The sequence below is a fragment of the Copadichromis virginalis genome, linkage group LG18 (assembly GCF_057382275.1).
Source record: "Copadichromis virginalis isolate Kocher_CV1m ecotype Utaka linkage group LG18, C_Virginalis_male_GT1.1, whole genome shotgun sequence".
Classification (NCBI taxonomy): domain Eukaryota; kingdom Metazoa; phylum Chordata; class Actinopteri; order Cichliformes; family Cichlidae; genus Copadichromis; species Copadichromis virginalis.
The window spans coordinates 927987-988934 of record NC_140635.1 but is presented as its reverse complement, the minus strand read 5'-3'; the positions used below and the strand labels follow the sequence as shown (position 1 = coordinate 988934).

Sequence of the window (60948 nt, the reverse complement as noted above, 5' to 3'; positions counted from 1 at the left end):
TCACTGACAGCAGTGACACTGACGTGGTCTCCTGCTGCTGTAGCCCGCCTGCTTCAAGGCTCAGAGATGCTCTTCTGCAGATCGTGGTCATAACCCATAACCCCTTATTTCAGTGCCCGTTCCCTTCCTAGAGGTTGGAGAGTCCCAGCTCAAATCAAATCAAATCAAATCACTTTTATTGTCAAATCACATGTGCAGGCACACTGGCACAGCACATGCGAGTGAAATTCTTGTGTGCGAGCCCCACAAGCAACAGAGATGTGCAAACACAACAACACAAACGAGCAAAATACAAGAATGGCCAACCTGAAACTAATAAATATATGTACAATATATAATAGTATATGCATTTCTGGATGTGTATACTAAATATTTTCCTACGTGTGTGTGTGTGTGTGTGTGTGTGTGTGTGTGTGTGTATACACATTTTTACAAATTAAATAGTAAAAAAAAATAATAATAATAATAAAATATATAAAATATACAGAGTTGAGACATGTGCAAAACAGTGGCGTTACTGTACAGTATGGAGTGCATAATGTTGAAGTTCCAGTAGTGAAGCTGAGGTGTCTATGACGTGTTCAGCAGTCTGATGGCCTGGTGGAAGAAGCTGTCTCTCAGTCTGCTGGTACGGGACCGGATGCTGCAGAACCTCCTTCCTGATGGAAGCAGTCTGAACAGTTTATGGCTGGGGTGACTGGAGTCCTTGATGATCCTCCCCGCTTTCCTCAGGCAGCGCTTCCTGTAGATGTCTTGGAGGGAGGGAAGCTCACCTCCAATTATCCGTTCAGAGCACCGCACTACTCGCTGGAGAGCTTTGCAGTTGTAGGCGGTGCTGTTGCCATACCAGGTGGTGATGCATCCAGTGAGGATGCTCTCAATGGCACAGTGATAGAAGGTCCTGAGGATGCGGGGGCTCATGCCGAATCTTTTCAGTCTCCTGAGAAAGAAGAGGCGCTGCTGCGCCTTCTTCACTGTTTTGTTTGTGTGTACTGACCACGTAAGATCCTCTTACTGCAGCTGCACAACGGGCAGAACAAAAGGAGGTTTGGAGGTTTGCTGGTGGAGCTTTACTGGTGGAGGTTTGCTGGTGGAGCTTTACTGGTGGAGCTTTACTGGTGGAGCTTTACTGTTGGAGGTTTGCTGGTGGAGCTTTACTGGTTTTCGGACATTCGAGGATTCAGATATCCCAGGAATCGAGCTACCAACCTTCTGATTGGCAGATTCCTGCTCTGCCGCCTGGGCTACAGCCACAGCTTTCTTTGCTTGAACCTCAGGTCAGAGTTAATGGCTCAATAAAAAAAGCTGCTGTGAAAATGCAGCCAACTGCTGATGAAGAGCGCTGTCTGGCTCCTTTTTAAAGATGAGGAGTGGCGCGAGACTTTTGCACAGTACTGCAGGGTGGGGCTAAAGTATTGACAGGTCAGAGGGAGGATGTGAGAGTAACGGACGCGGGTGTTTAATCATCCAGTTTCCTCCTCTGAGCGTTCGAGCTGCGATCGAGCGTACAGTCACACAGACTTCTTTATTCACAGGACTGTGTTGACTTTAAGCCTTCAGCCTGAAAGTCTGTGACGCCGAGCAAACGCTGACTCATCAAAGACTCATTCCAGCCGAGAACCTGAGCAGGAGCTTCCTGTGACGGTGTCACGGTTCTGGGTCGTTTCTTGTGTTTCGGTTTGTTTTCTGATGCTCGTGTGCTCTGCTGGTTCTGTTTCTGGTTTTTGTGTTTAAGGATTTGTTCTTCGGTTGTGTCTCATGTTTAGCATAGTTTGAGGTCCATGTGTTATATTCTGTCTGCCTCTCAGTGTCGAGTCTGCGTCCTTGTGTGATGGTTTCTTGTTTCCTGTTTTATTGTGAAAGTCCGTGTCTTATGTGTGTATTCAGTTTGCCTTCCTTGTCTCGTCTTGTCAGTTACTTGCAGCTGTGTTCCCGACCTGTGTGTAATGTCCCTGTTCTCTGAGTGTATTTAAGCCGTGTCTTCTGTTGTTGTAGTCGTTGGGCCGTCTGCGTATCTGCTGTGTGGTTTCCCTGCTGTCACCATCATGTACCTTTGTGTGTATGTTTGCTGTTCAGTAGTTTAGTTTGTCTCAGTACAGATTAGTTTTGTTCCGTTTTGCCATTTCCACTTTTGTTCTACAATAAACCACATTCAATGAGTGCCTGCAATTGGATCCTCGTTCATTTCCTGACACAGTGTCATGATTCATCGTCCTCACATAGTTAACGATGACTGTGCTGAGAGCCACACGAAGACATCAGTGACGTCTTTTCAGTGTAATCCAGTTTTGTGGAAGTCTACGTGAAGCTCGGAGCCGTTAATGAGAACCAGACGGCTGCTTTCCCAACAAGAGCCGGCCTCCTGCGGGAACGCTCGGATTACATCAGATGTGATGTTGAAGCTCACAGAGTTTTTTTTCTCACACTGTTGCTCAAGCAGAGAGCTGAAGTCCTGCATCTATTCAGTGAGTCCTGACAGAGCTCCAGCCCCACGACGTTTAACGCATCTCAATAAACGCCTGACGAGGCTCCAACTGGAGACCTCAGCCCGCCTCTGAGCGTAACGGTTTCAGAAAGAATAGAAGACGCTTCACAGAAAAACATCTGGGAGGTCGCTTTCCAACAAATCCTAACATCAAGGAATGTTGTGTCGTGGTTATGTCCATCTTTTATATACAGTCTTCAGAAAAATGCAGCACAAAGCACTGGCTACACATTAAACTCCTTCTGACCTCCATACAAACGTTTCTGTTTCAAAAATAACCGAACAAATTGAAAACTGTTGCTGAGAGTATTTGGGCTTTTATTTTGAAGGCTGAACAGCTGTAATTTCCTGCACATTGATGGCACAGGAGGAAACGTCCTCTTTCCTTATGCTCTCCTTTCTCACAACCCAACCCTGATCCGGGTTCTTAACTTCCTGTTGGAAGGGAGTTTTTCCTTCCTGCTGTCGCCTCGTGTCGGCCCACAGGGGTCATCCCTCTAACACTGCAGGCTGTTGGCTGCACATACACGTGCACTGAACTCAACCCGCTGCTCGCACACTTTCACTCAGCAGAATCAGGTCAGACAATCACAGCGTGAACCCCGATCCCAGCCCAGAGGCCCGGCGAGCCGAGGGTTTGAGTCCGTGCGCCCACGCTGGCACTGTGTGTTTCTGCAGGTCATCGCTGACGTGCTGTAACTTAACAGACATATTCTGGATCTGTTGTGAAGCAGCTGTGGGACAGTTTGTCCGCGTGAGGACGAGCACATCTAGTGCAGAACTCGGCGTTCGCCTCCAAAATAAAAGCCGTGCAGAGCAGAAGAAACAAATGTTGGTGTAATCAGAGGACATGCAACGTGAGTTTACAGGTAACGGTCTCTGCACAGGACCAGCGTGACATGACTGCTTGTGTTTGTGCTGGCAGCTTCACACAGGCTCTTATCAGCGGTTTCACTGATGTGAGTTAAGCTTCCACGTCGGGTTTCGCTCATGTGTCAACACAATGTCTGGAATTTTATCGATTTCCCACTAACTGTTATTGTCTTTGTGTTTCATTAACGCTGATAGACAAACATGTGCTGCTTGTGGCCACGGCTCACTTACAGACCTGACCCTGGTTAGACGACAAAATAAAACGATAATAACAGAAACATTTAAGAACAGCTGTTTCACTGATCGTTAATGTTTTTATTTCAGGTGGCAAAGTTCCTGATCTGTAAAGAGGAGCGGCCGATCTCCAAACACATGAGCCGCTAATGCCAGAGACACGTTAAAGCGTGTTTCTGTCTCAGAAATGTTTGAGCAATGTCTCTTTACACAAGCCGGCATTGGTCACCCATCACGCTGGGATGCCTTCACTCTCAGATTGAGATGATTTCTTTCCACACTCGTCGCTGACAGACTTGGTGGGAAACAGTCGAGATGAGAATGTCTAAAGTGGATGTTCAGAGACATTCAGCATCGGCGCTCTGCTCCTGATTCAGTTTCCTTCTGGAGTGATCGTCGAGCATCAGTTCAGGACCAACAAAAGCCTGCCTTCAGTTTGGCTTCACAGACTTAAAAGCTGAAACCTGTTCGGTCATCCAGGCTGTCCAGTACTGAGACGCTCCAAACTAAAAAGCAGGGAACAGTGTCCAGATTTAGAGTCAACAGGTGAAATCTGTGAGCGAATCCCAGCGGCAAAGTTCACTGCAGAAACATGTTCCAACAAAGTTCTTCCTGTTAAAAGGAAATTCTTCTCTAAGTGTTCGTTGTGCATCGTCTGATTGGTGGTTTCTCTCTAATGTCAGAATTTCTCAGTCCGTAGAGCTCAAAACTTGATTTTGGGGAATAAATGTAATTTTTGTCTCCAGCTGAGGAGGTTTTGGACTTCTGCAACTTCCCTTTAACCCCTTAAGCCCCAACACCCCCCCCCCCCTCCAGGGGCAAAAGGCAGGAGATCAGGTAGACTTGGCTCTTAAGAGGTTAATTGAATTATGGAGCTGTGCTCACAGGTCATCTGACCGGTTTCTCCTGCATATACAGGGAGGGCTGCCTTTGCACGCTGGACTCATCTAAAACACATTTACCTGCGCAAACACAGGTGTAAGAGCCATGATTTGTAAAGCTACGTTATCTGAGATCAGAGATATTACAGAGGCTCTTTCACCAAACTGCAGTCTCTCTTTTGTGCCCTGCAAAAACACGTCCTCCTGTTGATACTCGGTGCAGCAGTTTCATGAAGTCGTGGCCTTTGTTCTTCTCCGCTGGCGGGTGGAGCACAGCTCGCGTGTCTGGCAGGCAGAAGGTACACAGCAGGGACTCGCTGCTTCCTCTGTGAGTGGACTTTGACTCTGTGAGTGTGCACTGAGCAGGTTTACACTTACATTATGTCACGCTGCAGAACCAGAGCAGCGCCTCAGCTCGTGTTCTGTCTCCTTCCTGTTCCTAGATAGTAGTTTTCATGTCAGCACAACACACACGCACACACTCGGCTGTTTGCAGTGCTTGTTTCCTAGGCTTTCAGGAGAGGCGGTGTTTTATCAGGTACACGGCAGTGCTTCATACAGAGACAGAAAAGCCATGAATGTACCTCCAGATATCTGGTTTCGATTGGCTCGGCCTGCTTCCTGTTACAGTCTGCCCGAGCACACAGACTCACAGAACACTTAAAATGATTGTTTTTGGTTTTTATGTCACAAGTATTCTTATTGCACTTCAGCTAATTTTACAGGAACTTCTTTGACTGTTACCGATCATCAGTAACACTGTGGCGCTTTCCCCGGCTGAGAAGCATCACTTCATGAAAGCCAGTTTTCTGTCCTCTCAGGATGTAACTCGGTGTGTTGGTGCAGGCGGTGCGGACTCGGCCGTCTGACTTCTGCATGACTTTAAAGCCTTTCCTGGATTAACTGTGTGGAAAAACAAAACCTGCTGAGTCTGCAAATCCAAAGTTTGGTTAATAATGGATGCTGTTGTTCTCTTAGCTGGTCTCTGCCACAAACAAACTCTCATTGAAATGAATCGACAGATTTTATTGTCATTTCAACCAGACATGTAACACACAAACACAGGACTACGTAAAGTGCAATGTGCAAACAAATGCACAAATAAACAAGATAAGACAGAACAGGACGAGACACACAACGCTCTGCAGTGTTGTGACAGCCATGAAACTCGTTTTACTTCCCAGAGACTTATTTATTAGGTCAGGTATATTTTGGTCTCATGAAAGGAAACACCCTGATCTGCCTTCATCCCTTCATCAGACACGGTGATGTGATTAGAGAGAAAGCTGCCTGAGCTCTTTTCACGGTCCCTAACAGTGTTGGTGGTCTCCGTTTTCACAGGCGTGGACTGCAACTGTCCCAGCTGACAGCGAGCTTCCACTCCAACCCCACATCCACGAAGAACACGCACTCAGTGAAGGAGATTTGAGTCTTCGCGGCCTCGTTTTTATCTTTGTTCTTATAACTTTGTATTCTGTGTGTCACATGTGGCATCCATATGATCGATAAAAACAAACTGAAGTTGGTGTGTTTTATTTTGAAAGCTTCCGGTGATGTGCGCGTGTATATGTGTGTGTGCGCGCTCCCGCAGAGTAGCGCTCCGGTGTGAGTCCCGGAGAGAGGTAGGATCATGTCCCCGCTGCTGCTGCTGGTGCTCGGCCTGCTCCTGCCGCTGCTCCTGCTGGTCCTGCGCGGCAGGACGAGGTGAGTCCGCCCGCATCTCTGTCCGGCCCGGCTCGGCTCGGCTCTGATTTTTCGTGTCTGTGTTGATGAGAAAAGTTGCTGCACGCGGAGCTCCTGGTTGGCTCTGAAACGTGTCGGTGATTATCGGCATTGTAACATTTTTCATGAACGATGTTTTCGTGTTTGTTCTGTAGTTTTGACCCGGGTCACGTTCACTGCTAGTCCGACTGTAATGTTTCCCAGCAGCGAAGCAAAGGGTGGGGTAGCCTGGGGTCACTGCGGGACGGAAGTGCTCGTTGTCCCGTTCCAGACTCGGGCACATGATGGAAGTGTGTTGAGATCGATGCTGCCACAGGAAGTGGAAGAAGATCAACACGCACACGAAAGGAAACAAAGAGATGGAGGATGAGGTCACTGAGTGAGAGACGACCAGAGGTCAAAGTGGGGAGAAGCTCAGACTCACGCACAGACCCGGTGCATCACAGAGACGCTACAGGAGCTGCGCTGAAGTCTTAGTTTGAGTCTTAGAGGCAGCTTCAGGTGGATGGTGACCTGCCCCTACCCCAGTATCGCAGGCTGGTCAGCCGTGAATCTCCTCAAAACCTCCTCCTCAGGACAACTGTAGCTGAAGGAGAGGCTTCTGCTCCCCTCGGGAGACTCCGGGTCTGATGAAGAGCCCAGAACTCGTGCAGAAGGACTTCAGGTCTGTCAGCACTGAGCTTTCGGGTATCGAGCTTCATCTCGATGATCCTCGGGTGACAGACTCATCGATAAGATGAATGAAGCAGATCAGAGAGACAATCAATGCAAAAGAAAAATACAGGCAGCAAATCAGTGAAAGTTAATGAACCACAGAAGAGCAAAACAATCAGCTGAGGTGGAGAAACCCGAGGGCCGCAAAACTCCTGCAGTGAGGGTGTGAGGACGTGTCAGCATTACCAGAGGGGCAAACCGTCATCGCCCTGCAGAGGGGAAATCGGTCCAGCGTGGTCATCCCAGTTACTAATGGCAGGAACTAGGGGTGGGGGAAAAATCGATACTGTGTAGTATCGTGATATTTTGTTTGCTAATAATGTATCGATACAGGGACGGCAGAAATCGATGTTTTGTTACAAAAAAGGTTTCTGTGCTCTGACTTCAGAGCATGTTGATCCTTTTTCTGAGCAACAATCCTGACACTGTCCAAATGTGTTTAACTTTTCTTATGGCAGCAATAAACATGACCGTTTACTTATTTTAATTTAAGACATGTTTTATTTTAATTAAGTTTAAAACTTTTTTATTTAATGTAAAATTATATTTTGTTTTAATTTACTTTCAAATTCTTCAGTTGCTGAAGGGGCTGCATAGTTTTCATATTGCATAGTTTTTATAAATAGCTGTAATTGTACCAGATGGTTTCAGTTCAGTTGGACTAGACTGTAATACAAACCGTTCAGTTTGTCAACAATAAAACTGAAATGAGAGAAAGACTGAGTGTGAGACTTTGATATTAGATAAAATGAATATTGATAAAGTTTAACTTTATGGACAGAATCTGAATATCGCAAAATATTTTTAAAAATTGCAATAACATCGTATCGTGCGTTAAGTATTGTGATAACATCGTATCGTGGGATGTATGGTGATTCCCACCTCCAGCAGGAACCATGACATCACCCTCATCCTTCGCGCCGCGCCGGGCGACTGCAGCGAGTTACAGCTGTTTGCCCTGTAGACGGCGATCACTGGTTAAGTAAGTTGACTCCTGCCGCTGGAGGGAAGGAGCGTACGGTGAGGGGGAGAAATGCAGCCGTGATTTATGGGAGCCACCTGTTTCAGCTGACCCCAGATCAGCAGGTGAGACGGCTGCTTTTTCCAAAGATGAGAATGAAATGGGATGCATCCCGTCTCTGATGCAGCGTGACGTCATCCCATCCCTCCTGCTCAACACATGCTCAGCGTCCTGAGCAGGAGCGCATGGTTCTCAGCGCTGGTGCAAGGCGGACCATCATGGAGGACAGCAGCACGCCACTCACAGCCTTTATCACACGTTTTGGGAACGGCTGGCTTCCCTTCGGCTTGTGCTCGGCTCCAGCGCAGTATAGACGAATGCTTTTGCAGGTGGGACAGGTGAGATCTCTGAGCCACGTTTGGATGAATTTGGTCGGCACCGAATCATTCGAGGAGCATCTGATTGATGCGCCTGGTGTGAAGCTGACTCCAGAACAGTGTGGGGTGTTTGAAGACGCCCTCGGCTCACGAGTGACGTCGTTCACTCAGCGTTTGAAGCGAGCGGCTAACCCTGAGAATCCTGCAGCATCGACAGAAACTCTGAAGGCAGATTTCTCTGGTTTCTTTCTTCTCGCAGCAGATTTGTGGTTGCACATCCAGAGTTTCCGAGCATTTCGAACGACTGTAAGGACTTAAACGCTCAGGCTTCAAACTCTGCTGTTCCAGGACAGTGCCTCCTCAGACTGCACGCTCCGTCCAGCTCTGTCCTGTTCTGGATCCTTATGCTGGATTCCCACAGCTGAGTGGGAGCGCTGATGTCCATCTGGTGGGATGTTCCAAATATTTCTGTCTTGCATTCTTGAACTCTTTGTCCCCGCGGTCGTTCTCAGAGCGCCGATCGCCTCCACGTCTTGGTCTCTGACACACTCGGCGTCTCACAGCGGACACTCGGTGTCTGGACCGACACACAGCGCGTCATTCCTCAGTTTCCACACTTTGCAGTCTGACACAGCTGCTGCAGGTTCATCTAAACTGAGCACATGAAACGGGACGATGTCTCTGAAATATCAGTAACCCGGCTTCACGGGTTTCACCTGGATGAGACGGACGGTGTGGTCACGTGGCACAGCGTGGGATAGAAAGGCACGCAGGGATCTCTCTGCAGGGAGTGACTGGAGGTGGGAGGCTGATGTTTGAGCATGTGCAGACACGGCTTCGTTAGGTTTGGCCGCACGTTAGTGCACACACACCGGCTGTTGGTCAGGTGACTCGTTCTGCAGATGCACTCATACTTTACACCCAACCAGCTACCGGGAGAGACTCACACCCGGTTCTCTGGTCTGATTCAGATATCTGTTGTGTTTTAACCTCGTTGTGAAGCACTTTAGTTTACCTTTGGTTTTAAATGTGCGATAGAAATAAAGTTGTTTTGTATTCAGATGACGTAATGAGAGCAGATTAACTGATGGTGTCGGCGATGTTTGGCTGTCTGGCCCCAATGAAAGGCTTCCTGTCTGTGTTTGAAGACAACTGGGCCGCCTCCAGGGTGTCCCGTGACCTTTTGCTCCCAGGAGGAAGTTCCTCTCAGTGTGAGGCACAAAGACTGGAAGTGCAGGGGAACACTTAGCAGCTCAGGAGGAAACTCACAGCGGGAACCTCAGATTGGTTAAAGGGTGGAACGTTTCCAGCCGCTGCGCATGAATGCGGCGCAGTAATGACCCTGCTGCTCGGTCCTTTGTACAAGTTGTTTTCTCGAGGCAGTGAGGCGCCCTTCAGCTCGGACCCGGCAGGGCCGCGTTTCTCTTTGTTCCCCCGGAGTCACGATTCCTCTCACGGCCCGTGGGAGTCGTGCGGAGTCTTAGTTTCACTCCTTGGTTACGTTTAAAGACATCTCTTTACATCTCGTTACTTTCTGCCTTTGTGTGCGTCCTTTTTACCTGAAGGTCAGGTGAAGGTGATTAAGACAGATGTAAATGTAGGAATGAGTGAAGGAAAGCCTCGGGTTTGTGGACGTAGCGAAGGAGGACATGCAGTGACAGAGGAGGACGCTGGAACAGAAGATGTGACTCCTGGAGGGAGCAGCTCGGAGAGAAAGGCCTCACTTTGCATCGCTTTCAGAAATGCTGTGTTTGTGTTGCACTTCTCTGGGGTCACGTTGTGTGTGCTTGTTTGTGTACACGAGTCCATCAGTAGTGTGAACACAGAGCATCACTGTGACCGACGACTGCTTCGAGGTGATCCGGCTGCAAACTCTGGCAGAGAGCTGAAGTCATTCTGTGTCCTCGTCCCTCGTTAATTCAGGGTTTCGTTCCCTGTTTGCTAATTATGCAGAACATCGGAGTCTTGTTGAGGCATGAACCCTGTAAATGTGACGCTTGTTGTGATAGTTTGTTTCCTGCTGTGTTATCAAACTGAACCTTTCTGTCCAAACGTGGAGCTGGGTGGAGTGTTTCTGGCTTTCTGCACTCGCAGCTCGTTTAGGGTTTGTAACTCGGATCAAAGTGGAGACTCGGCGCTTAAACCGTTGATGTTAGGTCAGGAAGTTGAGCTCAGATTGTGACTGGCCCGGACGCGTTTTCGTGTTTCCTGAGAAATGCCTTCACGACATTCGGGCTTCCACGGCAGAGCTCTGGGTAAACACCGGACTGCTCAGGATTACGGCCATTAATCCAGGGAATGGGGCACAGTGCACACACGGGCTGATGCAGCATGTTAGGCTCCTTGCATTAAATCAAACTGCACTGACTGATTCTCTGTTTAAAAGCAAGTTTACATGTGAGCTGACCGAACAGCAGCGAGCCGATAGAAAACAGATCCTGAAGCTCACAGCAGGCAGACGTCTGTTTAATAACCGCAGCAGACTCTGAAGGTGTTTTATAGGAGGGAGTGTTTTTCTGCCTGAGGTTACCCTTTATTACAGTTTCACAATCTCAGTGAACAGGAACACCTGAGCCTCCGTCCACAGGAGGATTCAAAGTTCAGATCAGACACGCTGTGTGACGCCAGATAAACTGTTTGATGTCAAACTCACAGAGGTGAAATAATGTGGTTTCTCTTGTGTGTTGCTTGCAGACGAGAAGATGAGCCCCCTTTAATAAAAGGCTGGATTCCTTTCATTGGAAAAGCTCTGGAGTTTGGGAAAGATGCCCACAAATTTCTGAAAGAACATAAGAGGAAGTTTGGAGATGTGTTTACCGTCCAGATAGCAGGTTGGTATTTCCAGCGTCCCTACCAGCCCCATTAAAGAGAGACGGCCTGTCTGCACGTTAGCAGCACAAACTCGTTAAAACAGTCCAGGGCTGCACTTCAGTCATTCATAAAAATCAAAATCCTGTAAATTATACAAGTGTGACGCACAGATTATTACGGAGCAGGTGACAGGGTGAGCCTGTGTCCATCTTTGCTTTTGACTAGGGCTGCCACGATTACATCGACTATCAAAATCGTCGACGGCTAGTTTAATAGTCGACGCGTCGTTTGAAGCTTTGTAAGATCCCAAAAGACGCAGGAATAAGTAGCAGGATTTAAGAGTGTAATAACGGACTGAAACAGAAGATGGCAGCACTGCATGTACAAGGATGCCAGCTGCCGTTAAACCCCGAAGAAGAAGAAGCTGTGTACCAGAATTCATAGCACCGCCCAGCTCAGTAGTGATGGTAAATTTGATTCTTTTTCTGAATCGAGTGTTAATGAGTCACTCACCAAAGTGAATCGGGTGTTTTGAGTCATTTGATTCACTGAGTCAGTTGACCAGAGAGTGCAAAAATTTTACATTTTCACTCAAACTTAATTTGTTTCCCTTTTCATGTAAATCCCACTGCTAAGATGAATGATTAAAAAAACCCCAACTATTTTATAGAGAAAAAAAGAGCAAAAACATTTCTAAAATTAAGCAATTTCTTATCAAAATTGCTTAATAAACATTTATTTTGTTTATTTGTATTTTATTAGTATTTTCCTTAAGTGTGTCAAATATACATTTTCTCATCTAAATGTCCACTGTGCTGTGAGCCAGGGGGCGGTAATGCGCCTTAACATTGGTTGCCAACCAAGAAGAAGAAGAAGAAGAAGCAGCTGTGAGCCAGGAGGGAGGGAGTGAGTGAGTGATTCGTTCGCTCTTTGATTCAGCACAGGAGGGAGGGAGTGAGTGAGTGATTCGTTCGCTCTTTGATTCAGCACAGGAGGGAGGGGGTGAGTGAGTCCTGAGTGATTCGTTCGCTCGCTCTATGATTCAGCACAGGAGGGAGGGGGTGAGTGAGTCCTGAGTGATTCGTTCGCTCTTTGATTCAGCACAGGAGGGAGGGGGTGAGTGAGTCCTGAGTGATTCGTTCGCTCTTTGATTCAGCACAGGAGGGAGGGGGTGAGTGAGTCCTGAGTGATTCGTTCGCTCTTTGATTCAGCACAGGAGGGAGGGGGTGAGTGAGTCCTGAGTGATTCGTTCGCTCTTTGATTCAGCACAGGAGGGAGGGGGTGAGTGAGTCCTGAGTGATTCGTTCGCTCTATGATTCAGCACAGGAGGGAGGGGGTGAGCGAGTCCTGAGTGATTCGTTCGCTCGCTCTTTGATTCAGCACAGGAGGGAGGGGGTTAGCGAGTCCTGAGTGATTCGTTCGCTCGCTCTTTGATTCAGCACAGGAGGGAGGGGGTGAGCGAGTCCTGAGTGATTCGTTCGCTCGCTCTTTGATTCAGCACAGGAGGGAGGGGGTGAGTGAGTCCTGAGTGATTCGTTCGCTCGCTCTTTGATTCAGCACAGGAGGGAGGGGGTTAGTGAGTCCTGAGTGATTCGTTCGCTCGCTCTTTGATTCAGCACAGGAGGGAGGGGTTAGTGAGTCCTGAGTGATTCGTTCGCTCTTTGATTCAGCACAGGAGGGAGGGGGTGAGTGAGTCCTGAGTGATTCGTTCGCTCTTTGATTCAGCACAGGAGGGAGGGGGTGAGTGAGTCCTGAGTGATTCGTTCGCTCGCTCTATGATTCAGCACAGGAGGGAGGGGGTGAGTGAGTCCTGAGTGATTCGTTCGCTCGCTCTATGATTCAGCACAGGAGGGAGGGGGTTAGTGAGTCCTGAGTGATTCGCTCGCTCTTTGATTCAGCACAGGAGGGAGGGGGTGAGTGAGTCCTGAGTGATTCGTTCGCTCTTTGATTCAGCACAGGAGGGAGGGGGTGAGTGAGTCCTGAGTGATTCGTTCGCTCGCTCTATGATTCAGCACAGGAGGGAGGGGGTGAGCGAGTCCTGAGTGATTCGTTCGCTCTTTGATTCAGCACAGGAGGGAGGGGGTGAGTGAGTCCTGAGTGATTCGTTCGCTCGCTCTATGATTCAGCACAGGAGGGAGGGGGTTAGTGAGTCCTGAGTGATTCGCTCGCTCTTTGATTCAGCACAGGAGGGAGGGGGTGAGTGAGTCCTGAGTGATTCGCTCGCTCTATGATTCAGCACAGGAGGGAGGGGGTGAGTGAGTCCTGAGTGATTCGTTCGCTCGCTCTTTGATTCAGCACAGGAGGGAGGGGGTGAGTGAGTCCTGAGTGATTCGTTCGCTCGCTCTATGATTCAGCACAGGAGGGAGGGGGTGAGTGAGTCCTTAGTGATTTGTTCGCTCGCTCTTTGATTCAGCACAGGAGGGAGGGGGTGAGTAGCTCAAATGTGATGTTAGCATGTTAGCAGCACGATGCTACTGTGAACGGAGGAGTTATTTTCTTGATGTGAGCTTCTACTCAGGGGTTTTTCTTCCAGTTCAGAGCAGAAATGCTTTTGTTACGAAACTGGCTGTTGTTCCCCCCCCCCCCCCCCCCCCCACAATTTTAATTATAAGCTAGATATATTTCTACTAATGGAATTAGTTTGCTAACAGCAACAGGGATGAGTCAGTGAGTCAGTTGGGCTTGTGAATCATGATTCACGAGTCAGTAAAGTGATTCTTGAGTATTGAACGATTCGTTCACGAATCGAACATCACTACTGCTCAGTTTCCAACAATGGCGGCAGCTAGTTAGTTTTAATGTTACTCTTATTATTCTTTCTGGGTCACAAAATAAATGTTTAACATATGTTCAGGCGAGAATGTAGCTGTGTAAACCTCAAATATCTGCTCAGTTTATCAAGACACCACATATTTTCAAAAGCGCTCCGACGTTTTCGGAGACGTCTGTTACCCACTAGCTCGATAGCGAGCCGGGGGCTAGGCCCACTAGAGCCGTGAGAACACCGGACTCCCGGCACATCGTTTTCAAACCCACCGCCATCTTTCGCTACTCAGGTTAAACATGATATATAAGTCACTTAGATAACTTAAAATGTTATTGTTTGGCTTTTTTCAGTATTTTATTTGTTCCTGAGTAAATCGGTTTGGCTGAGATTAAAGTTTTTACACAGCTGAATAAACATCAAGCAGACAGCTGATCATCAGAAGTGTGAGATGCTCCAGAATTTACTCCGGTGTCCTGTTATATTTTAGATAGCAAGGAGTTTATTAAACTTCACCGAAACAATCTGCAAATGTCATTAAAATTTAATAAACTATCATCTTGTCTTTATTGTTAGTTAGCACCTTAAACACTTAAAGCTGAAAGCTAATGCTAGTTATATAAGAGCAGATGCTGCTGGTGCAATAAGCTGTAATGGATGATGATGTGATTAGTCGACTAATCGCAAAAATAATCGCAGACTAGTCGACTCAAAATAATCGTTTGTGGCAGCCCTACTTTTGACACACTCCTTCTATACCCAATCACCTGAGTGACCACGAGCCAGTGAAGCTGTGCGCTGTTTCCAGGTCATTATACATATCAATGTTCAAGGTTTCTAAATAGTCAAACTTTATATTATTTACTTGTGATACTAATATGTTTTTTCTGGGAATGATTCTGAGGAACTTATCAATAATGTAGGTGATGAATAAGACAGAATTAAGGTGAATGATGGGACGCAGACACAAGTAGAAAATGAAAAAGCTGAAATGGTAAAGCAGAATAAATTCTTAGGATTGATAATATCAGACACCTAGTCATGACCAAATTAAAGATTATAACTGTCTCTGCAGATGTTTTAGTGTCGAGCTGTGAGGAAATAATGATAAAATTATCTTTTCAGGACACTTCTTATAACACACAGATGGGTATTTTCATCATACAAATGTCTTATTTTTACAGTCAAAATAATTAAAACTTCAGGGCTTTGTTAGTTGGTGTTCGAGCTGTTAGAGTTAGATAATGTTTAGAGCACAAAGTAATCTATTACCAGTTGATATTTAAGATCCTTTGGACCACAGAGATGGTTGATTTTAACGTGCTCGTGGTGAGAACGTCTGGGAATGGTTTTTGTGAGTCTGTGTTTGGGTTAAATCGTGTATAAAGACGTGGTTTAAATGCAGTGATGGGCTGAGGCAGCATGATAATAGAACATGTTACGTACACTCAGGAAGAAGCTGCATGCCTGAGCTGAGCTACGTTACTTCTTCCCACTGCTCTTTGAGCTAGAAGATAGTATTCTCCTTCCTGTATATACGCGCTTGTATATACAGGAAGGAGAATACCATCTTGTGTATATATGTACGCACATGCTCAAAGTGATCAGTCGGCTCCTCCAGCTGTTTCTCTTCGGGACCACTGATCTTTCCAGCTGTTTTTTTTTTTTTTTTTTTGCTCTGTCCCAACTTTTTATAGACTTGCTGACCTTTTATCTTAAAAAGCTCCAGTCTGAGATTAAACACCTGATACGGTTTGCATCTTTTATAAATACAGGTAAATACATGACCTTCATCATGGATCCTTTACTGTATCCCAACATCATCAAACAAGGCCGGCAGCTGGACTTTCACGAGTTCTCCAACAGGGTGGCATCATTTGCCTTTGGCTATCCACCTGTTACTAGCAAGTTCCCCGGCCTGAAGGAGCAGATCACACGCGGCTTCATTCTCCTCCAAGGGGATAACCTCACGCCCCTGACAGAGAGCATGATGGGTAACCTGATGCTGGTATTTCGTCAGGACTACCTGGACCAGGAGAGCAGCTGGAAGACCGCCTACATGTACAAGCTCTGCAACTCGATCATGTTCGAGGCGACCTTTCTCACCATGTACGGCAAGCCGCCATCCGCCAGCCGCCACAGCGGGATGAGCGTCCTGGAGACGGACTTCATCAAGTTTGACAAGATGTTTCCGCTCCTCATCGCTCAGATACCCATCTGGCTGCTGGGACGGACTAGGGCGATCCGCGAGAGGCTCATCAACTACTTCCTGCCGCACCAGATGTCTTGCTGGTCACATTCTTCAGAGTTCATCAGGACACGATTCGAGATGTTTGAGCAGTATGACACGCTGAGGGATTTCGACAAAGCAGGTAGATAATTAGCTGCTGTGCAAACATGTTTCTGCTGTCCTACAGCCCAGACCTCGAGTGGCTCATGTGCAGCTGTGGTCGGAGGTTAACATCCACCCATCGTGGGCGCGAACTTGTCTTGGTCATTTCAAGTTTTGAATCACTTCTTTGAACGCTTCTAATAAATGTCCCTCAGCAAATCCCACCTTGACCAAATGCTTTTGGTTTCCATCATCAAGCTTCTACCAAGTTTGGCTCTATATGATAATGTTTATTTAATGGTAGAGTTCATCTAAATTGAACTGACTCGGCTTTTAAGCACAGTCCCAAATACTTGACGGGGGTTTTGTGGAGGCTGTTGCAGAAGCGTAATGTCGGCCTGCTTTATGTGTTTGCAGCTGCTGATGGATTTAGGCCTTTCTTCCCTCCCTGTGCAGTGTACCAGTGCCACTGGCAGCTCAACAGCCCACAATATAGACAATAATTGTTTTTGTGACCTGAGTGTAAATGCTGCGTGGAAGCTTTTTGTGGATGACATTCTGCATCCTGCTGACTTTCAGCTCATCACTTTGCCATCCTGTGGGCGTCTCTGGGGAACACGGTTCCTGCTATTTTCTGGGTCACGTATTACCTGGTGAGTCACCCTGAGGCACTGCAGTTCGTCCGTCGGGAGCTCGAGGACGTCCTGAGACTCAGCGGGGTGGAATTCAGCAGAGATAAGGATGTGATGCTGACCCCAGCGCACCTGGAGAAACTTCTCTACATGGGTACGTGCACACAGAGATTCTGCATTCGTACACTTAGAGATGTGAACCTGAAGATCATTGACCCGACTGTCTCCACAGAGAGCGCCATCGAGGAGAGCCTCCGCCTGTGCTCGGCCTCCATGAACATCCGGGTGGCTCAGGAGGACTTCAGTCTGCGTCTGGATGCCGAGCGCTCGGCGGCCGTCAGAAAGGGAGACATCATTGCCCTGTACCCTCAGGCTATGCACCTGGACCCCGAGATCTACGAGGACCCACAGGTACGCTGGACCACTTTTCAACTTAAAAGGACTCAGTGCACCTTAATACATGCATTTGTTGTTTTGAACTGATTACATACCTGCCTTAAGGTGAGACTTTAAAAAATCCAAATGACAGCGTGGCATGTCTTTCTTTGCGTTTGTATTCAGAGGGGCTGTTACCCCTGAAGCCTTGAATCCCTGCAGAATCACAGTTCTGGTTTTTGTGTAACTTTAAGGTGTTTTCATCCAGTCATGTGATCAACTCCAAATTAAGAGGAAAGTCTGGAAACCTTTGAAATCCACACAGACTGATTATCTGCTGTTGGGGGAAATGATGGGTTATTAAAGCAGCACAGGGAACAATAGTGCCATCTGTTGGCATTTTAGTCAAACTCCATCTTCCATCCATTTTTCTTCCGCTTTCCAGCTTATCAGCACCTCAGCCTGTCCCAGGAGTGACGGGGTGAAAGGTCATCATTCTGTGGCAGGGCTCCATCTGAGCCCAGGTTTATTAAGTCGGTGGTTTCTTCCTCTCAGGGCTTATAGCCGAAGCTGTAACAGTCATTTGCAGTGAAGGGATGCCACGTTTGACTGTTGTTCGTCACGCTGTCGTTCTTCTCTCTGTGCCGTCAGACGTTCCGGTTCGACCGCTACGTGCAGAACGGCCAGAAGAAGACCAACTTCTACAAGCGTGGCCAGAAGCTCAAGCATTACCTCATGCCTTTCGGCTCAGGTGCCAGCAAGTGTCCCGGACGTTTCTTCGCAATCAATGAGATCAAACAGTTCCTGTCCGTGATCCTGCTTTACTTGGACCTGGAGTTGGAGGAGGGCCAGAGCAAAGCCACCTTGGACCTCAGCAGAGCCGGCCTGGGAGTCATGCTACCAGCTGAAGATGTCCGCTTCCGCTACAGGCTGCGGCCTGTCTAACGGGGACCCCCCCAGCAGGTGAGGCTGCTCTGCACGGGCATATCCAACCTGGTGTTCGTAGAATTCTCGATCACGTTCTGCTCAGATTTTTCTAATTTCTGCTTCATTTTCAGTCGTCCTGGTTCCCTGTGAGCGCCGACCTCGCGGCGTGCACTTCTGTGCACAGCCTGGACAGCGAGAGACCAGAAAGAACCAGACGTGCTGCACATGAACGGCTGTGGAGACGCTGGACAGGTTGAAGCTTCCAGCCTGTCGGATTTTTTGCCTTAAAGCTTCGTCAGTTTTAAAAGAAGACCGAAAGTAATTAGTACGTATTTTTGCACCGTGGTTATTGTCCTTGTTTTCTGTGCCTCGGTTCTGTTTGCCAGTATGTACCTTTATGTAGCACTGGGGTGTAAATACTGTATGAGCCAGGAGCTTCAGGTAAACAGTGTTGCATTTGCATGCTTTCATATTAACACTGCAGCTCTCAAAGTTAAAGGAACAGTCCACACTGTGCAGGAAGTCCGGCCGCGGTTAGCTTAGCTTTGCGTAAACACAAGCGTCCACAGCGTACTTCAGAGTCGGCTGTGAACACCGTTAGATTGAGAACTTCTACAGTGGCGGACGTGGACAAAATGCTGTTAATTTTACTCTCTGCAGTGTTTACATGCTTACACAGTTGCTGTGCCTCCACAAACAGCACTCTGTTCTGCTTCTATGCCCCGTCTTTGTTTACTCTTTCCCACCCAGGCTTCTAGGCCTCTGATTGGCCAACACGGTTAGGAATATATCGCCACCTGTTGCTTTGGCATGTTCATAGCAGCGTTTTGCTTCATTTTTGCGTCTGTGGACGGGTTTTTTTTATTTTATGTTATTTTTTTAAACGAGAACGGAAAATCTCAGTTTTCAAAAATACGTGTGGACGTAGCCTAAAGCTGTCAGCAGACTGAGAAGGAAACTTGTCAGATCAGGAGGGTCCGACTCCAGGCCTCGAGGGCCGGCGTCCTGCAGGCTAAATGATGACCTCCTTACATGTCTTGAAGGTCTCCAGAGGCCTGGTGATGAACTAATCATGTGATTCAGGTGTGCTGACCCAGGGTGAGATCTGCAGGACACCGGCCCTCGAGGCCTGGAGTCGGACCCTCCTGTGTTTGTCCCACAGGGTGCAGCGAGTCAGTGCCACCTGCATGTAACGAGGTCAGCCGTTAACGGCACGCTCTTAGTCAGAGCGGTGGCGTGGCCCTCTGAGGAGCGTGTAAAAACAGCTGATGATAACCCTGCACCGGACTTCCTGGACAGTGAGGCTGTTCCTGTAGCGCCACCTAGTGTCAGCACGCTGAGCACGTCAGACTGCAGGTGGAAAACGATGTTTGAGATCTGTGGTGTGAGTGCACAGTGAACCAGCTGACAGATTTAATGTGAAACTGTCCCACTTGTGGATGAACTGTGCGAGGACCTGCAGGGCGCCGTTAAAGGAGCAGTTCACCTCAAAATCAGGTGTGTTGTAGGTCCGACTGCTCTTCCCTCACGGGGATGTGAGGAGATGCACCGACACCGAGCTTTTAACAAGCGTTTCATTCAGGAACTATTTTCTTTGCACTAATTACTCTAAAATGTGTTGATTTGGGGGTGAGCCGTCCCTGTACTGCAGCCTGTGGACGAGACACTGTGTGCCAGTGTACAGAGGGCCTGATACTCCACAGTAATACCCGTACATGTGTATTTTGATGCATTTCAGGTGATTTTGGTCTTTTATTATTAAAATAAAATGTAACGTGCTGTGTCGCGTGGTGTTATGTAACCTGAGCAGCACAGACGCCGAGCACGACCAGCTTCTCTCTAAACTCGCGTCTTTCTTTGGCCATGAAGGTCTAAACGGAGCAGACAGATTTAATCAGGGTGATGATTACAGCTCCACTCAGGAAATTCATTTCACGCCCAGTGCCAGGAGACGCACACCATCGAACACTAATGACGCAGTGGTTCCCAAACTGTTTTTACTGGCCCCCCTTTGTTTTACAACAAAAATGTTCGCCCCCCCCCCCCCCCCGCGTGCACAGGCACAAACACACCCTCCAACCACACGCCCATGTTTTGCTCCATTGTGGTTTATTTCTCACCTCCAACATTTAGTAAACAATTAAGCAAACACAAGTAATCTGCAGGCAGTAATAAAATAAACTCTTTTACGCTGCGTCCGCACCTACACGGGTATTTTTGAACACGCAGCTGTTTCGTCCACGTAAACGACGTTTCCAATCACAGAAAACAGATTTTTAAACTCCTTTTTTGCGTTTCCGTGTGGACGAGGAATACAGAGTTCGTCACGCAGCGTCAAAGGTATGCGCCTTTTCCACGTCACGCTGTGGCCACGTTATTGTTTACATGAGATGAACTGCAGAATGATAGAGACGAAATACTGTTAATCTGACTGTCTGCAGGTTTTACAGCAGTTACTGTCCCTCCATTTACAAAGGCAGAGGCTCACGGTGTCATTATTTTACATGTAGTTGTTTTTTCCTGTGTAATAATGTTCAACACTGATCTCAATACATTTTTCAAAAAATGCAAAATGGGTTTAAAAACATAAACAGCTGTGGGATCCTGTTTGTCTGTGACAGGGGGAACAAATCGTGGCAGGATCAGCCTGATGTTATTTGCATCCTGCTGTAACTTTACTGTATAAAGAGCAAACATCTCCAACATGTCAGGAGTAGTTAGTCATTACAACAAGTGTTTGTGAACTAAAGATCAAGAATGTGGGATCCTGTTTGTCCGTGATTTGAAGAGCCCAGCGCTGCTCCCGACGCAGGGAAACTAATCCTGCAGGGAGACCTACCTCAGCACCTGTGCAGGTGAAGCCAAAGGGAAGATTTGCTTCACCATATTTTCTAGTCTTTGAATGAAGTTGGTTTAGAAACATATTCAGCGATGCTTCATCTCCTGCTTTGCGTTTGCGTGGGCGCCTCATCACAAACCTGTCCATTATGCTAGCAGTGTCCTCCAAGGGTTCTCCCCCCCCCAATGGCTCTGAAGCTCTGGGTTAGGCTAACAGAACAAAAACTGATTATCTGTGAACGAACAGACTCCACGACAGCTTTTACAACAGCCCTGATCAATGCTCACAGCTGACCTGATTGGCTACCCCCCTGGACCTTTTGGGGGCAATAACAATAATAATAAACATGCACTCATTCTTTTATTTGTTTATCAAGTCATCCTTTTTTGCGCTTACCTTTCTGGCACTTCAAGTTACAGTGTTGTGTTTAGTTGTGCGTAGTGCCGACATGGGACAGTTTGATGTTGTTGCATTGTTGTGCTTGGTGTGACTGTGCAATGACAACAAAGACTTGTATTATGTTAACAGGCTTTGGGGTTTGGTTAAAGCAGCTAACCCAAAGAAAGCTGGCTCTCTGCAGCCCTGAGACCAAAGCTGACAGCAGGTCAGAGCGGCGTCCGCGGCCTCGGCCTTGATGGGAACGTGCTGGCCTGCTTTTGTTGTTTTGACAGAACATTTCCAGCGATGATGTTTGCTGTTTTGTTAAACTGTCCTGCTCGTCCTGGAATGATGTTAAACCTGATCCCCTCGTGTCCGCTCAGACAGACCACATATTTGAGCAAGAGTAAGCAGTGAAGGATCCGCGTGCACGATCCCTGCTTCTGCTCCAGGAAGCAGCTGTACATGTGATTAACATTTATGTTGCTGTAATCGCAGTGATTTGGTTTGGTCACACTCATCTTGTTGGAGATGAAGTGAAGCTTAGGTTGAGATGACTTTAGGACTAGCTGTGGGTCATAGCGGGCTGCTGAATGCGTCCGGATCTGTTCGCACGACGAACACAGTCACTGAATGTTGTCAGGCAGCTTTTTAAATGCACAACAGAATCTAAATCGCCCCGAATCACACACAGATGAACAGTGCTGTCTGTTTCAAAGTTCCTCTCAGCTGCTCCTGTGTCTCGCCACAGCAGACGGAGCCACAGACACCCCCGTCTGTCCAGCCTCGTGACCTCTGACCCACGGTTCACAGGCGCAGAGCCGCTAGCCACAGCTGAGAGCTGGATTTCAAGATCCAGATCAAAGAAGCAGCTTCATCTATGACAGAAGTCGGTCATTTCTTGGCTCCGCCGGGTTAAAATAGATGCTCTGCTCTGTATGAGCCAGTTGCCATGGTGAACGCTCAGAAATGAGTCCTAGCAGGAGGCCGAGGACGAAGCTGCAGCTCAGGATTTATTCACTGACTCTGCCTTCAAGCCAGCACGTGTGTTTATTGAGCATTTCCATCAGTTTGCATCGCGCTGGCAGAGGAGGCTGCAGATCAGTTAAGCATAAGTGCCACCGTGCTGACTCGAGGCTGCAGGCGCTCTGCGAACGACGACTCCGGGGGTCGCTCTCCTACGTGAGTTCACTGTTTGGATTAAAGTTACAAGAAAGTATCATCAAACCTGAACTCCCCAACATGAATCTGCCGTTAAAGGTCAACATGGAGTGCTCGACCCGTATGAGGCCAGAGGCCTGTGACCGTTCTGTGCTTCCTGAATTCTGTACATTCAGGTGGGTTTGCTGTGGCTGGTCTCCGGTCAGCCTCTGTGCACGTGTCAATGAAGGAAAACAAGGAAAGCACAGCAAAGAGTCTGAATGATGTCAAAGCTTTCCTCCGTTGGTCTTCTGGTTTTCTGTTTAGAGGAGTTTGTACTCCCAGATCAGGCTGTCAGTCGCAGTTTCTCGCTCCGTGACTTCATGGAATGAAGATGAACCTGATAAACTCCTCCTCCTCTGCAGCTTCTCAGCTTTCTGTGTGCACCAAACTGCACTTTTTCTTCTGCCTGTCTGAAGGTAATCCTCAAATAAAACAAAGACTGCTCTCCGTGACTCGGCACACAACATGTGCATGTTCTGTAATTTCACATTTACAGTTCTCGTGAGTTACGAGGAGGCGAGGAGAGGTTGGGTGCTCTGTGATCCAGCCTGCACACCTGACGATACTGTCCTCTGCACTAAACACATACTCGTGAGTACAGGAGGTTTATCTTCCCCTTTCATCAACCTGTTCCTACACTGTAAGCATGTAAACACCTGACATAAGATAAGACAAACCTGTATCAGGGAAATTTGCTTGAACATGAAACAAAGTGGACAATACAAAGATAAGAGCAGCAAAAATTAAGAAAAACAATAGAATTGAATAGAATTGTATGTCAGTTGTGCAATAGTAGCAATACTGTACATAAGAGAGACGAGAGGCGACCATTGTGTGTTGGATGTGTGTGTTGTTATCTGCAAATCAGATTCAGGAGAGTTAAAAGAAACTGTTGGATCTGTTTGCAGACCTGCTGGTTTCCCAGCCGAGCATTCGCATTTTTCAGCAAGTGTCATGAAATTCTTGTCATGGCAAGTTGAGGAGAAGGAAGCGGTGCGGAGCCAGGCCGCACACATTCACTCATTATTAAAGTAGAAATCACGTCTTGTTCTGTGTGTCAGATTTCTCAGCACAGCTGTTCCAGGCTCGTGCGTTACACGCTGATCATTTATTATTATCATTATTATTATTATTATTATTATTATTGACTGAATGCTTCATTTTCAGCTCCTCTACAGTGATCAGATTTCTGTTCTTCTAACAGCAGCTCTGCACTGCACACGCACAAATGTGCAAATATGAGTAAAGCTCACTGTGTCTGGAAGAGGAGGGGGGTGGTCTTGTGATGCATGTTGGCATCATATTTGGACTGGAATGAAGTTAAACCTGATAGCTTCTTTCTGCTGCCTGCTCTTAAACACAGCAGCTGGTTTCTGTCCGCATATTTCCTGCTGCTGTCGTGTCTTGCAGACGTGCGACGGACTGGCGCAAGTTTGGGTTCGGATCAGAACTCGCCTTTAATCTGCTGAGAAGAAGAGAAACTCTTGGCTGTCTCTCAGAATTAAAATGCCTCAACTGGACAGAGAAAAGTTGTGCTGCTCGATCTGTCTGGATCTGCTGAAGGATCCGGTGACTCTTCCCTGCGGGCACAGCTACTGCATGATCTGCATTAACAACCATTGGGATGGAGAGGATCAAAGGGGGGTTCACTCTTGTCCCCAGTGCAGGAAAACCTTCATACCGAGGCCAGTGCTGGGCAAAAACACCATGTTAGCAGAGTTGGTGGAGGAGCTGAAGAAAACTGAACTCCAAGCTGCTCCTCCTGTTCATCACAACTATGCTGGACCTGGAGATGTGCCCTGTGATTTCTGCACTGGGAGGAAGCAGAGAGCCACCAAGTCCTGTCTACAGTGTCTGGCCTCCTACTGCGACGATCATCTCCAGCCTCACTACGATTCTCAGGCCTTTCAGAGCCACAAACTGGTTGAAGCCTCAGCAAACCTCCAAGAAAAAATCTGCTCTCTCCACAACAAAGTGAAGGAAGTTTTCTGCCGCAGTGACAAGCAGTGTATCTGCTACCTCTGCTCTATCAGCGAACACAAAGGCCACGACGTCGTGTCACTGGCAGCAGAGCGGGCCGAGAGGCAGAATGAGCTCGATCCATGTCGGCAGAACATCCAGCAGAGAATCCAAGACTTGGAGCAAGATCTGACAGTGCTTCAGAAGCAGGTGGGGGTCATCAACATTTCTGCCGATGAAGCAGCAAGGAATAGCCAGATGGTGTTCAGCCAGCTGGCCCAACTCATCGCGAGACGAAGCTCCGAAGTGCAGCAGCAGATCAGAATCCAGCAGGAAACAGAAACGCGTCGGGTCAAAGAGCTCGAGGAGAAGCTGCAGAACGAGATCGCCAAGTTAAAGAAGAAAGACTCGGAGCTGAAGCAGCTTTCATACACCGAGGACCACCACCGCTTTCTACTCACTTTCTACTCGCTGTCAGCACTCGGCAAATCTACACACACCGGCGTCAACGTCCCTCCTCTGAGCTTTGAGGAGGTGACGGCGGCGGTATCGCAGCTCAAAGACAAACTCCAAGACCTTCTGAGTCAGGGCTGGACCCAAGGAGAGGCGCCGCTGAGACCAGCAGAGCTCGAGGGTTCAGGGAAGCAACCGCATATAGTCTGCTGGAGAACAAAAAGTGGCTAATTGTGTAGCCTGCGCTTCAGCAAGGCCGCGTTTATTTATAGAGCCTGCACCTCTGCATCCAGAGGATCAGTGGGGCTATAATTGTATGTTGCAAATAACTAGAGGAGCTGTGAATACGGGGAACTGCACTGTGTTGTCCAGTCTATTTCCCCCTATTGGCAAGCTCACGCAAGTAGGGCCGTTTATGCCCCGGAAAGATAATTATACGTGCTTTAAGTTTACCACAGATAAAGTTAAATATCGGTTGGGGGAAATTGACCCCAGTTGGTGTTCGGTCACCCAGATTGGGAGGACCACCAACAATGTGAGTGATGCAGCCACCCTAATTGGGACTTGGGCTAGGAGCGGGCTGTATTACTATTGCGGGCACAGGACTCTACTGGTACGTGTTCCTCTTGGGAGCGTGGGGACGTGCGCGATGGTGAGACTAGGAGCGCCACTTATGCTAATCGGAAATAAGGTAAAATCAATTCCCTCACACAATACGCGCACTTTGGCAGCCAAGCGCAAAAGACACATTTTGAGAAAGAGAGGAATACAAAACACAAATGTTTATGACCCTAGAATGAATTCCCCCACCTGGATCGACTCCATTGGAGTGCCCAGGGGGGTTCCAAATGAATTTAAACTTATTGATCAAATAGCAGCCGGGTTTGAAAATATTCCAATAATTTCTGCTTTCTTTCCAGTGACTCCAAACAAGAATGTAGATAGGATTAATTATGTTCATTACAATGTACTGAGGCTCTCTAACCTGACCAGAGACGGATTGGAGGGGCTAGCGGAGCAGGTGGGTCCGACCTCGTTAATGGGAGTGCAGAATAGAATGGCCCTTGACATGTTGTTAGCGGAAAAGGGGGGCGTGTGTGCTATGTTTGCTGACCAGTGTTGCACCTTTATTCCAAACAATACTGCTCCAGATGGGTCGGTAACCAAGGCTCTGGAGGGCCTAAAGAGCCTTTCTGAAACTATGCATGATCACTCTGGTGTTGGTAATCCGTTAGAAGGCTGGCTGACCTCAGTGTTCGGACGGTGGAAGGGGGTCATCGCTTCGGTCATGTTTTCTTTGTCTATTGTGGTGGGTATTATGGTTATTTGTTGTTGTCTCATCCCTTGTGCCAGACGAATGTTCAAAAGTATGTCTGTGAAGGCAGTGGACCCTGGAGTCATTACTCCAATGTCCATGATGCCGATGATGCATGTGGAGCTGAATGTGTAGGCCAAGGAGGGACACAACTGTTTGTGACCTCTGGATTCTCCAGAGGTCAACAGAGGGAATTGTAGAATAAGGAGGGGATGTTTTTCTCATTATCATTTAATATTTTAATATGTCATTATTAGTTCATTAGAAGTATATAACCAGCTTTGCATTAAGCATAAATTGAAGTTTTTGATCTTACATTATTCTTTGCATTACAGTGATGGTGATAACTTTAATTTGATCTTTCTTACAGGTACCAGAATAATAACATGATTTTCCATTGCAGATGTAACCATGATCATTCCATACACATTGCAGTTTGTTGCTCATTTTAGAGTTGTGCTCAAGGTAATTAAAGGTTAAAAGCTACAGCCAGCGCGAGTCTGGCTGATCTATGGAGGGCAAAGGCTTTGAGCTTGGAAGGCCGCACGCGCTTACACAGCACTTATAAGATGTCATTCTTGGTGATTTTGTGCTTAGTCATGTTTTAATATGTTTTAAGTAGAAGTAGCTGATCCAGCAATATTCATTTAATATTATATACTTGATTTAGAGCAATACACACTGATGGTCTTAATAAATGAAAGAGTCCTTGTAGTTGCCATGTTGTGTCTCAGCAGGGTACAGACGGTTCCAGGAGAAGGGGGGCAGTTAGCGTCTGCCCTCGGGAAGGAGACAATGTTATTCTTTGTGTTAAATAAAATTGTCAACATTGATTGTATTACACCTGTCACTACGCATGAGGGGGCGTTCTAATACCCTGATTTCATAAAACTATGGAGATGTGTTTTTTGAGATGAGATCTGAGACTGTCTGCATACAGTGTCCATCTCCCACGTGTGTGATCATTAAATCATCGTTTGACTCAACCCGACCGGACCAGTGTTGTTATTGTGGGTTTTTCCTCTGGTGTCCATCTCCAATATTTTTGAACCATAACAAGTCCCAGCACCAACATCCTTCATAACAAAAGAAGAAGAAGTCAAATCAGCAGCCTTCCAACAACCACGTGTGGTTCCACCAGCAGAGCCCAAGAGTTTCTTGAAACAACCCCGTTTTCCACCAGCACCACATCTAACAGCTTTTCTGGCAACAGCAGCACGCAAAAATTCATTGAAACATGTGGTGCCTCCAGCAGAGCCCACGGCTTTGGCCCCACTACACCCAGCTTTGGTGACGCCGCCGCTACCTTTTGCACCGCCGACAGAGCCCAAGACCAGAAACGAATTCTTACAGTATATGTGTCCAATCACGCTGGATCCAAATACAGTGAGCAAATGGCTGTCACTGTCTGAGGGGAACAGGAAGGTCACGTACATGAAGAAGGAGCAGTCGTACCCTGATCACCCAGAGAGGTTCGACAGCCTTCAGGTCCTCGGCAAAGAAGCTCTGAGTGGACGGTGTTACTGGGAGGTGAAGTGGAGCAAGTTTGTTGCTATAGCGGTCGCCTACAAGAGCATCAGCAGAACAGGAAGTGAGAGTGGATTCGGATTCAACGACAAGTCGTGGGCGTTGTGGTGTCACAGTAACGAGTTCAGACATGACAGCACCACCATGTCCCTACAGGTTCCTCAGTCCAGCAAGATCGGGGTGTACGTGGATCAGAGCGCAGGTATCCTGTCCTTCCACAGCGTCTCCGGCTCCATGACTCTCCTTGCAAAGGTAAAGACCACCTTCACAGAGCCCCTCCACGTCGGACTCTGGGTTTGTTCGGGATCTGCCAAGTTGGTTCAGCTGCTGTAGGATTTCTTTCTGCTTGAACTTCATTTCTTCTGTCTCTGTCCGTCACTTCAGAAGTCAGCTAACATTCCAAAGAAGCCATTTTTCCAAGTTTCAAGCCACTCCGGGAACTGTTTCTGTACGTACTGTCAAGCCATTTAGAAATCGTTTGGACAAAGTAAATTAAAAGGAAAAAAGAGCTCTAATAATTCTGAAAACTAAGGATACTTTATCTTATGTGACACCTAATGGTTATCTATTGTTAATCGAGTAGAAATAGGGCTGATCAAAATGCTTTTGTTTTATTTTGATTTGTTAATTATTTTTCTTTCAGTGATTAAAACCAACTTCTTTTCTCTTTTTTCTAAACTGAGCACCTGATGATTTTGAACTTTTCTTGTCCATCTTGGTTTTAATTTTGAACACCCATCCCTCAACCCGAGGATCACCACAACATAACCTAACACACCTACACCTTAGTTCACAGATTCACTTTGTCACAACCCAGGATTCAGATCATGAATCCATAATGAGCTTGGATTTACATCATTATGAATGAAATACGCTCTATTTGGAAGCAGCAGGCCCCGCCCCTTTCGACGGGTTGTGTGGAGACTTTAAATCATCAAACTGTAAATTTTAAATTGTTATTGATCCTTTACCCCGAGTCCTAAAGTGTATATTTATTTTCTTATATATATTGTTTGTTTACTTGCACTGTTGTAACTGCAGCCTCGTCGTCTCGTCTCTATATGCTGGACTGTCTGTAGCGGAGATGACAATAAAGTTTACTTTGACTTCAGCAGCGCGCAGGCGCACCGAGGGCTCTCGCGCTCACTTTTCCCTATAGAAAAAACATCGGTGCAGATTATAAGTCTGTATCATGATGTCTGGTGTTTTCGTGTTTGTTGTTTTGTTTTATTTTGTGAGTTGGTTATTAGATGCTGCTCCAGCCAGAGACTCCCCCGCCGCCCCGCCCTCTCCTCCCTACGCAGCAGGCGTACCTCGCAAACGGGGGGGGGGGGGGGGGGGCGCCCTTACTCCCAGCAAATGGGCGATAGAAAACCGATCGGTGCCTGTGACATTCCCACTATGCGCTGGCTGATGTCGGGCAGCATGAGCATGGGCAGCATTTTTTTTTTTGCCGACGCCCGTGATCCCGCCCCGGGCTGCCGCCCGTGTCGCCCGTATCAAGAACCGCTACTGGCTCCACAAATGTACTAGACCAGCATCCAGTCCGTGTTTATGACACAGCATTCCTGTCATGCTCCATCTGCCACTGTGCACTTTGATGTTTTATTGTTGTTACACATGAGCGTAAAATTCACAGTTTTACAAAAAAGCTGAAAAAAGTAAATCCGATTATTATTTGATTAAAGTGACACATTAAAGTTATTTACTTGCATTCCTGGAAAAAAGGTTTTAGCGGTTAAGTGATGTGACTGAGCTGCTGGCGCAACTATCGGTGTAAAAACATGAAGTCACGTGTTTCCTTGATTTAAGAGAATTACAACACGCTTTGACAGAATCTTACAGGATCCGAGTTTCTCCTTTTTATGGCAGGTAGTCTGATATTGTTTGAGCACCTCACTGGTTTATTAAAGCGTCTGTATCTTATTGTTTGGTGGCGCTACTTATTTCATGTTTGTGGAGATTTATGCTTGTGTTTTAGCGCCCTCTAGGGGACACTGGGCACACAAACCCTGGTAAAGCCTTCGGGTCACGTGTTGGTCTGTTTGTTACATTATTCCACTCGTGATACTTTTATACCTCCATGCTGAAGATGTTGGATCAGAGCAGCGTCTCCTTAAACTGCAGACAGACCACAAATCCTTTGTGGGCGTATATTCATATGATCGCGTGTTTCTGAGAATTCACAGCAGTGTTTGCAGTAATTATTGGTTACAAAGTACTTATGATCTATAGATGAGTTATATGAGTTTTATTTGCACACAGCTGAAGCAGACTTATATAAACAAGGTAACATTTATGCACAGGGAGGTCGTAGGTCAGCTGCAGGCCGAATGTTAACAGAAGCTGTGATTGTAGAGAAGCTAAGCAGACCACAGGACTACCACAACTCCATGACTGAGGACCTGCGTGCGCAGAGTTTTAAAGGCAGACAGCAGATCACGTGCCTTACATCGTTTACAGGAGGTGCAGTGTTATTTCACAGTGTGGTACAGAGTGGACTATGGACGCAGCAAGGAGCTGCCCGCTGATGTCACTACATCGCATGTGAGGCAGGAAGTGTGGTCCATCAGAGCTGAGAAGCCATTCTCCTCACTCACCGCCTCCACCACTGCATCAGCACAGGGCCTGCCCTCCTCACCGGTCTTCGGTCTGGTCCTGTCCCCAGACCCGAGCGCAGGAGATGGCCGATGCCCCCGCAGTCATAGAAGAGCCTCAGGAGTGCCCGAGTCAAAACACATAAAAACTCTTAGAATGTGTTGCATATGTGAAGATGCTGCTCTTCTCTGTGTCAGCCTGAGCTGCTGAACGACGGCCCCACAGCATCGCGCTCTGCCTCCTTCAGTAGAAGATATTGTGAGTGCACTGTGACGCTGTGCTGGGCCCATCTCTACACACGACTGTCAGCTTGTTGCCACGCTCTGTGCTGCTCTTTGTGCCCTGAGTGAAGCTAACTCAAACCTGTTTGTGTCTGTGTGGATTTATTTCACATTTCCATAACAGGACATACTTTAATCATCATCACATCTCATTATCTTTGGCAGAAAGAGGTGTGCGTTTGCATTTTCAAATCTAGACGTTATGTTTTGAACTTTTTACAAATGATTTCCGCTAATGAAGACTGAGCACGCCACAAACACACTTAATTCCTCATTTATTTTAGACCCACATCAAACAATAAAATAAAGCCGTGTGTTAGTATTCATTCACGTCAGACTCTTTGGTGTTGAGTATATGAATGATCAGTAGTAGAATGGATATGATTCATTATGGATAAAAACCTGAACGAGGCCTTTTCTTTCCATTTTCTCTCCTTTATTATTTGTAACACGCTGCTTATGTATTTATGGCTCAGTTTGGTACATTTAAATAGGTTTTAGGAAGAAAGAAGGACGTTTATTCCAAGCGGAACAAAGTATTTGAACATCCTCCTCCTGCCGGAACTTCAGAGCGGGACATCCGGTGGAAGTAAACAATGAAAAGGCGGCAGTATGGTTGTTCCAGCGTGAACTTTTGGAGGCTTTGTGCTGTGTGTGAGCTGAGTGTGTGAGCTGAGTGTGTGAGCCGCGGCAGCAACGATGCCTTCAGTTCAGTATCTGAGAGAGTTCATCAACGAGCGACTAACTGCTGCTGCTGAACAAATATTCTTGGAGTTTGAAAAAACGATCGTCCAGTACGAGGAAGAGATCGACCGTCAGCGCAGACTGCTGGATATCACCTGGAAACCCCAAATCAAGCTGCACAGGACAGGTGAGTGTCCCTCTGAGGGAGGATCCTGATCACAGCTCTGCGGGACGTTAAGTCTGCGCACAGACGCGCGCGCACCGAACAAAAGGTCTCGTGCGTCCTGCGCGGTCTGGGCTCTCTGGAAGGTCGCCAACAGCTCAGCCACGTGATCAAATATCAGCTGATCGATTTGCAGCGTACACACGTGGTAAACTGTCGCGATCAACTCCGGACGTGGCCCCTGACGTCGGTCTGTTTGATGAGCCCGTCTCCTTTCCCTGACCTGGAGCGCGAGCCGCGGGCGGCCAATGAGTGCACAGGACAAACTACGTCACCACCATGTTGTCTCTGTTTGTGAAAATAAACCCGGGCTTCATTAAAGCGTGGGCGAGGACACGCCCCGTGGGCGAGGACACGCCCCGTGGGCTCTCAGGCAGCAGGGATTTAAAATAGCTCTCTACCGACTTACCTGAGCACACCTGCTCAGTCCGCCTCACACCACCTCCACCTGTTTTATAGGCGTGGGGTCAGCTCCAACCAGGCGCAGATGAGTGTCTGGATCCTTAACTGTGGGCCTGTCAGGCTGTCACATGCTGGGGAAAGAAAAACCCAGAGTTATGAACGCCGTGTAACCGTACAGCACCACCACGCCATGAGCTCGCTCTGACAGCAAACCGTGTTCACGTGCAGTCAGCTGTGCCTCGCACGCAGCTCTGGATAAATCCCTGCCTCCACCTGAGGCTCAGTCCTCAGGACCCCGCAGCAGATTATCAGCAGAGTTCTCCCTGATGGCACAAACGTCCTCCTCTCAGACAGAAACACGACCTGCGTGGGTGCTGCGTGATGTTCATCAGGTGTGCTGCTGTTGGAGCTGCGCGGCTGTCGGCTGATTGCTGCTTATTATTACACGTTGTTGCTATTGTCACCATACGTAACAGTTATTTAATCCTATTGTTTTTATCTGCTTTTTTAAGTGTTTATTGAAGTTATGAATGAAATGAAATGCACCTCGTTTAACGGCTTCCTTAGTTTTAAGACTCATAAGTACAGAGGAGCATGGTAGTCTAGGTGTGTGCACTCACTTCAGGTACTTTTCCTTCACACAGGTGTGAGGACAGAAAAAAACAACACGTGCAGATAAATGTAGTTTGTAACTACGTACATGCATGGTGACATTAGTACGTGTTACTATACAGAGTAAAAACATTTAAACATTTATTCCTTCAATCATGACAATCAGCAATATCCAGCGAAGCCGTGTCTCATACTCTAAAGTCAAGTAATCTTTTCCATCTTATAAATCTGTAACGTTACATGAGTCCAGCTGGGTAATGTTGGTGGATCCTGTGTTGGCCATCTTTTGGTCAGCAACACACAAAGTATTTATCTACACCCTGTGTGTCTGAGGGCGTGTGTCCTCTAGGGCCGCCACAAACGGTTATTGTGATAGTCGACTAATCAGATGATCCAACGTACAGCTTACTGCACCAGCAGCATCTGCTCTTATATAACTATCATTAGCTTACAGCTTGAAGTGTTTAAGGTGCTAACTAAAAATAAAGACAAGATGATCGTTTATTAAATTTTAATGACATTTGCAGATTGTCTCGGTGAAGTTTAATAAACTCCTTGCTATCTAAAATATAACAGGACACCGGAGTAAATTCTGGAGCATCTCACACTTCTGATAATCAGCTGTCTGCTTGACGTTTATTCAGCTGTGTAAAAACTTTAATCTCAGACAAACCGATTTACTCAGGAACAAATAAAATACTAAAAAAAGCCAAACAATAACATTTTAAGTTATCTAAGTGACTCATATATCATGTTTAACCTGAGTAGCGAAAGACGGCGGTGGGTTTGAAAACGATTTGCCGGGAGTCCGGTGTTCTCACGGCTCTAGTTAGCCTAGCCCCCGGCTCGCTATCGAGCTAGTGGGTAACAGACGTCTCTGAAAACGTCGGAGCGCTTTTGAAAATATGCGGTGTCCTGATAAACTGAGCAGATATTTGAGGTTTACACAGCTACATTCTCGGCTGAAAATATGTTAAACGTTTATTTTGTGACCCAGAAAGAATAATAAGAGTAATATTAAAACTAACTAGCTGCCGCCATTGTTGGAAACTGAGCAGGGCCGCGCTATGAATTCTGGGACACTGCTTCTTCTTCTTCGGGGTTTAACGGCAGCTGGCATCCTTGTACATGCAGTGCTGCCATCTTCTGTTTCAGTCCGTTATTACACTCTTAAATCCTGCTATTATTCCTGCGTCTTTTGTGATCTTACAAAGCTTCAAACGGCGCGTCGACTATTAAATCAGTCGTGGACGATTTTGATCGTAATCGTGACTAGTCGATTAATCGTGTCAGCCCTAGTGTCCTACAAACATGGATTTGAAATCAAAGAGTAAATATGTGCTACAGAGGTTTTGTATCACTTCCTGAACGTCTCTGCAGTAGTTATTAATATGCTTACAGTCCCAACACGCATGGTAGTGGTGTGCTGCCTCGGCCACAGTTGTTGTTGAGTGATTGTTGAAATCATGAAGACTTTTGTATATTTGTGAGATCACAGCTTTCTTAGTTTCTGACCTTTCAGCATTTAGAAAGAGTTGGATGAACGGCCTCGCTGGTTTTTGGCCTTTAATGTTTCGAGTATAAAGTTTCTTAGCTGGAGATGTCTGTAGTGGTCTCGATTTTCTAAATGAAATGTTTGCTTTAAAGTTTGGAAACTTCGTCTTCCCTCACAACGCCACATATGGAGTCCTTTTTCTATCCAGTTTTTAAACCTAGCATCTATCTGATTTGGTGTAGATTCTGAATCATATGCACACATTTCGATATTTTGTATCCTTCTCCAGCTTATTTTCTTTTATCACCATTTTACCCTGTAGAGTTGTCTGCCAGCACTGCCTGTACATGCGTATTGGTTATTGTTGTTCCATGTGATGGATCCCACCAGTGCATCATTGCTCAAGTACAATATTTTTTTGAACGCGGTGGGCCCAGCCACTGTTCTCTTTTAATGTTTTGTCATATAAATCTAGAGATCATTTTATCCTGTTCAGTAAAATCTTTGTGATTAATCCTGAGTGGGAGGCACTGAAACATACAGAAATCTTTTGATGGTTTCTATTGTGGAGCTTATGCTCGGAGGTGTGATCCTGTCTCTTTAATATAAATGGTTGTAATTTTGTTTCCATTTCAGTGGGTCTGCTTGTTTGGGTTTTTCACATGGGCTGTAATTATAGGACCTCAGTTTACATCCTGTCATTGGACCAATGTTTTTGAGGCAGTTCTTTACCTCAGGCAGGGACTCCTCGGGTGTTTTGAAGTATAAACGTACATCATTGACATTTATTGCAACACCTGTGATTTTTTTCTGTTGCAGCAAAGAGGAGACGAGGCACAGCCTTCTGCAGTACTCTGTATCAGCACTGCCAACTAACAGAGCCAAAAGCCTCTTCAAGGATCACAGCCCGCTCTGTGTGCCGTTGTCTTGTATCATCCTGGGTTTATGTTGAAAGCCAGCTTGATCTCCTTTTTGTATATTGATGTTTCTGTGCCAATAATTTATGTCTTTGTCTACAAAGTAGCATCTTCTGTTCAGTCTCCCGAGTGTATGTGAAGTTCTTTTGATTTCTTGTTTCAGTGTATTCAGATTCTGGTTCAGTGCACGGCTGTTTTCCAGCTCTTTTTGGGAATCGTGACGTTTTTCCTGCTGAACTTTCTTTTTCCTTGAGGCTGCTGCAGTCATTTTATCTGTGAGGACACCTCTCCATTATCATTTTCTTTCATGTACTTTTGAATTTCATTCTTTCCTAAGATTAGCATCGTTAAGTAGGCTGGGCCTAAGTCTCCATGTTGTTTCTCTTTAGTCGACTACAATATTTATCAGGGCGCATTCGCTCAGGTCTACTGTTCCCACGTCCGACTCGATAGCTCTTGATCTGTCCCTGCGTTGGTCTATTCTGATATATGATGTGTGGAATAGGGAGCACCAATCAAACCCATGTCCTCCATCAGCTCTTTCACTTTTGTACCAGTTGTTTTGTTGGAGCTGTTTGTTTGGGGTTTAAGTGTATGTTCAGATCACCTCCACGCACCTTTAGACTGGCTAATCACCAACTTCTGCTTGTAAAAAGAGAAAGTACTGCAGGGTGGGATGTACACACCTTTTGCCTGTAACTGCCTTTTACTATTATTTTGGTTCTTATGAGGAGATTTCCTTCAGCAGACCTGGAGCTTGTCTCTGCTGCTGCCCTGGGGTGTGTTCTCTCCCGGGATGCTCCATGCTTGCTGGATCAGCTGCTCCACAGGATCCACTGGGGGGTCTTTGACCGGGGATCCTCGGTCCTTCAGGGTCTTTTGTAGCCTCATCAGCTGAGTGGTAGATTGAAGCTGATTTTCTTCAGCTTCACTTCGTTGTATTCTTTGTTTATTCAGCACCGCTGTCAGATAATCATGATGGAAATAAATCCTCCAATTTGTTGCCTTCATGTCTTTCTTAATCCGTGACTGAGAACCTTCACAGACGTGCTTTAAGCAGAATTTTGTTTCGTAGTGTGAAATGTGATCACCATCGATCTGAGTCTTTCAGTGGAGGCAGGCTTGGAGGTGAGCGCTCTGTGTGCAGCTCAGTGTCGGGTGGACTGTCCAGGTTTTCTCTGAGTTTCTCCACAAAACCTCCCCTCTTCATTTTCTGTGACATTATACATCCTAATATTGTCTCTCCTGGCTCCTCCTGGCCCATAAGTTCTCCATCGTGTCGGGCTGGAGCTTTGAGCACATGTTTCATCACCTGCTCCAGTATTTGAGCTCTGCTTTCGCCTGCTTCAGTCCGGTTTTCCACCTCTCCGATTCTCCTCTTGGTCTAAGACATCTAAGGTAAAATTACCTTTTATATCTTCGAGCTGTGTGTTTTGCTCTCCTTTTGAAATTCTTGAATTTCTTGTAAGATAATCTCCGTATTTGCCCGGCAGGTTGGAGGGATGTCTGCCTCATGTTGTCTTCAGCATTGCCAGCACATAGCAGGCCCACCAGTCCTCATCCACTTACTGCGTCACGTTCTTCTTTCTTTTCCTCTCGTTTCCATTTTTCCTGCTTTCAGCGTTTTTAACATCAAACAGGTTTTAAATCTCAGTTTGCAGGACATGTTTCTGTTTTTGATCGGAGGAGGTGTGTCTATGCGGCCGTCATGAGAGAGGGCAGAACAGGAAACCCCCATTGTTTGTTTTCATTCCTCCTACATGTCATGCAGCCGTCTGCCACCAGGTGGAGCATGACTCCAGAAACCCTGTCAGAGTCAGAGAGACTTTATTAAGTCGTCATAGCAACAAATATATAACCAACAACAAGCGCTCGTATAAAACGAGCGTAGAAGCAGAGATATTGATAGATAACTATGAGGTGTGACTAATCCCGTTCCACATGTGTGGATCTGACACCAGTGGATGAATGACGGCAGCAGAAGGAACGAGCTCCTGTTCCCTCACACAGCCAGGCTGAAGGAACCTGTTGCTGAAACTGGGAGTCACTGATCACCTCCTCCAGGCTGGGAGCTTCAGAGCTGCACACACTGAAGGATCTGAGCCGGCTCAGACTCTTTCTGTAGGCGGCGTCCGGCCGGCAGACCTCTCCAGCTTCTCATCCAGCTCGACTCCCAGATACTGACAGGATGTGACATCAGTGCCACCAAAGCAGACAGGCGAGGGTCGGGATCTGTTGTTGTTTCTGTTAAAGGCAAAACAATTAGATTAGGGACACAAGTGGAGGTCATCATTCATGGCGTGCGGCACAATACGCCACGCTGTGTGATCGTCGTCTCTGTTTCGGATGTTACATGTTTTGTAGGAACATGCTTTCCTGTCTCGTGTATATACGGCCGCTTTATTGTCCACGTGGTTCTTTAGTGTTCAAAGGTGCCGCACGGTCAAGCTCATAAATGAGTGATGTCATTAAAGCTTTCAAACGCCTCTGATTAGACGGTTTTTGGCGTTTTCTATGAAACGCAAAAGCAGCACATGTTCCAGACATTTCCACGTCTCGCACGATTTGTTGTCTTTTAAAGTGTTTGTCCTTGTTCCTGATGTGCAGCTTCCAAACACAAAGCGTCCGGCTCGAGACGCATCTTTCACAAACGGGGCCGATATATCTCCAGATGTTCTGGGAGTGCGTTCCTCCGTGCTGTTGGACAACCACACAGCATGTCCGGGCGTTCCCTTTGCAGTGACAGGAGGACACAGCAGCTTTTAAACCAGTACTGTGCTTGTGCTGCGGGTCAGGTCCTCCTCTGTGTCACTGGGATTGTCTCGTCCTCAGAATTGATGATGCTATTGCTGGACTGGGTGGGGGTGTGGATGTGGGTGTAAAGGGTGGAGCCAGCGTTTAGGCTCGGGTGATGTGGGGCCCCGCTCGTCTACCCTGGGAGCAATCACACAGAAGTGAGGCAGTGAGGGGTCGTCAGCTGGTCACCGGTCTGTGACCAGGACATGAGCTGAAGTCCACAAAGAGCAGCGTAGCGTAGATCACCTGACTGAGGATGAGGGAATCCCAGAAATGTATAAAAGACGACGTGTTGAATTAAAAACCAATCTGTTTTATCCCGTGGCAATGAAACTGAAATAAAGATGCTTCGTTTTCAGACAACAACTATACGTGTGTGTGTGTGTGTGTGAGGACACTGTTGTGTCATTTGTAGTTTGAACTAATGTTTTCGTGGTTTGTCTCTCTGTCTGTGAGGAGGAGCAGCTGTGTGACCTGAAGATGAACTCCAGTGAGGACCAGGAGGAGCCGACGCCTCTACACATTAAAGAGGAACAGGAGGAAGTGCGCACCAGCCAGGAGGATGAGCAGCTCGTCCTGAAGGATGAGACCGACGCCTTCTTGGTGACTGCTTTTGATGACAGTGACCACAGTGAACCAGAGGCTAACGGTCACCAGCTTCACTCTGACGGCGCTCCCGGCAGCTGTCCGGTGTCAGAGAGTCAGCGCAACGCCGACTCGAGTAAAAAGCCTTTTAAATGTAATGTTTGTGGAAAAGCCTTTAAGAAAAACTCTTACGTAAAGGAACACCAGAAAATCCACTCAGGCGAGAAGCCGTATACTTGCCAAACATGTGAGAAGAGTTTCACTCGGAGGGCTCACCTGTTGGGTCACATGAGAACCCACACGGGCGAGAAGCCGTACTCCTGTGAAACGTGCGGGAAAGGTTTTACTCAGAGCAGTCACCTGCTGAGCCACATGCGGCTTCACACAGGTGAGAAGCCATACGCTTGTGAAATATGCGGGAAAGGTTTTATTCAGAGGGGTCACCTATTGGTCCATGTGAGAACGCACACCGATGAGAAGCCGCACACCTGCGAAGAATGTGGGAAGAGTTTCCGATTCAGCGGCACTTTGTCGGTGCACATGAGAACGCACACGGGCGAGAAGCCGTATTCCTGCAAAGCCTGCGGGAAAAGTTTCCGCCAGAAAAAGATTCTGTCCGTGCACATGCGCACTCACACGGGCGAGAAGCCGTATTCCTGCACAACGTGCGGTAAAGGTTTCGCTCAAAAAAGCGATCTGACGATCCACGAGCGAACGCACACGGGCGAGAAGCCGTATCCCTGCAAAGCCTGTGGGAAGAGCTTCCGCCAAAAAAACATCTTGTCCGTGCACATGAGAACGCACACGGGCGAGAAGCCGTACTCATGCAAGAGCTGCGGGAAAAGTTTCCGTCAGAAAAGCATCCTGTCCGTGCACATGAAGACGCACGCCGGCGAGGAGCTGTATCCCTGCGACGCGTGCAGCGCCACTTTTCCGTCTAGTCGCAGCTTGTTGGAGCACCTGGACACTCACACAGGTGAGGAGTCGTAGCCTGGAAAGCTGCAGGTCGGAGCGGGGCGTTGGCGTCTGCCTCCCGCCTCGACTTTTGGCTCCGACGGCAAAGGAGCTCGTCAGCTCGTGTCGTTCACGCAGCCGTTTTCCTTTGCTTCGTCCATCCAACCCTAACCGTACCGACGCGCTCTGTTCCTGTCATGTTCTCCTCCACGGTTCCTGACCTGGATTCTGTCGTGGCTGCAATCCTCCCAGTTTCATTTTACCCTTCGTGTGTCATACTTACGGTAACTTTGTATCATTTCAGACTGTAGAGGTGACACTAACAAAGTGTAGGTTGTTGTTAAAGTAACCTGTATAAATAAAGTTTCTTCTAAATTGTGATCATGTTTTTCTTTTGCCCTGTTTATGAAATAAGAGAAAGTTTCAGTCACAGCGGTCTCACCCTCACCTCGCACTCTGAGAGAAGCTGCCCTCCCCCTGAACGATTATGACCTATGAGCTGTTCCACACGTCACAGCCACAAATTTAAATGTGCTGGGGGTTTTATGTGACGGGTAAACAGAATAGAGCATAACTGAAAATGATTGAGCAAGTTCACATGTTAGAATGACCCCGTCAGATTCAGACATACATGGATGCTCTCCATCCACTGACTGAACTCTGCCCCCTCGAGTCAATAAAACATTGACTGACCTGCTGCGGCGAGCAGCTGGAAGCTCGTCATTGTTTGATCCACAACAACAAAATGACTCGACTCAGTTTATTTATGGTTGTTTTTGTGCACTAAAGCTCTAATCCACGTCACCAGCGTTAACCCTGGTTTCTTCTTACTGGGGCATATCACCATGGTAACCTACGCTGCAAACAGCTTTGAGATCAGCAGGTATGAAAGTGCCTGCTGACCAATCAGAGCTCCGGAAAACGCCACCATTCCTGGAAGATCCCTCGTAGGAGGTCCAGACATTTCTCCAAAGTCTCGTGTTTCTGTGACGAGCCTCTGGAGGAAAAACAGATTCTCAGATTTATCCTTTCTTCTTTTTCCTGTTGGCAGCAAACAGCTTTCTACAACTGTTAATATGTGACCCTGAAACAGGATCGTTTGTACCCGTTAAGTCCTGTGTTTGAATTCTGTTTTTATTCTTTAGTCGGAGCTCGATAAACAGCTCTGTCAGGACGGAGCGATGATAAAGCTGAACTAAATCAACGCCTGTGGGAATAAATCACAGAGCGTATGAATACTGATGGTTTTCTTTTAAATAGAACATTTGGGTTTTTCTGTCGTCTGAATAGAGATTAAACTCCAGAAGAAGTCATAGAGCAGAAGATATAATCTCAGCACTAAGGTTTGGTCATACAGTTTATATGACACTAAAAAGGATCATCTGAGCAAGTAATGTTAGAATGTGGTTACTATAGACGGGAAAGGCAAATCTGACTTTCAGAAAAATAGAGTTCAATTATGAATAAAAGAAATATTACAAAGCGACACAGGGTGATGTAGTTTCAGGGTTTTAAGAGCAAAAAAGCTGTTCTCATCCAGAAGGTGGCGGTAATGCACCGGAAGTTGAAGAAGAGCTGCCGGAACTGTGAGGACGGACATCCGGTGGCTGGACCGTTAGCTTTGCTCCGGTGTGAGCCGAGTGTGTGAGCCGAGTGTGTGAGCCGAGAGTGTGAGCTGAGTGTGTGAGCCGAGTGTGTGAGCCGAGTGTGTGAGCCGAGAGTGTGAGCTGAGTGTGTGAGCCGAGTGTGTGAGCCGAGAGTGTGAGCCGAGTGTGTGAGCCGAGTGCGTGAGCTGCGGCAGCAACGATGCCTTCAGTTCAGTATCTGAGAGAGTTCATCAACGAGCGACTAACTGCTGCTGCTGAACAAATATTCTTGGAGTTTGAAAAAACGATCATCCAGTACGAGGAAGAGATCGACCGTCAGCGCAGACTGCTGGATATCACCTGGAAACCCCAAATCAAGCTGCACAGGACAGGTGAGTGTCCCTCTGAGGGAGGATCCTGATCACAGCTCTGCTGGAGATCACGGCAGGTGAGCGCAGGTGGAGCCTCGGCTCCGGTTTCCTCTCGGGTCCGACTTTTTCTCTTCTTTCTTTTTTCCAAAACCTTTATTAAAAAACAGAGACTGTGCACGAATTAAGAAGTTACATACGTTCAAATGATTTTAAATAGCACAAAATCGTTTTTATTAAGTGATCCACGAATCAATCTTATGTAAGAGAGTATCATTATAGTAGAGTTTAAATTAGGTTTTGGATACTGTATTTGCATTTGTGGAAATAAAATTTAGCTAAGATAACTAACAAATTTATTGTAAAGTATATATCACCTTCTTTTTTGCCTTCGAAATAAACAAAATCCAACATTTTCCTGTTTCAGAGTAAAGTCCTTGTCGAGATGTCCAGTGATGAATGTCCCGGAGTCCAAAACGTTGTATGTGAACAGATCAGAGGTGCTGCGCAGTCTCAGGATGGCTTCCACAACATCCACAGTTCATATTTATGTCCCCTTTGACCTTTGTCATATAATGATTAGCAGGATAATATTTATGAAGTATTTTAAATGAGACTTATTTCACTTTAATTTTTCCCAGATACTTGTTAGGAATTTTTCTCGTTAATGTCACTGACAAAGGAATTCCAATAAGAGATGCTCTCTGGAACAAAGCAGGAATATTCGTATTAGCAGACAGATTCTTCCAGTGTGTGAACCCACAGGGTTCAGAGAGGCAGATGATATGCAAGGTTGAATACCTGTAGAAAGCATTATAATACCCGTAGGTATTGCATCAAATAATACGACATATTCTTTGGATGTGGCTGAAAATTTATAAGTGTTTAAAAATTCTGGATAAGACATAAGCTGCACATTAGGATTAAACAGCTGATTCACTAAAACAATCTGTTTCTCAACCCACCTAGAAAAAAATAATGATTTATTTTTATGCACTATGTTCCTATTATTCCAGATTAAACACGTTGGGGGAGTAAAGTTGTGTTTATATATAAGGGACCAAGCTAATAGAACTTGTTTGTGAAACGTCGACAGGTTTTCTGGAAGCTTATCTATATTACAATCACAACCTAAGACAAAACTTAGACCCCCAAACTTAGAGAAAATGTAGTGAGGAATACAATTCCAGATGGAGACCTGATTTTTAGGAAAATGCTTTGTCTGGTTAATCTTTAATGTATTGTTTAGAGCAGGGAATCCAAAACCTCTGTGTTCATCGTCATTCATCACTACACTCGTGCTGATGTAATGTGGGAAGTGGAAGAGCATTCGGTCAACATCCTTACAAGTTTTGCCGTCCACATGCAGAGAAATTGCTGCATAAGTCAGTCGAGACAGACCTTCTGCTTTTCAGAGCAATACCCCCCCTTTAAACTTAAATCTCTCTGCAACCACTGATTTCACTTGGTTTGAGATTTTTTAATAATTTGGGGAAAATTTAGTAAAATTCTGTTGTTTTTGTTTTGTTTTTTATCTTTGCTCATCAGACCTAAATATGTTGCTTCATTTTTAACTGTTATATTACAAAGACTCTGAACATTACACTCTTTGACAGGTAATAACTGACATTTATTGAAGTTTAGCATCAATCCAGACCCTTCTGAGAAATCCTGTAAATGTAAAGCAGTCAGCACCTGGTTGGCATTTTAAAGAAAGGTTGTGGTATCATCTGCCAACTGACTGCTATGTTTATACCCTTCACAGGGCTATTCGAAATATGAGAGGCAAGAATTTGGGTGCAAAGTAAAAAGATCCGCGCTGATCGGCCTACACCTCGATTAAGACTAAAACGAGAAGTGGTGCTGTTTTTCATTCTAACACAGCTATTAGCATTGGAATACAGAGTTTTGATAGCTCTGCAGAAGATATCACCAAAACCACATTTCTGAAGTGTAAGAAATATAAACTCATGCTCAGTTGAGTCAAAGGCTTTATGGAAGTCCAGGACAAGGATCAATGAGTCATCAGATGCTGAGTAGTCCAGAATATCCAAGACGAGTCTAATATTATTGGAGATGTGCCTGTTTGTCATAAAACCAGACTGTGTCTCGTCTACAATATCATCCAAAATATAGTTAATTCTTCTAGCTAGCAATAGAGTTAATATTGTACAATCATTATTTAGGAGGCTTGTTGGTCTCCAGTTGTCTGTAGAAAGTAGGTCCTTCTTAGGTTTGGGAATTAAAGTAATAAGTCCATCCATCTTTTTCCTGAACGAACAAAAGCTCCTTCAGCTTTCTGGCGCAAATCTCATCCAGTTTAGATTGAAAGGTCCTAAGACGTAATCTGTCCTCCTCCGAGACCTCGTCTGGTGGGAGTCAATATATGACAGAACAATCTGATTTTCTTCTGCTGCTGCACTCGACTTTTTTTTGCCCCACACCGTCTCAACACTTGTTTCAAATTTCCCACTTTGTGCTGTAGGAATTCTCAGTATTAGCCTCGTCGATAAAGTGTTTTATAAGGCGTGTAATACGCTCTTCCTCTTTGGAGCTTGTCTCTGCCTTTGACATCTTTTATCTTCTCACATGCAAAGCCCACCATTCTTCTGACTCCGGCAATCTGTAACGCGAGGTCATCCATTCTTTCGTTTATTAGCTTTGATAGTTTCAGCAACATCCACGCTATCTTCCTTTGAGCGCAACGCCTTTCTTTGGCGCCGGAGACTGGCTGGATGAGACTGGTAGAGGTGGAAACTCGCCCATCACATCCTCAGTTATTGGGAGAGGTAGTGAAATAGCCGAGTAGTCACGGCAGTTGTTGGTTTACCAACACGGCTGTTTGGCTAGCATTAGCCTTTAGCAGTAGCTTTGTTCTGGAGCTAGCCGAGGGTCTTTTATTATCACGCTGTGACATTTTGGCGCTTTATTCATCAAATTCAGTCCTTTTCCGGATTAAATACCGAAGAAGCTTCTAAAGTCTGAATTGACATGATGTTCCTACCGTATTATAAGCTTACGTTTGCTAAGCACGGCAGAAAAGTTTATTGTTAGAACAATAAAGTTTTTGCATTATAACATGATGTAGCTCTGGTTTTTGTTTGCCTGAGTGGCAGCTCGACACTTCTGTAATGCAGCGCTTTTCACAGATAAAAATCATAAAGTGCTTCACAATACTAGGAATCAAAATACAACAAATAACAATGTAAAACAATCAAATACAACATAAAAATTAATTGAAAGCTTGTCTATATAAAAATGTCTTCAGCGTAAAAACAGTAGAAGAGAATTCCACAGCCTGAAAGGCCCGATCACCACGAGTTTAAATGGAGTGCGTGCGGCGACCAGCAGTCTGTGACCTGATGACCTCAGAGCTCGGGACGATGAATGCAGTTTCAGCAGGTCCGATATGCACTGGGGAGCCTGAAAGGTTAGAACTAAAACAAGTAGAAAGACCTTTGCAAAAATCCAAACCGGAAGAAATAAAAGCATTAATAATCATCTGCACTTCAGCCTTTGACACCATTAGCCTGAGTTTTGAGATATTCCTTAGACGATGAAAGCAGTTGTGGACCAAGCGACATCGAGCTGTCAAATACGACACCGAGGTCTCGAAGGCTTGGTTTAACAGAAGCTGAAATACTGCCTAATTTCTGAGATCATATGGTCGGGACCAGTAATTAATGTTTTATCAGAGTTTCGCTGGAGGAAGTTGTCGTTCACATGAAAGTCCTCATGTTTTTAAATCTGTCACATTGTGTTTGTTCATAAAACTGCTGCTAATCAAACTGAGTTTGCTGCACTGTGATGGGTTCAAGGGTTCTCCCTCCTGCTGAATCCACTTTAACCTCTTCCCCATTTTTATTTCTCTGCTCATGTTCTACTTAATCAGCTGTCCAGCTGATCGGTGGTGTGGTGAGGAAAATGTGGGCTCCTCATCGATGTTACGGAAAGACAGAGACAGGAGGCCGAGGCCTTTTTGTACACTTTTATAAAAAGACTTTCATTGTTGTCTGAAGATAACAGTGCAGCTGGACATAGAGGCCTTTTTTTGCTGAGCTCTGTAATCTTGTCAACAGGATCATTTAATGAAAACGAGGAATCTACAGATGCAACATCTGGAATACGGAGTGTGGAATATGTAAACAAAGCAACATAAAAACCAGTTACTCAGCCACTCATCAGAATCCAAACCTGAGAGCCTGACAGCGTCTCACTCAGGTTGAGCTCTGGACTCTGACCAAACCATCGTAGTTGCTCCATTCGTTCCTGTTTCAGCCGTTCTGTTGGATCTTTGTGCTGCTGCTGATGGTCCGAGCTTCAGCTGTGGGACAGACGGCCTCACACTGACTCTAGAACACTTAGACAAGAGTTCACGGTGCACTGAGATCATCGTCCCTCCTCCACCGTGCTGACAGCTGCTCTCAGGTGTTTTTGCTGATATGCTGGGTTTGATTTTGTGCGTTATGGACAAACATCTCCACTTTGGTCTTGTCTGTCTGAAGGATACTGCTCCAGGAGGCTTTCTCTTTAGACAGAAGAGGCCTTCCCCTGCTTTTTTTTAGTCATACTGTCATGAAGTTTAAGCTTAAACCTGCAAACTGAAGAGTCTGAGATGAGCTCTTGGGTCTGTTGCATGCTCTGACCTGTTTCATTAATCTTCTGCACTGCAGAATGATGGACTTTGGTTTATTTTGATATGATCTTACAACCTTTCCAGGTTGATGGGCAGCTGCAGTTTCTTGTCTAAGATCACTGCTGATGTCTTTCCTCCTCAGCATCATGTTAACACACACCTGAATGCTCGAGACCAACAAAACATCTGCTTTCATAGCAAGGCTCACACTGCCAATGATCAGCTCATTGTGAAGCTGGTTATGAGCACCTGGCTGCTGCTTACACACTCAGTAAATATCTGCAAAGCTCTCGTGGCATCTCTAAGGTGTTCTACAGCGTCGTGGAGGAGTGTGACAGCTCCTCTGCATCAGTCCATCAGAGCGCGTGATCAGGCGTGTTTGACACTTTATTTTTAATTTGGTTTCTTCTTTCATTAAGCTAGCAGTAGTTACCCTGGAACAGCAGGTCAGGGCAGACCTGGAACAGGACCTGGAAGCACCTTCCCACCTTTGACGTGACCTTTAACCTGTACAGTCCAACAAATCTGTCAGGTCAAGCTGGTTGCATGAGTGTGCTCACACTTAGACTAATACTTTGATTTAGTCACTGCTTTCAGGCTTCTTGGGTTAATGTCTTTAGTTTACAGAGAGCTCACAAAGCATGAAAGCAACCTCATTGTTGAAAGACATCAGTCAGAAGAAAGGAAAATAAATTCCACAGCATTAGATTTATCCTGGGACACAATGAAGACAAAATATGGGACGACAGTGGCGATGCAAGACCTGCAGCATCACCGAAGGAGCTGCAAGAACTTCTGTTAAGCAGTGACAGCCGTCTCCCTTCATAAGTCTGGACTGTGGGGGATGTGTCAAAGAGGGAAGCCTTTTCGAACAAAGGAAAACATCCAAGCCCGGCTACAGTTGGCATAAAAATACAGTAAGTCTTCCAAAAACATTTTGGTCTAATGAGACCGAGGTTCAGCTTTTTGGCCACAGGTACTTCTCTCTTTGTATAGCGTGGACATGTCACCATATTCAAATGATTTGATTCTGCGTTAGAAATACACCAACAGCACAACTCAAGAGCTCTGTACAGACGACTTGAGTTAGTAAAATTTAAGCCTTAATCCAATGAAAACAGGTGAGTTGTAACAACATCGTCCACCATACAGGAGGATGTTGTATCTGTAGCAACCAAACCAGTTTCTGTATCGGGCTGTAAACATATGCATTTTACCAGGGGATTCTATGGTTTATGATTTTAACCAGAGTTTATTTGCTGTGTTTTTAATCATGTCTCTTCTTTCATTTGTTGTTGACACTCCAGACGTCCAACAGCAGCCTGTCTGTAAGGAGGAGGAGGAGGTTCTCCCTGAGCAGCAGCTCTGGAACCAGGAGAGGAGCTCCAGTGTGGAGCAGGAGGAACCAGAAGCTCCACAGATTAAAGAGGAACAGGAGGAACTGTGCAGCAGTCAGCAGGGAGAGCAGCTGGGACTGAAGGAGGAGACGGATACCTTTATGGTGACTGAAACTTATGAGGAAAGTGACCACAGTGAACCAGAAGGAGACAGGGAGCAGCTTCTCTTTGAGAGTTCTGTGAACAACAACAGCAGAGATCAGCGAGCAGAACATTATAAAGAAGCAAGATCAACTAAAACCGTAGAGTCAGAGTCAAAAAAGAAGCATCGGAATAACAATGCAGACAGCTCAGTTATGTCAGAGAGCGAGAGTAACACAGGTACAGGTGTGAAGTCTGTAAAATGTTACGTTTGTGAAAAAACTTTCAAGAAAAAATCTCAGATGCAGATACATTACAGAATGCACACAGGCGAGAAGCCGTATTCATGCAAAACATGTGGGAAACGATTCAGCCAAAACTGCCATTTATCTGTTCACATGAAGATCCACAAAGGGGAGAAACCGTTCCCCTGCAATGTATGTGAAAAAAACCTTCCGAGACACACTAACACTGAAATATCACATGAGGGTTCACACGGGCGAGAAGCCGTACTCATGCACAATTAGTGGGAAAGGTTTCTGTCAAAGTAATAACTTAAACATCCACATGAGAACACACACGGGCGAGAGACCTTACCCCTCTCAAATCTGTGAGAAAAGATTCATTGACTCCTCCACACTTAAAAGACACATCAGAACTCATACTGGTGAGAAGCCGTATGTTTGCAAAACATGTGGGAAAAGCTTCATTCAGAAAAATATTCTGTCTGTCCACATGAGGATCCACACAGGCGAGAAAACACATCCCTGTGAGCTCTGCGGAAAAAGCTTCCGGTCTCGTGAACTCTTGTTAGTCCACGTAAGAACACACTCAAAGTAGTATTTCTGTGAGACTTGTGGGAAAAGTTTCAGTGATCGTGGTATTTTTACTGCCCACATGAGAGGGCACTCAGGTGAGACGCTGTAGTTGTGGGAAACTAGAAAAGGACTCACGTGTAGCAGGTTCTTATTTGATGCATACATTTTTCAAAGTAGAAAAGAAAAGCAGTCCTCATACTGAAAGCACCTTTGGACTGTGCTTCACTGTGATTATGTTAATGACATGTGCCAACAGGATAGAGTTCATGCTAATGGTGAGGTGTCAAGCTGTCCTTTGGATTCTTACAGAAAAGCATCTCATTAAGTAGTAATTTATTTATTTTTTGGGAAATTGTCTATGCAAACTTTTACAGGAAACAGGAAGTGTGTTGTCGCCACGGATTTATCAAATTATACTGTGAGCTGTTTCTTTTCATTTTGAAAAATCTAGTTCAGAATTAGTTGTGAAGTTTGTTTTTGCTGTTTAGCGTTATATTTATAGGCCTGCAGGGTTCAGGTCTGTGGTGTCCTCCTCTGTCTTGTGGCTTTTTACTGGCACAGTTTGTGGGCCATCTTATTGTGACACCTGATTGTTCTCTTATTTAGTTATAGCAGTATTTTTAAATGGTTGTACACAAATTGCATTGCATTTTTATATAAATAGTTGTTTACAAAATTTGTGCATACGTTTTCAACATGTACAATTTATATTTGCATTTCAAGTTATGAAAATAATTCACTAAACGGGTGTGATTTCTATAGTAAAAAATATAACTACTGCTAGGATTTTGTTTTTGTTTTTTATGATTTCAGATCAGTTGTGTTAACACAGTATGTCAATGAAAAAATAACTAAATTCAGAACCATGAGGTTGAGCTGAAGAGAATGATACCAAAAAAGGTCAGAACATTTGAAGGTGACATATAAATAATGTAAAACCAAAAGGAGTCAAAATAGACAATTATATTTTGGACCCCAGAGTGAGAACCTAACAAATCATGAAAAATTGGGTTTAATTTTTGTTTATGAAGGTGCAGATTTCTGACATTTTGTGTAAATGTAAACATGTAACAATGTGATTTTTCTAACAAGGCTACACAGTACATGACATGTTTATGTAACTGAGATGTTTAACCTCCTAAGACCCGAACTCTTCCCTGGCATGCATTTTTAATTTCGTATGCTATTTGGGCTGATTGAGACCAGATGAATGTTAAAACAAAGAATTACCTGATGTATTTTTTTTTTCACCTGATTTTCGTTTCTGAGAAAAATTAGATCCAAATATGAGGATATTCATTTTAAATCTCGATAGGACAGTGGCAGTGTAATGTCCTCATAAGTGGATATCAGGCCCTTATAGAGAAAACTTTTGTATTTTGGTCAACACAACCCAAAATGTGATGTCCACATATGTGGACGCCAGGTCCTAGGAGGTTAATTATGCAGGCTACAGAAAATAACTAGGTTATAGACTACATTAATGTGAAACGTGTATACTTGCTGCATTTGAATCCTTTTAGCCATATGTATTCAATTCAATTTTATTTACACAGCTTCAAATCACAACAACAGTTGTCTCAAGGTGTTTTATATTGTAATGTAGACGCTACAATAATACAGAGGAAAAGCCCAACAATCATATGACCCCCTATGAGCAAGCACTTTGGCAACAGTGGGAAGGAAAAACTCCCTTTTAACAGGAAGAAACCTCCGGCAGAACCAGGCTCAGGGAGGGGCGGGGCCATCTGCTGTGATTGGTTGGGGTGAGAGAAGGAAGACAGGATAAAGACATGCTGTGGAAGCGAGACAGAGGTTAATAACAGATATGATTCAATGCAGAGAGGTCTGTTAATACATAGTGAGTGAGAAAGGTGACTGGAAAGGAAAAACTCAATGCATCATGGGAATCCCCCGGCAGCCTATGTCTATCCGGTTGTTCAGTCTGACGTCACTAGCCGTGTCTGGACCTAAACTCCGCTGCAGGTCCATATATCAAACGATCACTGTGGCATTACTGAGAGTTGAAAAACTGTCTAAAGTCTTTCATCTTTAATAAAATGATCAGCGTTCTGCTCTACCAGGTGTAACAATTGAGTTTAACATCCAGGCATCCATGAAAACGGAATTTATGACATTTAACGGAGTTAGAAGTTAGCAGGGAGTTAGCTCGCTAGCTTCTATCTAAATACAATATAGCATGTCCTGACTGCGGGGTTTTGGAAACAAATTAAAACGTACAGCTCTGCTATCACTTCCAGCATAAATGAAGACAGAAAACTAAACAGCAGTGACGTTTGTAGGGTTACTGAAGTTGGGCTAGCTGGTATATAATGATGTGCTACGTGACCGCTAGCGACACAGCTATGTTAGCATAATATAAACAAGCTAACTTTTTTTCCACTCGATAAAAGTTAATGTGAGTGTTCTCGGTGGTCAGGAACAAATGTAATCGCATGGCAGGATGCTGTAAAAGGACCAAACTTCAGCCAGGAGAACAACTGAGATAATCCATCCACAATACGAGGTTAGTCATTCATATACTGCTGCACGGGCTGGGCTGTAGTTACATCCTAAGGTTTTAAAAACTGAGCTTAAATAAATGATTAGCGGTAATAAAAGCCGAGGGAGGTCAACAGTGATCACTGACTGTTTTAGGAGCTTTTTGAGATCAAATAGAAGAAAATACAAAACATTAAACATGTTAACAACACAAAAGCCATATTAAACGCAGACTACTTTAGACCCGGAAGTAGGATTCGTCGCGTCATCACTGAACAACCGGATTGCAGCATAACTAAGGGAGGATTCAGGGTCACCTGGTCCAGCCCTAACTATATGCTTTAGCAAAAAGGAAAGTTTGAAGCCTAATCTTGAAAGTAGAGATAGTGTCTGTCTCCTGAATCCAAACTGGAAGCTGGTTCCACAGAAGTGTACAGCTACGTTCTGTTGTTCCAGGCGGCAGCGTTACGGTTACCATGGTTACAGGGTGACACTCTCTCTCTGCGACTGTGTTTCCTGGGTGACAGAGCGCCTTTTTGTTGTTGTTGTTGGGCTAAGCTAATAGGCAGAATGCTACAGGCATCGCCCTAAAGAATGTAGCCTCATGGGCAGTGTAGTCCGTGCTGCAGCGAAAATGGACCGCCATACTCGTTATGTGTCTGTGAGCGAGGGAGGGAGATAAAGGAAAAGAACGAGCTGTCACGGAGCAGAAACGGGAGCTGGAAGCATGTAAATATAATAATAACCACTGCAGCCAAGAAGAGAGCCTGACGAGCCCAGTTGTAAGTAAGCTGTTAAGACTCGACTGTACACCGTGTTCGTGTTTTCCTCTGAAACAATAAGTTCTGTTGCAGCAGCCTTTCAACGCCTCTCTCTGTCTCTCGCTAGCAAAGTTGACCCACACAACAAAGTAAAGCTAATTTTCAGCTACGAGCCGACACGAACCCGACGTATTAGTCAGAGGTCCCTTTACTACGGTTCGGAGCCGCTGACCTTCAGTAATAGTAATAAATCAGGTTCTAGTTCCTCCTGCTCCACACTGGAGCTCCTCTCCTGGTTCCAGAGCTGCTGCTCAGGGAGAACCTCCTCCTCACAGACCTCCTGCTGTGGGACGTCTGGAGCGACGGAAGAAAGAAGTTACTGATGCAACCGCAGAAACATTAACAGGACTTTACAGCATGACTGCATCACTCATGAATGTGGACAGGCACCTGAGTTCACCTGTTTTGTGGTTTAAAAGCCACAAAGACGCTGTGTTTAGAGAAAATGGGTCTCAATTGTTCCCATACTGCTGACACATACGGGATCACTGAGGGTTTTTTCTTCTCCAGCTTTGACAAAAGTCCAGCTGGGATAACCACATTTACTCAGGGTCAGCTTTTCATCCATTTCATTAATAGTAATAAAAATCACACAGCAGTAATACGTCGAAGATCCTGAAGTTTGATCTGATTTCCACCAATGAAGACTCTGAGCACGCCACAAACACATTTAATGAACAGCGTGTGTAATTCCTCATTTATTTTAGACCCACATCAAACAATAAAATAAAGCCGTGTGTTAGTATTCATTCACGTCAGACTCTTTGGTGTTGAGTATATGAATGATCAGTAGTAGAATGGATATGATTCATTATGGATAAAAACCTGAACGAGGCCTTTTCTTTCCATTTTCTCTCCTTTATTATTTGTAACACGCTGTTTATGTATTTATGGCTCAGTTTGGTACATTTAAATAGGTTTTAGGAAGAAAGAAGGACGTTTATTCCAAGCGGAACAAAGTATTTGAACATCCTCCTCCTGCCGGAACTTCAGAGCGGGACATCCGGCGGAAGTAAACATTTTTAAAAGCGGCAGTTTGGTTGTTCCAGCGTGAACTTTTGGAGGCTTTGTGCTGTGTGTGAGCCGCGTGTGTGAGCTGAGTGTGTGAGCTGAGTGTGTGAGCTGCGTGTGTGAGCTGAGTGTGTGAGCTGCGGCAGCAACGATGCCTTCAGTTCAGTATCTGAGAGAGTTCATCAACGAGCGACTAACTGCTGCTGCTGAACAAATATTCTTGGAGTTTGAAAAAACGATCGTCCAGTACGAGGAAGAGATCGACCGTCAGCGCAGACTGCTGGATATCACCTGGAAACCCCAAATCAAGCTGCACAGGACAGGTGAGTGTCCCTCTGAGGGAGGATCCTGATCACAGCTCTGCGGGACGTTTCTGATTGTGAGGACTTTTTGGAGATGTGAGCTAACAAAGAGCAAACAGAGGACAGGACTGCGCTGCGCTGCATTCAAACAGCAGGCGCTGAAATCAGCCTGGATTTGAGCTTTTCTCTGACCTGGATCCATCACTCAATCCTGTGAATCGTTTGAAAAACTTTTTGTTTGGCGGTGAAACGTGTGTTTGATGGTGCGTTCAGGTGCACCTTCTAAACTCAGTAATCTAGCCTGAAAAGGTTTTTCCTTGGTTTCCTTTCTTCTTCTGCAGAGCTGTAAAGAGTTCAGTGTTAACGTCATAACAATACGTCTTTTTTATTTCTCCATCAGTGACGTCAGAGTGGTCGCCCGGGCCCTTTGTGATGATGTCACATAAAAGCTAAAGTGGTACACAGCACGTGCACGGTTCCTGTGGTCACATTTACACACGTGTGAGAACAACAAAGTCCACCATGTTGTTGTTCAGAGTCACGGACGCGACTGAAAGAAGTGACACAGAGTTTAATGTGCAGCTCGGCACAGTGACACCTAATATTGAATTTATGAACTGTAGTGGCAGTGCGGTGCTGCTGCTGTGCTGAGGGGGCTTTACCTTCCAGATGTTCGTCTGAATAAATGCAGATCTGAGATCAGTGACTTACAGCTGACTGGACGGCTTTACTCTCACACACGAGCGACGCAGTCATGCTGTAAAGTCCTGTTAATGTTTCTGTGGTTGTGACTTCTTTCTTCTGTCTCTCCAGACGTCCCACAGCAGCAGGTCTGTGAGGAGGAGGAGGAGGAGGAGGAGGTTCTCCCTGAGCAGCAGCTCTGGAACCAGGAGAGGAGCTCCAGTGTGGAGCAGGAGGAACCAGAAGCTCCACAGATTAAAGAGGAACAGGAGGAACTGTGCAGCAGTCAGGAGGGAGAGCAGCTGGGACTGAAGGAGGAGCCTGAAGTTCATAATGATCCTGTGCAGTACGAGGAAGAGATGGAGCGTCAGCGCAGACTGCTGGATATCACCTGGAAACCCCAAATCAAGCTGCACAGGACAGGTGAGTGTCCCTCTGAGGGAGCATCCTGATCACAGCTCTGTGGTACGTTTACTTTGAGGCTGCAGGGATGTTTCTGGAGGACAGAAGGTGGATGTGTCTCTGTTTAAACAAACATTCAGCTTTAAACTCACCCGAGGACGCTGCTGTGAGGCAGGGTTGGGGTTTTCCTCTCACACTTCTTACTGGGTACATCACCATGGTGACTGATGGCTTTTTGCAGCATAACTAAGGGAGGATTCAGGGTCACCTGGTCCAGCCCTAACGATATGCTTTAGCAAAAAAAAGTTTGAAGCCTGATCTTGAAAGTAGAGAAAGTGTCTGTCTCCTGAATCCAAACTGGAATATAACAGGACACTGGAGTAAATTCTGGAGCATCTCACACTTCTGATAATCAGCTGTCTGCTTGACGTTTATTCAGCTGTGTAAAAACTTTAATCTCAGCCAAACCGATTTACTCAGGAACAAATAAAATACTGAAAAAAGCCAAACAATAACATTTTAAGTTATCTAAGTGACTCATATATCATGTTTAACCTGAGTAGCGAAAGACGGCGGTGGGTTTGAAAACGATTTGCCGGGAGTCCGGTGTTCTCACGGCTCTAGTGACCTAGCCCCCGGCTAGCTATCGAGCTAGTGGGTAACAGACGTCTCTGAAAACGTTGGAGCGCTTTTGAAAATATGTGGTGTCCTGATAAACTGAGCAGATATTTGAGGTTTACACAGCTACATTCTCGCCTGAAAATATGTTAAACGTTTATTTTGTGACCCAGAAAGAATAATAAGAGTAACATTAAAACTAACTAGCTGCCGCCATTGTTGGAAACTGAGCTGGGCCGCGCTATGAATTCTGGGATAGGTTGGGCCACAACGGACACACCCGACCCATCCTTCAAATCTGGGGAAATGAAGGGTGTATTTGGAGGGGTCTCTAAATTTGGACAGCCTTCGTCACGTCGCTGTCATGTGATCAGAATCAGAATACTTTATTGATCTCTAAGGGAAATTAATCGGTCTACAATTGCGCCCTCGGAAGGATGCGGCACCTAAATTTGGACACTGCTTTTTTTTTTTTTTTTTTTCTTCCTTGGCATTTAACGGCAGCTTGTAGATGCAGTGCTGCCATCTTCTGTTTCAGTTCGTTATTGCGTTTTTCAAATCCTACTTATTCCTGATTCTTTCAGGATCTTACAGAGTTTCCAACGACGCATCGACTATTAAATTAGTCGTACACAATTTTGATAGTCGACTGATCGTGGCAGACCTACTGTAAGGTCATTAAGAGTTGATTCTGTTCATCTGGACGTAGCGTTTTGTGGGAGAAACATTTTATCATCATCAGGTGACGTCTTCAGTCTCAGCTGACTGCAGGTTTCAATCTTATAAACAGGACATTTGCATAATGACTGAAACCAGCCCACTGAAGGACAATGGGCTGTGAGGTCAGTTCATTAATCTTAATTATGCAAATTCTCATGACTGATCAACAACCACTGAACCACAAAAAATTACCAGTAATCATCCCACAGATGTAATATTATCTACAGCTACTCTTAGTACCATTGATGTTAAGTTAGACTCTTTTTCTCAAATTGATCTTTCTGAGTTAACGTCAATAATTACTTCCTCCAAACCATCAACGTGTCTTTTAGACCCCATTCCTACAAAACTGCTCAAAGAAGTCCTGCCATTAATTAATGCTTCGATCTTAAATATGATCAACCTATCTCTAATGATCAGCTATGTACCACAGGCCTTCAAGCTGGCTGTAGTTAAACCTTTACTCAAAAAGCATCTCTAGACACGTGTGTGTGTGTGTGTGTGTGTGTGTGTGTGTAATACAGTTTAAAGAGGTAGGGGTGTTGGTTGCATTGAAGTATAAATAGATGATGATGCTGGCTTTCTGCTGAAGTCTGCCAGTATAAATGTCTCTGAGGGGGGTCAGTGAGGTGCCGATTGCCCGCTCTGCTGCCCTCACCACCCGCTGCAGTTTCCTCTTGCCCTCCATGGTGCAGCAGTTGAACCAGAGTGTGCAGCAGGAGGTCAGAAGGCTCTCGATGGTGGAGCGGTTGGGGTTAATTAGCAGTCTCTGGGGTAACTGGGCCTGACGTAGTTTCCTGAGGAAGTACAGCCTTTGTTGTGCTTTCCCTACCTGGTGGGAGATGTTTGTGGACCAGGTGAGGCCGGCCGAGATGTGGACTCCGGGGAACTTTCCACCTCCTCCATCAATGTAGAGGGTGGAGTGCTCAGTCGATTACCATCTCCTTGGTCTCGGCTGTGTTCAGATGCAGGTTGTTGTCGTCATCGCTTCAGATGCTGAACCTCCTCTCTGTAGCTGAATCATCGCTGTTGTCGATCAGTCCTATGATGGTGGTGTCAGCAAATTTTATAATGGTGTTACTGGTGTGGATTGGTGAACAGTTATGGGAGAAAAGTGAGTATAAGAGGGGACTGAGGACACACCCCTGTGGGACGCCTACATTCAGAATGAGGGTGGAGGAGGTGTGCTCTCCCATCCTGATGTTCTGGGGTCACGCAGGAAGTCCAGTATCCAGCTGCACAGTGAGCTGCTGAGTCATGAGTTGCTTATTAACCAGTTTGTGGGGTTGGACTGTGTTGAAGGCAGAGCTGGTCCACAAACAGCATTCTCACACAGGTGTTGCTACTGTCCAGGTGAGGGCTGTGTGAAGAGCTGTTATTATGGCGTCCTCTGTCGACCTGTTTGCCCAGTATGTAAACTGGTGTGGATCGAGGTCTGCAGGGATGGCAGCTTTAATGTGGGACATGATGAGCTGTTCAAAACATTTGGTAATTATGGCTGCTCAAGCACGTGGACGATGGTCATTCAAGCAGCTCACTGTGTTCTTGGCCACTGAAACGATGGTGGCTGACTTAAGGCAGGATGGTACTACAGACTGTAGCAGTGAGAGGCTGAAGATGGTGGTGAAAACCTCTGCTAGTTGGTCTGCACATGCTTCAAGCACTCTACCAGCTACACCGTCAGGACCAGCTGCCTTCCTCACGTTGACTCTGCACAGTGTGGCTCTGACCTGATGCTGCTCCAGCTGGATGGGGGCGTCGTCCCTCTCTGTAACGGCAGGATGGGTGATGGTGTCCCTGTTTCGTTGGTTGAAGCAGATAAAGAACTGGTTTAGGGTTAGGGCTGGGCCATATCATACCGTTCACGGTAATAGTATAATGTTGGGCAACGATAGGAAAATGAAACATGGAGATAGAATATGGGTAAAACGCGCATGCGTAGTGCCTTTGTTTACATACGCACACGGCGGCGACGCAGAAGGAGAAGAGCGAAAGCGGATCATTGAATGAAACGATGAACCAGAACTGGTTTGTAAAAATGCTGCAGCTTCACTGGTGTGGAACTGGTTTGGCTTTCGTCCATCAGATATACAACAAAGCACTATTTTTGGTAGCGCATGCTAGCGGGCCGTCGTTATTACCGTGTTGTTTGGAAAATACGGCGCACTTAAAATCAATCCTTTGATTTTTCTGAAAGTCGACAGAGCCCCTTATAACCCCGTGTGCCTTATGTATGAACTCTGGTTGTGTTTACTGACCTCGAAACGATTTTATGTGCACGGCGCTCGAAAATCTGTCAAATGTTTCAGTACGACTTTGCTAAGCTACGAAGCTGCACCGCTTGATGGATTGTCGGAGCATTACGGCTATCGTAGGCGGAGCCTCGCGGAGTGATACGTACTAGAGATGGACCGATCCGATATTACGTATCGGTATCGGTCCGATACTGACCTAAATTACTGGATCGGATATCGGAGAAAAATAAAAAATGTAATCCGATCCATTAAATATCACGAAAGCACCTCACAAAACTTGCAACACGCCGTAACTCACCTCAGAACGTTAGCACGTCGGAGCAGTATGCATCACGTGATAGAGCGGCTGTGGCATGCGGGACCTGTCGGTGGTCTGGATAGCACGTGGAGCTTCGCTAGCAACCTGGCATTTCATCTCCGACAAAGTTATCCCGAGAGAAGTAAAGCAAGTGTGTAAGTCCATCTCTGAATGTTTGTAACGAGCGACTGCCTCTCGCTCTCCGGCTGCTACTTCAATCATGAAACTGATCAATGATCAGCTGATCGTCTCTCTTGTTTGTTTTTGGTCCACTTTGCACCAGAAAGAGGAAACCAGCGGCTGAACAACAGCAGCACGTTTAAGCTTGATAAGCTGTTGTTAGAATGTATTTAATATTACTTTCTACACCAGGATCTTTTTCTACGTAGCTGACGCTGGTAACTGTGCAGGGGCGGATCTAGCAGAGTTTAGCCAGGGGGGCCGATAGGGCATGAACAGGGAAAAGGGGGCACAAAGACATACTTTTCTTTCTTATTCTCATTTAAAATGTCGAGCTTTTAATAAATAATTATCTGACACCCAAAGTTTTAATCTGAAGTAAAATGAATAGAAGTCAATTACTGTATATAGTAACTATTAAGTCTAATATATATACCCTAGTAAGCTATAGTACTTTTTCCTTTGGGAAGGTACCATCTGTGCAGTCTGCAATTTTGTTGAAGAAAGATGTTGAATCTATTTAATATTTCTTGAAAAATAATTGATTTCTGTGCATTTTTTTTTCACACTGCATCAAATTAAGGTTGATTACGTCGATTAAGCATCATGAGGTGGAGCGTGAGGGGTGGTTCCCTATTTTTTATTTATTTATTTTTGTTGTTGCTGGGAGTTGGAACCCTATTAGTTAGGTTGCTTAATATTTATGCTAAGTACTCTTTAAAATACCAGAATAGGGAGGATGGTGTAGGTTTAAGTTTATTAGATTGATCAGTATTGCTGAACTATGAAACATTTTTTTTTGCATACAGGTATAACAGAATAGCTTTAGTGTAGTTGTTGTTTTAAACTTGAGTATGAACTTATACAAAATGCAGCAAGATATTTAAAAAACAGTTTTGTTGATTAAAAAACACTATATCGGATTCATATCGGTATCGGCAGATATCCAAATTTATGATATCGGTATCGGACATAAAAAAGTGGTATCGTGCCATCTCTAATACGTACTGTGCTTCAACATAATATTACCGTACTGTGTGTATAACCTTTTTTAAGTTTTGTGGATATTATACATGGTTATGCCGAGGATATGTCGGCCAGAGAGCCCAGGAATCGAACCGGCGACCTTCAGGTTACAGATGCGCTTCCCACACATGTTGGTGCAGACTTGGTCCAGTGTGTTGTTTTCCCTCGTCAGAAACGTTTTTAATGAATCCAGGCGGGACAGATTTCAGGTTTGCATGGTTAAAGTCTCCTGCCACGATCACAGCGCAGTCTTGTAAGTCTTAACAAGTTTACAAAGAGTGACCTTTGACCTTTAAATGTAAATGGACGGCCGAGTCTTGTCTCGTGGAGGTGGCTCTTCTGTGTTGTGCCATGCATTTATGAAGTGGCTGTTTGGTCTCTCCAATGTAGAGGTCTGAGCATTCCTCGCTACACTGTACAGCAAACACCACATTGTTAAGTTTGTTTAGGACTTCTGTCCAGTTTCTGTCGGAGTGTGTTGCTGGGTGTGAAATACACTGGGATGTCGTGCTTGACAAAAACTGGTTCAGAGGTGAAACGACTTTAAGCAACTTAAAGAAGTCCAGACGCTTTTCTCTCCAAGCTACTTAGATGATGTAAAGTGTTGTGTCATCAGCATAAAATTGAAACTGTACTTCTCAATGGTGGGGAATATTTGTGAGAGTAAAGGGAGAGATTGTAAATAAGAGGAGTCCCAACACTGACGGTTCTGCTGTGAACGAGCTGTTTTGTGTCAGATAGGAAGGATGTAAAATATCGTAAAGCTGTGTACGTGATTCCAATACTGGCCAGTCATTATAACTGGAGAGGATGGGAGATAGGGTTAGGAGCATCACTGCTGATAAGAATGGTGATAAGGTTGGTCCCAGCTCACTGGTGATGTCAGCAGTAGCTGTTTCAGGACTGCTCCTAGAATGAGAAGTTGATCAAATGCCTTGTAGAGCTTATTGAGAACTCAGTAGGCCCGGAGCTGAGATGCTGTCTGGGTGATGCAGAAGTGTTTATGAAAATGGATAGCATAATGAATATATTCACCATTTTCATGTATCCGATTTTTCTCTCCAGACGTCCCACAGCACCATATCTATGAGGAGGAGGAGGTTCTCCCTGAGCAGCAGCTCTGGAACCAGGAGAGGAGCTCCAGTGTGGAGCAGGAGGAACCAGAACCTTCACAGATTAAAGAGGAAGAGGAGGAACTGTGCAGCAGTCAGGAGGGAGAGCAGCTGGGACTGAAGGAGGAGCCTGGTACCTTTATGGTGACTGTTGTTGAGGAAGGAGAGCACAGTGAACCAGGAGGAGACGGGGAGCAGCTCCTCTGTGATGACTCTCCTCAAAGTGAAAGCACAGATGAAGAATCCAGCAAGTGTGAAGAGTCAGGGTTAAGTGAAACTGTGACCTCAGTGCCAAAGAAGAGGAAGAAGCGAGACAGACGTCAGGATGATGTGGAGAGCTGGACTGTGTCAGAGAGTCCCTGCAATGCTGCCACAGGTAGAGAGTCTGATGTTTGCCAAAAATCCATCAAGAGTCAGGCCCAAAGAAAGAAACCCAACACTGATGTGAAACCCTATCCTTGTGATACATGTGGGAAAAGTTTCAGTGATAGAAGTACGTGGAAACGTCACCTTAGAACCCACACAGGTGAGAGGCCATATCCCTGTGATACGTGTGGGAAAAGTTTCAGTCGAAGCAGTCACTTGTATGATCACATGAGAACTCACACAGGTGAGAGGCCATATCCCTGTGATACGTGTGGGAAAAGTTTCCATAAAAAAATGAATTTATCTATCCACATGAGAACCCACACAGGTGAGAGGCCGTATCCATGTGACACTTGTGGGAAAAGCTTCAGTCACAGCAGTTATTTGTATAATCACAGGAGAACCCACACAGGTGAAAAGCTCTTTGCTTGTAATACCTGTGGGAAAAGCTTCAGTGAT

General features: G+C 45.8%; 4 protein-coding genes and 1 pseudogene across 7 annotated transcripts in view; all 5 read left to right on the top strand.

Moving 5' to 3' along the window:
• Positions 1 to 6044: 6044 nt before the first annotated feature.
• cyp7b1 (cytochrome P450, family 7, subfamily B, polypeptide 1) lies at positions 6045 to 19867 on the top strand. 2 transcript variants are annotated; one of them, XM_085440235.1, is made up of 7 exons: positions 6045 to 6177; positions 10942 to 11078; positions 15598 to 16194; positions 16734 to 16940; positions 17019 to 17197; positions 17813 to 18124; positions 18220 to 19867. In XM_085440235.1, the coding sequence occupies exons 1-6, from the start codon at positions 6104 to 6106 to the stop codon at positions 18104 to 18106; spliced, it is 1488 nt and encodes a 495-aa protein (XP_085296361.1). In that variant the 5' UTR covers positions 6045 to 6103; the 3' UTR covers positions 18107 to 18124; positions 18220 to 19867. The 2 variants fall into 2 exon arrangements, with proteins under 2 accessions (XP_085296361.1, XP_085296360.1); XM_085440234.1 differs by having other exon boundaries at positions 16734 to 17197.
• Positions 19868 to 23358: 3491 nt separating this feature from the next.
• LOC146686827 (E3 ubiquitin/ISG15 ligase TRIM25-like) lies at positions 23359 to 29097 on the top strand. Its single transcript, XM_085440299.1, has 3 exons — positions 23359 to 25124; position 26973; positions 27296 to 29097. Exons 1-3 carry the CDS (start codon positions 24015 to 24017, stop codon positions 28093 to 28095), a joined length of 1911 nt encoding a protein of 636 aa, XP_085296425.1. The 5' UTR covers positions 23359 to 24014; the 3' UTR covers positions 28096 to 29097.
• Positions 29098 to 30812: 1715 nt separating this feature from the next.
• LOC146686825 (uncharacterized) lies at positions 30813 to 48974 on the top strand (annotated as a pseudogene). The gene is made up of 3 exons (XR_014916582.1): positions 30813 to 31293; positions 40951 to 41287; positions 47207 to 48974. The product of XR_014916582.1 is annotated as an uncharacterized LOC146686825 (transcript).
• LOC146686826 (uncharacterized) lies at positions 31396 to 39690 on the top strand. 2 transcript variants are annotated; one of them, XM_085440264.1, is made up of 2 exons: positions 31396 to 31512; positions 38227 to 39690. In XM_085440264.1, the coding sequence occupies exon 2, from the start codon at positions 38251 to 38253 to the stop codon at positions 39343 to 39345; it is 1095 nt and encodes a 364-aa protein (XP_085296390.1). In that variant the 5' UTR covers positions 31396 to 31512; positions 38227 to 38250; the 3' UTR covers positions 39346 to 39690. The 2 variants fall into 2 exon arrangements, with proteins under 2 accessions (XP_085296390.1, XP_085296389.1); XM_085440263.1 differs by having other exon boundaries at positions 31455 to 31512; positions 38236 to 39690.
• A 3424-nt stretch (positions 48975 to 52398) lies between the features above and the next one.
• Positions 52399 to 60948, top strand: part of LOC146686824 (uncharacterized) — a 9229-nt gene continuing 679 nt past the window's right edge. Inside the window, exons 1-3 of the mRNA XM_085440219.1 lie at positions 52399 to 52852; positions 53645 to 53935; positions 60077 to 60948. The exon at positions 60077 to 60948 is cut by the window's right edge and continues 679 nt beyond it. Of these exons, the coding sequence (XP_085296345.1) occupies positions 52681 to 52852; positions 53645 to 53935; positions 60077 to 60948 (1335 nt within the window). The 5' untranslated portion in view covers positions 52399 to 52680. The remainder of the gene's footprint in view (positions 52853 to 53644; positions 53936 to 60076) is intronic.

Coding starts and splice junctions, on each gene's coding strand:
- cyp7b1 (XM_085440234.1), top strand. CDS start 6,104: ATGTCCCCGCTGCTGCTGCTGGTGCTCGGCCTGCTCCTGCCGCTGCTC. Junction 11,079..15,597: donor GTTTACCGTCCAGATAGCAG/GTTGGTATTTCC, acceptor TTATAAATACAG/GTAAATACATGACCTTCATC. Junction 16,195..16,733: donor GAGGGATTTCGACAAAGCAG/GTAGATAATTAG, acceptor GCTGACTTTCAG/CTCATCACTTTGCCATCCTG.
- LOC146686827 (XM_085440299.1), top strand. CDS start 24,015: ATGCCTCAACTGGACAGAGAAAAGTTGTGCTGCTCGATCTGTCTGGAT.
- LOC146686826 (XM_085440264.1), top strand. CDS start 38,251: ATGAACTCCAGTGAGGACCAGGAGGAGCCGACGCCTCTACACATTAAA.